The sequence below is a fragment of the Sander lucioperca genome, chromosome 16, assembly GCF_008315115.2.
Source record: "Sander lucioperca isolate FBNREF2018 chromosome 16, SLUC_FBN_1.2, whole genome shotgun sequence".
Classification (NCBI taxonomy): Eukaryota; Metazoa; Chordata; class Actinopteri; order Perciformes; family Percidae; genus Sander; species Sander lucioperca.
In genome coordinates, this window is record NC_050188.1 from 22174417 (window position 1) to 22235364 (window position 60948).

The following is a 60948-nucleotide window of genomic DNA, read 5'->3' on the forward strand; positions in this document are numbered from 1 at the left end:
GGCTTTGTTTCGCCCTGTGATGAAGGATTCTCCCCATGCATGTTTAATCGCCAGACTTATGGTCCCAAACCCAACAGCCGAGCCCATCTACCAAAGCCTGATTATGTTCAATGGAGCTTCTGACACCCTCATTTTGCCAGTTTTATCACGCTGTGCAGCTCCCTCCGCGGGCACCTTAGCTATTGTTGCACAGCGCTCCTGATGAGTACAGCTGAGACCACAGATAGTAAGACCAAACCAGGAAGGCACACATGTGTCTCCTTAGGAGTAACCGAAATACGCCTGAGCAAATAAACACACTTCACATACAAACACCCTGAAACATACAAAAGACCAGGCAACACAATCCTTTTTGTCTTTTCCCGTATCTCGGCACCCACCCACCACTGTTTGGCTTAGCACAGTGGGGGAAAAATGGCCGATCACCATGGCAACGGTGTGTGCCGTTCTGCTACAGCTGTGATGTATGTGGTGACACTTTTGACCCTCTAGTGAACTCTTTAATGTAGGAGCTGTGCAGAGTCGGGATGGTCCCTGGCTGCCCTGCCTAGCCTGCCGCTATGTGTACCATATAGTTAGCTTTATATGACCACGGCACTGGGACAACAGATTATCTGGCAAAAAACACAATCAGTCAAGATCAAGGCTTCATACCTTTGTCATGAGAACCTAATCAAATCTCAACAAAGTCTTCATCAACACCGGTTTGCTGTGACACAGAAATGGTATTACAGGAATTATGTGTTTGGCAATGGGTGCTACGATCTGCAGATGTTGTAATGCTTGTTGACTTTGTAGATTAAAATGTAATCATGGAAATGTAGTTATAAGATGCATCAAATTGCTAATCATTGGACAATCCTATTCACCTTTACCAGTCATTGTAAACATTTCATGTTTTCTTGTGTCAAATATTCAGCTAAACACTGCAGCAACAGAAGGACGTCAGGCTACAGATCTGCCACACTTACTGTGTTCACATTAATCTGAAAGGCAAATGCAGTCTGTTTTGGAGGATATAAGGTTTGCTTGGCCTTCGCACATTTGTTTCTGACTCGGCTCACAGTTGTGTATGTCCTTTATTGTCACACAACACAACACTTCTTCAGAACCTCTGTTGGCATGACATTTCCACTGACATTTACAAATCATGCACGACATACGCAGGAAGCCCACATGTGCAAGTGAATACACAGTGATATGCACTTACACACATAAGTGAACACATGCAAGAGCTTGTTGTGTGTTCGGACAGACGGACACAGAAAAATTAAATTTTTATTTTGCATGCGAGTCCCACCACTATCACACATACAAACACAAGGCCATGCAATGCAAAGCAAAACTCATGCACAAGCTCTCTCAATCAGCACTCCTGCCTGGTTGGTTTTGTAGAAATGTAGCGCCTCTTCTGCATTTCCACCACTAGGATTGCTGCAGCTTTGCACAAAACCAGCCCTCCCCAAATCTGCCACAGCTGCTGCTGCCTCACACTGAGCTGCTATGGAGCAAAGGAAGGGGAGCTGACACCTGCAGACAAGCAGACACCTTCTTCATCATTCACATTGGCTTTTTTTTTTATTAAGAAACAATTGGTTCCATATGGTACCAGGCGCATAGAACATATATAATTTGGGACATACAGACAATAGCTGTGCTAACACCAAAAATATGTTCACAAAGAAAAAGGGCTGCTCTTAAAATAAATCACATCGTCAGTGGCTTATAATATGACAATCACAAAGAGAAAAGAAAGAAAAATGCATCTTCAGTTATAACTGAGCACTGCCTGAGCTTTTATAATTTTTGTTACAGTCACATAATGTTTATTATGTAAACTGTTACAGTCACATAATGTTTATTAGGTAAACTCAGGCCTCATATGTTGCCAAGAAAATGTTTTCTTTTGCTTCGGCAAGTTCACCTTTTCAACCAAAAAGCGAAACAAGACAAAAACAAAAGGGACATTCCATGTCCTGTTGTAGCTCCTCAGTCCTGTTTGTCCAGGTCCCAGCCTGGGAGGGTTGTGACCCTCTAAGATACACTCAGACCTGTCATACAACTGAGAAGTCAACCTGCAGGTCTGGAGAGAGAGAGAGAGAGAGAGAGAGAGAGAGAGAGAGAGAGAGAGAGAGAGAGAGAGAGAGAGAGAGAGAGAGAGAGAGAATGAGAGAGAGGAAAAGTTGTAACAGAATTCAAATTTGTCATTTAAAAACATGTTCATGTCATTACAGTATAATAGTCACATGTCCTTGCATGGTCTGGTCATACCGGTTATGATAACCTTGTACTTACTAGCTCAATTGCTGAGATTGGAGGGAGAGGCAGCATTGTGGAAAAAATAAGTCACAGTGGATAAAACCCTCAATTCCAAAGAGGGAATACCTCGTTTATTGTAGTTCTGTACACACAGTTTTCCTGTGCAAAGGGAGATTATTACTGATATTATGGGTGAGCTCACTTACAGTTTGACCTTCAAGTAAAGTGGTTTTGATAGTCTTTCTAAACCTTGTTTACAACCTATTTAAGTTTCTTGCCCTGTCAGATTTTTACTGTGTTCCCATATATTTTACTTAGCATTTACTTTGGTGATAGTCTAAATTGACGATGGTTCATTTACGGGATCGTTCCGATGCCACCGGTAGTTCCTCCGGTTGTCCCTCTGTTGTCCCTCACTTTCTGCTTTCTTTGCGTTCACTTGAAACTCCAGTCGGATTGAGCTATGGGATCGAGGAACATTAACCGGAACCTCTGAGCAACATTATAGGCTGAAAATGGCAAGTTTTAAAGAAAACTTAGATCGTGCAACAAGGCAGGCCTGCTTGGTTAATTCGGGGAAAGATTGTAAAGATTTACAAAGAATACGTTTAACTTGGACGTTTTGGGACCTATTGGCGGGGATTTGCTATGGACAAAATACACATGGCGATACAATGGTAAGGGCAAATTACGTTTAACCATGTATCCAGCTAATTTAAATAGCTTGCGTTACTGTATTGTGTGAACAGCTAACTTCATGTTAATATTGTATGTGGCGTTTTTTTTTCAGGGTGCAAATGTTCCACCAAAACAAGTTCCTTCCTGAGACTATTTTGAATAGCCACGCTCGCTGCGTCCAGCGCTTAGCGCCACCAAAGACGATTGTGAGTGGTGTAAAGAAAGGCCAATAATCCAGTGAGTACACTGTTATAACCACAAAAAAATGATGGAGAAAAAACGTACGGATGTTGTAGTAAAATTGCATTATCCTTTGTCACTCAATTTCTGCATGTGCTTACATACATTACATGCTACTTACATACATGGCCCTGCCAATCATGGTCATCGCATTTGGGGACAATCCCCTCCACCCGTCCACCCCTCCCTGTCCCTGCCTGTGGTCCTGCCACTGATGTTGAGCGGGTGACCTTTTCTCTCGGCTAATCCACACCAAAAAGCCCTAATTACTGCTGCTGCTCCACCAACCTCCCCTGGCCCAATAATCAATACAGCCGATTGGCCGGCGGATCACCCCGTCAGACACCAGTGCTTTGCATGTGACTCAGTGTATGTATTTGTGTGTGTGTGTGTGTGTGTGTGTGTGTGTGTGTGTGTGTGTCTAGTGATAGTGTTTTCATGGGCAAGATAAAAGCAAACAACGTTAGAAAAAGAGAAAAATAAAAAAATGAAGCACTGCACGAGCAACAGAAAGGTAAGCAAAGGATGACTACAAAGTAACACATCACACTAGCACACATATACACACACTTGTACGCACGCATTCCTCCCTCCAACCTGAATGTTGTGACACTAGTTGACCTTATTGAGCTGCTGCTCTGTAAAGAGTCCCTGATTAGAATATCTTCCCTTTAACCTTTATCAGAGTGACACGCCTCCCGAAAGCAAAGAAATAAGCCATCGGTTTATGCAGAGAGGTGAATGTATTCTGTCGTTATTTCATTAAGCTGTGGCATTTCACTAAACGTCCGGATTGCAATGCTGCAAATTCCGCTTTTCAACAGTAAGCATTTTAAATGTTTTTTTGGAACATGCAGGTGTGAGCTTCTGGAGATATATGATGAGCTGACTGTATGCCACCCAGAGCACAAATGCTTCGATCACTGCATTTTCTCACCTGTATGTGAGTGTGCGTGTGATGCATTTGTGCGTGTGTGCAAAACGCCCCGAAGACATTTCAGAAGAAACAAAGGGCCAGAAACAATGTTATCAGAAAGAAAAAGGAAGTTTCTTTTTAGATGCAGCTGCATGCGCATAGTCATATCTGTGAAAAGGAGGCAATCTCTCTCTCCTGCTCCTTGTCTTCCATTTCTTTCTCCTTCTGTCACTCTTGTTGACAGTCTTTGATTGTATTAGACAAGTTAACGAAAAGCTACACAGAAGAAACGACTGGCAGCCCTTCATGCAGCCTGCACCTGCCAAAGTGTATGTCTGTGCGTGCATACCTGCCAGCGCCTATCTCTGGATGTCTGGTGTCCTTAGGCGTGCCAGCCAGTCAACACGATGATGAGACAGTAAGAGAGTGATGAGAAGCTCGTCCATACCTTCAGGGTGAGGTCCGTTCTGCAGATGTGAGATGGTTAGGAAATACTGTTCCCACACTAGATGTAATAAGAAAGCTGAAGGAGAAAAATAATACTTAAATAAAAATATTGTACCGTATTTTGAGACCTCATTATTATCATGAGCCCTGGTAAAACAAAAGTGACAATATACTGTATTAGAAATATATATATATATAAATATTTATATACGTATATATTTCTACTGAGACTCGCTGAATTACATGATTGACAATGCACAGTGTGTCAAAATTGTGCGTATCAGTCCATCAAAAATGTTAAACTATTTGAGCTTTTGATAGAGCTGCAGGTACATGCCATTAGCTAATGGTCTTATTCTGCTAATTAAATCCCCACAGACTGCCTCAAAGTGATCTGAGACACGTGCTGCCACAATAATGCAAAGTAGATGCTTTCAGCGTATTAGTGTGCATGCATATCCTTAAGAAATAGATCCTAAGATCTGTCTGAGGCCCAACCCAGTATTCATTGGAATTATGCTCATATTGGACAATTCTGCACCACACGATTTACTTCCGACGTTCAGTGCCAAACCAGAAAGTAGTGTGCGCTTTATGCAGCAACATAGAGAGGGTGTGGCGATCAGGTTGATAATGGGTGTGTAAGAAATCTGACTTTCATGCAGTAGACTGGAGTTCATGTCACATATCACAGACCTGAAATTAAAGGTCACCTATGTTTTAGAAACCATAACCACAGTCCTTCTCCAACCTTGACCAGGTGTTAAATTTGCCAAAACCTTGACCATGCCTTGACAGTAGTCTATTTGAAGATAATGTAGAAAGCAAGACCAGGTCAGTCAATAATGTGTAAGTCTCCACTGTTAGGACGTTGCATGTTGTTACCCCCCCCCCCAATGAATACCAGGTATTGTGGTAATATTGATTTAATGGATGCACCACAAGATGAAAATGACTACTATATGTGTTAAAGCTGCAATAAATTAAAGTACAGCACACAATGACCACAATATGTTTGTGGAGGTCATTGGACTCAATAGCAGTGACTCAACAATTGTTCTCTGGATACTCATTGTCCAAACTAACATAACAAATTCTCTATCAGTTGATGTTGCAGGTCCAAACTTCCTAAAGGAGGTATGGTAGGGCATTCCTGGAACTTGAAATAATAAAGAAGCTCAGCAATAAAACAGATCATTATAATAGAAATTGTCTTTCATACTCAGGGTCATATTTTTTTGCCTCAAGTAGAGTCTTTGCCTAGTGTTGTCCATGTAAGCAGCAGTAATTACAATGTTTTCATAACCGACAGGCATGATAGCAACAACTAGAAAAATAGGCCCAGTATGTAAAAACTGGAAACTCAAATACTCAAGATGTTCCTGTAGGTTTGGCAGCACAGTGTAGGCTACATGTGCTCCTGCCAACAACCTGTGTGCATATATGTGCAGTATTTGCATGTTTTTGTGTGAGTGTGAATGTAAGCTGTGTGAGCATATGCTGGTGGACTAAAGACAGGCAGCTCCACAGAGAGCTGCCCCAGTCAGCCTGGCCTGCCGAGTGAAACCCTGTGGTAATGTTTAGCTTAAGGGGTGAAAAAGAAGGTGAGTGGGGGGAAAGGAAGGAGGGAAGGATGAGAAGATGACAGGGTTGGGGGTTCTCTGGGCAGATAGAGAGTGAAGAGAGCGTAGAGGGTAGCGGTTGAAGGAAGGGAGGGATGGGTCACGGAGGAGTGACAGGGAGAGGGAGAGAAGGAAGGATGAAAGGTCCAACCGGGACGGAGCGCAGGAGAGGTCTCGTCAGTCAGTCGTCACTCTCTGACACCTGAACCTCCGCTGACCGGGTCGTGACTGCCTCTCTGGCACAGGAGATATCACTAGGGGGCCTGACCTTTAACCTCTCACCTCCTCATCGCCACCACAGCCCTTGCCCCGCCTTCTCAACCAGCCCTTTACTCCGTATTTGTCTTCTGCCCCCTTTCGCCCAAAGTTTCGTTACCCAGGGCTCTAAGAACGGTGGTTTGTCGATTCATAATGATCTCTACGTAAGTTAATGTAAAGAATGTGTTTCTAGTGACAGTTTGATTCTGATCTTTAAAAACAATGCAAAACAAAGAAACTTTCCAGAAAAATACGTTATAAAAACATCTTTCACATATTTTATCTTTGAAAATCCCTTACTTCCATAACACGATTCCATGTGAGGAAAGCCTAAGGCCATGTTCATACAGGTATTTGCAATGCATGAAAATAGGCAGCCCCACATTAATGTCAATTAGGCCAATGTGTTGATACAGAAGGGATCCTGAATCAGAGGGCTCTTTTACCTTTTAACCTGAATAGGGTAGTTCTACTATTAACCTGGCAATTGTTACAATAGAGGATCAAATGATTGTCACTGTAATAGCTTTTCAGAAAAAAATCCTCCCTATCAGTATCATAAAAAGCTGTGTGGTGTTTAGGTGTATGATAAGCCTTTGGATCTATCATTCAAACTGGACTCCCTGGATGATAGTTTGTCATCTTAACGGTATCTCAAACAACACACCACAACCAACATAAACTCTTGTGTATTTTGAGCATAATGGTGTTTACAGTCTCAATGAACCTTAGAGGTACTCTGGGGAGTTTTTGACCACTTGTGGTGCTCTGAAGCAATGTATTTACGAGTAGGTCCCCTTTTTATCTGTATCGTGCACAGGCATGAGCACTCGGCTGATGCAATAAACATTCCTGTTGCTGGTTTCACCCTATTCCACTGATTGACAGTAAGCAGCAGCAATGGGACAAGAAGCGTAGCAATGCACCCGCAAAAGCAAAAAAGAAGACTGCTAGCACTATTTAAGATTTTCAAAACATCGGATTTGCAATTGGCTTTGTTTTTTGAGGAAGAAAATGCACTCAACCCATTTGCTATGCCTCAAGGATAGACACAACGTATTTTGGTGAGAAATACTTAAAAGGGCTGTACTTGATATTCAAGACATTAATATAGCAGTAAACAACTACTTGCTATGTAAAGATATAGTGGAGTAATGGTGTCCCGAGCAGAGAATGAAGTTACACTCCCTCTGTGTTTGTTGTAATCCGAGCTTCTCTGTTCTTTGTTTTGATAGCCATTTTGGCCTCGTGCATGTGTGCCTTATGCGTCAGTATCTGATGCACAGGGCCGTGAAAGCATAAACTGGAATGTTCTGTGAGAGCCTGTGGAAGCAATCCCAGACCACTTTTTTTTTCTGAATATTGAGTACAGCACCTTTATTGTTACTTTGTTTACTTAACATTTCAGAGGTCATGCTGCTTACAGTGTCCATGGCAAGAAAAGGTTTCCACATCATAGATTTTATTAAAGTTAGTAAAATTACTTAAAAGATATAATGTAAAGATGCACATTTTGACACCTTAAACACACAAACATGAATTACACTGCCTCCAGTGACTTGTTCCTATGTGCAGTGAGCTATTGGGACCTTACATGATATGAAAGGCAGCCTGTTTTAGACAGCGGGCATAGGACAACACACACACAAACATTCACACACTTATATCCCTGGAGAGTCAAGCCTAATCCCAGGTTTACATTGTTAGGACAACAGGGATAATCCTGCTAACAGGGTGTTTATCTAGAAACTGCTGCCGCTGAATCCCCAACACACACACACACACACACACACACAGTATCGACCCAGAGAAAAATAGCAAGGGGGTGAGAAAGCAAAGAACAAGAGAAAGAGAGGGAGAGAGAGAGAGAGAGAGAGAGAGAGAGAGAGAGAGAGAGAGAGAGAGAGAGAGAGAGAGAGAGAGAGCCTAAGGCAGGACAACCAAGAAAGGTAAATAAGGAAAAGAGAAAAGTACATCAAAAGGTTGCACTGGAGGAAGCACACAGACAGAAAGAGATGGAGGAAAGGGGGATGGAAGAAGGTCTGTGCTGTCAGGTATGCAGATGAGAGTGTGATGGCATCAATGCAGGAGTTGACACAGCCAGTCCCTCAGGACCACAACCACCAGGCAGAACACACACACAGAAAGGCACACCAAAGAGCTTATAAGCCTACATTAGAGATAAAACACATGGATGCATAAAGAGAACACGTGTCAATATAATAAGATCATACGGGTTGACATAGAGACTTTCTATGGTCAAACACATGTTCATATGTGTTTGAATAAAGGAAACTCAATGAGCACCGTTACGTTTAAAGGAACTCATCTACTTTAAAGTGAGAGTTTGTATGAAAATTTTTATTTTAACGGCATTGTCCGTAAGACCAGTGGGGGAATGTAACTAAGTAGGTAAGTAAGTAAATAAGTAATTTACTTGATGTTGAGGTACTTCTACTTTACTTGAGTCTTTTCATGCCACTTTGTACTTCTACTCCTTTACATTTCAGAGGGAAATATTATACTTTTTACTCCACAACATTAATCTGACAGCTTTAGTTACTAGTCACTTAACAAATTAGGTTTTTGCACATAAAACACATGTAGTTTATAAAATGTAAATGCAAAACACATTGCTTTCAGTGGCCTAGCTAGAATATATGTCCTGAAGACATTACAAACACTATATAGAATATGTGAAAGGTTTCATGAACTGGGCATGGATTTAATCGGTTTTGTATAGTGTCAGAGGTAGGTAGCATTAACACAATATTTACATAAAAGTTTATTGATTAGTATTCTAGCACAGGCCACTCCATTGTGCCCTATAGCTCTGCTAGACTGCTGTATGACAATGTTCTGCCTTAAACTGCAGCCTGTTGTTTCCCATATTCGTTAGAGACTCATCAGAAGATGCAGGAACTTAAACTGTATTGAAATTTTCATTGCACAAATGAATATACAGTTTTATTTGGCAGAATAGTTGGGTGCTCCCTAATTAATATAATCAACATAGGGGTTTCTGCAGGGAGGACAATGAATTCTGCCAGTGTCACATATAAAAGAACAAAAAAAGTCATGTCACTGTATGAGTAGTATGGGATACACAAAAATTATCAAAAAAAAGAGATGCTATCGCCAACACTGTAAACACCTTAAACACTGCAACCACACAGAATAGTTTCATATTCAGTAATGAAACAAATGAGAATTTTCCACTGTTGCTCCTATCACAAAGTAAATGAAAGAATGTAAACCCAATTACTGTGAAAAGAATAATTTAAGGCATGCCTGATCACGTACAAAACATCCGTCTGTAGTAGTGGTGGTGCTATCAACAACAGAAATCTGAAGCTTAACCATAAATCAAAACCTATGCAGTATGGTATCCTTGGCGGTACTTGTTAACCTCTTGCCTCAACCACCAATCTGGTTTAATAGTTCAATGACAATATTGGCATCTACATGTTAGCTTTCCGCTATTTGCAGAAATGCTATGCTTGCTAATTTTCATTTCTTCTGGTGTAGGCTATCTTTGAGGTAGCTGCCTCATCAGCTTATTGACTGCCTGTGAGACTGCAGTATGTGAATAATACAGTAGGTATTGTAAAAGAGAGTTGAAAAGAGTTTGAGCTTGACTATAAGCAGAGAAAATGGCATATAATGGGAGTAGGCTACTTTAAACCGTTTGCTTCAATACAAGTAACATTCAACAACAATGAAATGGTTCTTTAATAATATGCACAAATTATATAAGTTCTTGGCATCCAACAACTACTGCACACCGACAAAAAAGCACGCTGCACTACACATTCATGCATCCACAAACCATCTAACGTTATAGCCTACTTTTCCCTACAGGGGCTGGAACTTCAGTGGCTAACTGCCACTCCGGTATCTAATGCTGCCTGTCGGAATATTGCGCTAGCTGGCATTAACTTCATGTTAGGGGAGGTAAGTAGGGATATATCGGCAGAACAGCGGAAAGCTTTAGCATGCATGTCATGGCGGGGGACGCTCCCTGAGCCAAATGCCAGTCTATAGATCGCAGAGGGGACTAAAGATCACATCATCGTCCACCCGGACACGGGTGACACCGGACAGCGGACGTGGGAGAGAGGGAGGACCGGATGATCCCTGCCAGGACGAGCCGTTATAGACAGCCGCTGTCATTACAGGGCAAACATGCACCGTACGAGTGCACAAACGCGCACAAACACAGAGTAACACACACACGTACACAAGCCGTGACGACGACATTATAGACAAGCGCTGTCATTAGAACAGTCTCTGTGGAGCTCAAATGATAACGAGCGAGGGGGAGGAAGAGAAGGGGGTTGTTGTCGAGGGTGACTGTCCAGCTGTCTGCAGGTGAGCATGTGGTATTGGAGAGGTCAGCTGGCTTTAACACACACACACACACACACACACACACACACACACACACACACACAAAGTAGCCTACCTTTATGCAATTGGCACAAGGCACACACTCCAAGCACATGTCTGCTTTGCTATTTATTCTCTTACACTGTTTGGTTTGGTTTCTGGGGAGTTTGTACAATTATTTTCTGGTACCAGAGTCATGCAATCTTATGTTAACATCTGTACCGGGACTTTGACGGTATGTTAGGCTTAGCCAGGGTTATTTTAATTAATTGATATCTATAGGGTCAAGTAGCTCCTCCCAAAAACAGGAAAATACACCAATGAAACTCTAAGACTGATGGCTAGTTAGTTTTTTAAATTTAATGCATTCCAATACAAACTTACAACAACATCCACCCAAATTACGATATTATTATGAGCAGTCAGAGCTTCTAGTTTACTGCATTTTCTATAGTACACAATCTGCTTTGATCAGTCTCACTGCTACTTGACACACTGTACTATGGGGTTTTCACTTTTTTCGAAGTACAATACTATGACTTTTTTCACTTTTTTCGACATGCTATACTATGACTATTTTATCACTTTTTTTGACATACTATTATTACTTTTTTATCACTTTTTTCGACATACTATACTATGACATTTTTCACTTTTTTCGACTATAGCTACATATACTATAGCTACTATGGCTTTTTTGACATTTCTTTGTAAAAAAAAAAAGCCATAGTATAGCATATCAAAAAAAGTGACAAAAAAGCCATAGTATAGTATAGTACTTTATGTCGAAAAAAGACATAGTATAGTATGTCGAAAAAAGTAGAAAAAGTCATAGTGTAGTATATCGAAAAAAGTGATAAAAAAAATCATAGTATAGTATGTCGAAAAAAGTGTTTAAAAAAGCCAGAGTATAGTACTGTATGTTGAAAAAATCCATAGCATAGTATGTCGAAAAAAGTAAAAAAAAAAGTCATAGTATAGTGTGTCAAAAAAGCTTTTTTTCATCACTTTTTTCAACATTTTTGTAAGAAAAAGACAGTATTTCTATGTATGTCGAAAAAAGTGATAAAAAAGCCAGAGTATAATATATTGAAATAAGCCAAAGTATAAAAAAGTAATTAAAAAAAGCCATAGTATAGCATGTCCAAAAAAGTGATTAAAAGCAATGTTGAAAGAGACATAGTCAGGGTCATCTTGATATGTGACCAGAGAGGCCTGGGATTGAACTGCTAACCTTCTGTTTATAAGACAACTATTTTACCTCCCAGCCAAAATCAGGCAGTTATCTAGAAAAAAGTGATAAAAACGCCATTGTATAGTATGTCTAAAAAAGTCATAGTATAGTATGTCAACAGAAAAGTCATAGTATAGTATGTCGAAAATTTTGAAAAAAAGTCATAGTATAGGTATGTCGAAATTTTTGAAAAAAGTCATAGTATAGTATGTCGAAAGAAAAGTCATAGTATTGTATGTTGAAAATTTTGAAAAAAAGTCATAGTATAGATATGTCAAAAATTTTGAAAAAAGTCATAGTATAGTATGTCGAAAAAAGTAATAAAAAAGTCATAGTATAGTATGTCGAAAATTTAGAAAAAAAGTCTTGTATAGTATGTCAAAAAAAGTAATAAAAAAGTCATAGTATAGTATGTCAAAAATTTTGAAAAAAAGTCTAGTATAGTATGTCGAAAGTTTTGAAAAAAAGTGATAGTTTAGTGTGTCGAAAAAAGTCATAGTATAGCATGTCAAAAAAGTCATAGTATAGTATGTCGAAAATTTTGAAAAAAAGTCATAGTATTGTATGTCGAAAAAAGTAATAAAAAAGTCATAGTATAGTATGTCGAAAAAAGTAATAAAAAAGTCATAGTATAGTATGTCGAAAAAAGCCATAGTATAGTATGTCGAAAGAAGTCACAAAAAAGTCAGTATATGTTGAAAAAAAGTCATAGCAAAGTGTGTCGAAAAAAAATCATAGTTTAGCATGTTGAAAAAAGTCATAGTATAGTATGTCGAAAAAAGTTACAAAAATGTCATAGTATAGTATGTCAAAAAAAGTAATAAAAAAGTCATAGTATAGTATGTCGAAAATTTTGAAAAAAAGTCATAGTATAGGTATGTCGAAATTTTTGAAAAAAGTCATAGTATAGTATGTCGAAAGAAAAGTCATAGTATTGTATGTTGAAAATTTTGAAAAAAAGTCATAGTATAGATATGTCAAAAATTTTGAAAAAAGTCATAGTATAGTATGTCGAAAAAAGTAATAAAAAAGTCATAGTATAGTATGTCGAAAATTTAGAAAAAAAGTCTTGTATAGTATGTCAAAAAAAGTAATAAAAAAGTCATAGTATAGTATGTCAAAAATTTTGAAAAAAAGTCTAGTATAGTATGTCGAAAGTTTTGAAAAAAAGTGATAGTTTAGTGTGTCGAAAAAAGTCATAGTATAGCATGTCAAAAAAGTCATAGTATAGTATGTCGAAAATTTTGAAAAAAAGTCATAGTATTGTATGTCGAAAAAAGTAATAAAAAAGTCATAGTATAGTATGTCGAAAAAAGTAATAAAAAAGTCATAGTATAGTATGTCGAAAAAAGCCATAGTATAGTATGTCGAAAGAAGTCACAAAAAAGTCAGTATATGTTGAAAAAAAGTCATAGCAAAGTGTGTCGAAAAAAAATCATAGTTTAGCATGTTGAAAAAAGTCATAGTATAGTATGTCGAAAAAAGTTACAAAAATGTCATAGTATAGTATGTCAAAAAAAGTAATAAAAAAGTCATAGTATAGTATGTCGAAAATTTTGAAAAAAGTCATAGTATAGTATGTTAAAAAAAAGTCATAGCATAGTATGTCAAAAAAAATCATAGTTTAGCAAGTTGAAAAAAAGTTATAGTATAGCATGTCGAAAAAAAATTATAGTTTAGCATGTTGAAAAAAAGTCATAGTATAGCATGTCGAAAAAAAGTCGTAGTATAGTATGTCGAAAATTTTGAAAAAAAGTCATAGTACAGTTGGTCGAAAATTTTGATATAATGTCATAGCATAGCATGTCAAAAAAAGTCATAAAAAATCATAGTATAGTATGTAGAAAAGAAGTCATGTTATAATATGTTGAAAAAAGTCACAAAAAAGTCAAGTGTAGGAAAGCAGCATGGTGGTCCAATGGTTAGCACTGTTGCTTCACAGTGAGAAGGTACAGGGATCAAATCAACAAAGTCTAATATGTCAATAAAAAGTCATTGTATTGTTGGTTGAAAATTTTGAAAAAAAAATCATAGTATAGTATGTTGAAAAAAGTCACAAAAAGTTGTAGTACAGGAAAGCAGCATGGTGGTCCAAAAAATATGTATAGTAAAGTATACTATAGTAAGTATAGTAAGCATGTCGAAAAAAGTGATAAAAAGGTCATAGTATAGTATGTCGAAAAAAGTCACAAAAAAGCCATAGTATAGTATGTCAAAAAATGTGATAAAAAGGTCATAGTATAGTATGTCGAAAAAAGTCACAAAAAAGCCATAGTATAGTATGTCAAAAAATGTGATAAAAAGGTCATAGTATAGTATGTCGAAAAAAGTCACAAAAAAGCCATAGTATAGTATGTCGAAAAAGTCACAAAAAAGCCATAGTATAGTATGTCAAAAAATGTGATAAAAAGGTCATAGTATAGTATGTCGAAAAAAGTCACAAAAAAGCCATAGTATAGTATGTCAAAAAATGTGATAAAAAGGTCATAGTATAGTATGTCGAAAAAAGTCACAAAAAAGCCATAGTATAGTATGTCAAAAAATGTGATAAAAAGGTCATAGTATAGTATGTCGAAAAAAGTCACAAAAAAGCCATAGTATAGTATGTCGAAAAAGTCACAAGAAAGTCATAGTATAGCATGTTGAAAAAAGTCACAAAAACGTCATAGTATAGAATGTTGAAAATTTTGAAAAAAAGTCATAGTATATGTTGAAAAAAAGTCATAGCAAAGTGTGTCGAAAAAAAATCATAGTTAGCATGTTGAAAAAAGTCATAGTATAGTATGTTGAAAAAAGTCACAAAAAAAGCCACAGTATAGTATGTCGAGAAAGTCATAGTATAGTATGTTGAAAAAAGTCACAAAAATGTCATAGTATAGTATGTTGAAAAAAGTCACAAAAAAGTCATAGTGTAGGAAAGCAGCATGGTGGCCCAATGGTTAGCACTGTTGTTTCACAGCAAGAAGGTACAGGATTCAAATCCGCAAAGTATAATATGTAAAAAAAAAGTCATAGTATGTTGAAAATTTTGAAAAAAAGTCATAGTATAGTATGTCGAAAAAAAATCATAGTTTAGCATGTTGAAAAAAAGTCATAGTATAGCATGTCAAAAAAGTTATAGTATAGTATGTCGAACTTTTTGAAAAAAAAGTCATAGTATAGTCTGTCGAAAATTTTGAAAAAAAGTCATTGTATAGTTTGTTGAAAATTTTGAAATGAAGTCATATTATAGTTTGTTGAAAATTTTGAAAAAAGTCACAGTATAGTATGTTGAAAAAAAGTCATAGCATAGAATGTCGAAAAAAATCATAGTTTAGCATGTTGAAAAAAAGTCATAGTATAGCATGTCAAAAAAAGTTATAGTATAGTAAGTCGACAATTTTGAAAAAAAAAAAGTCATAGTATAGTCTGTCGAAAATCTTGAAAAAAAGTCATTGTATAGTTTCATTTATATATATTTGTATAGTTTTCATTTTTAAATTAAGTCATAGCATAGTATGTCAAAAAAAAAAAATACATATTATAGTATGTTGAAAAAGTCACAAAAAAGTCAAGTGTTGGAAAGCAGCATGGTGGCCCAATGGTTAGCACTGTTGCTTCACAACAAGACGATACAGGGATCAAATCCACAAAGTATAACATGTCAAAAAGTCTCAAAAAAGTAAGAATATAATATGTCGAAAATCTTGACTAAAAAGTCATAGTATAGTATGTCGAAAAAAGCCATATTATGTCGAAAGAAGTCACAAAAAAGTCATAGTATAGTATGTTGAAAAAAGTAATAAAAAGGTCATAGTATAGTATGTCGAAAAAAGTAATAAAAAGGTCATAGAAGAAAGAGCTATCAATCTGTCAATCCTTTCCGTGTCCGGGCCGGATGAGGTTTCCCGTGTATGTCGACAATTTTGAAAAGAAGTCATAGTATAGTATGTCAAAAAAGTAATAAAAAAGTCATAGTATAGTATGTCGAAAATTTTGAAAAAAAGTCATAGTATAGTATGTCACAAAAAGTAATAAAAAAGTCATAGTATAGTATGTCGAAAAAAGTAATAAAAAAGTCATAGTATAGTATGTCGAAAAAAGCCATAGTATAGTATGTCGAAAGAAGTCACAAAAAAGTCATAGTATAGTGTGTTGAAAAAAGTAATAAAAAGGTCATAGTATAGTATGTCGAAAAAAGTAATAAAAAGGTCATAGTATAGTATGTCGACAATTTTGAAAAAAAGTCATAATATAGTATGTCGAAAAAAGTAATAAAAAAGTCATAGTATAGTATGTCGAACATTTTGAAAAAAAGTCATAGTATAGTATGTTGAAAAAAGTAATAAAAAGGTCATAGTATAGTATGTCGAAAAAAGTAATAAAAAGGTCATAGTATAGTATGTCGACAATTTTGAAAAAAAGTCATAGTATAGTATGTCGAAAAAAGTAATAAAAAAGTCATAGTATAGTATGTCAAAAATTTTGAAAAGAAATCATAGTATAGTATGTCGAAAATTTTGAAAAAAGTTATAGTATAGTATGTTGAAAAAAAGTCATAGCATAGTATGTCGAAAAAAGTAATAAAGTCATAGTACAGTATGTTGAAAATTTTGAAAAAAAGTCATAGTATAGTATGTTGAAAATTTTGAAAAAAAGTCACAGTATAGTATGTCGAAAAAAAATCATAGTTTAGCATGTTGAAAAAAAGTCATAGTATAGCATGTCAAAAAAAGTTGTAGTATAGTATGTCGACAATTTTGAAAAAAAAGTCATAGTATAGTCTGTCGAAAATTTTGAAAAAAAGTCATTGTATAGTTTGTTGAAAATTTTGAAATGAAGTCATAGCATAGTATGTCAAAAAAAAGACATAGTATGTTGAAAAAAGTCACAAAAAAGTCAAGTGTTGGAAAGCAGCATGGTGGCCTAATGGTTAGCACTGTTGCTTCACAACAAGAAGATACAGGTATCAAACCCACAAAGTATAATAATTCACAAAAAAGTCGTAGTATAGTATGTTGAAAAAAGTAATAACTAGGTCATAGTATAGTATGTCGAAAAAATTAATAAAAAGGTCATCGTATAGTATGTCGCCAATTTTGAAAAAAAGTCATAGTATAGTATGTCGAAAAAAGTAATAAAAAAAGTCATAGTATAGTATGTCGAAAATTTTGAAAAAAAGTCATAGTATAGTATGTCGAAAATTTTGAAAAAAAGTCATAGTATAGTATGTCGAAAAAAGTAATAAAAAAGTCATAGTATAGTATGTTGAAAAAAGTAATAAAAAGGTCATAGTATAGTATGTCGAAAAAAGTAATAAAAAGGTCATAGTATAGTATGTCGACAATTTTGAAAAGAAGTCATAGTATAGTATGTCGAAAATTTTGAAAAAAAGTCATAGTATAGTATGTTGAAAAAAAGTCATAGCATAGTATGTCGAAAAAATTAATAAAAAAGTCGTAGTATAGTGTGTTGAAAATTTTGAAAAAAAGTCACAGTATAGTATGTTGAAAAAAAGTCATAGCATAGTATGTCGATAAAAAATCATAGTTTAGCATGTTGAAAAAAAGTCATAGTATAGCATGTCAAAAAAAGTTATAGTATAGTATGTCGGAAATTTTGAAAAAAAGTCATTGTATAGTTTGTTGAAAATTTTGAAATGAAGTCATAGCATAGTATGTCAAAAAAAAGACATAGTATGTTGAAAAAAGTCACAAAAAAGTCAAGTGTTGGAAAGCAGCATGGTGGCCTAATGGTTAGCACTGTTGCTTCACAACAAGAAGATACAGGGATCAAACCCACAAAGTATAATAATTCACAAAAAAGTCGTAGTATAGTATGTTGAAAAAAGTAATAACTAGGTCATAGTATAGTATGTCGAAAGAATTAATAAAAAGGTCATAGTATGTCGACAATTTTGAAAAAAAGTCATAGTATAGTATGTCGAAAAAAGTAATAAAAAAAGTCATAGTATAGTATGTCGAAAATTTTGAAAAAAAGTCATAGTATAGTATGTCGAAAATTTTGAAAAAAAGTCATAGTATAGTATGTTGAAAAAAGTAATAAAAAGGTCATAGTATAGTATGTCGAAAAAAGTAATAAAAAGGTCATAGTATAGTATGTCGACAATTTTGAAAAGAAGTCATAGTATAGTATGTCGAAAATTTTGAAAAAAAGTCATAGTATAGTATGTTGAAAAAAAGTCATAGCATAGTATGTCGAAAAAATTAATAAAAAAGTCGTAGTATAGTGTGTTGAAAATTTTGAAAAAAAGTCACAGTATAGTATGTTGAAAAAAAGTCATAGCATAGTATGTCGAAAAAAAATCATAGTTTAGCATGTTGAAAAAAAGTCATAGTATAGCATGTCAAAAAAAAGTCATAGTATAGTCTGTCGAAAATTTTGAAAAAAAGTAATTGTATAGTTTGTTGAAAATTTTGAAATGAAGTCATAGCATAGTATGTCAAAAAAGAAGACATATTATGGTCATCTTAGCCTACGTTTACACGTGGGCGGCTATTTTTATAAATGGAAATTTCAACCTCTCCGGTTTAAAAAAAAACATTGTGCACACCTGTCAGTTTTTTACAACATACTACACTATGTCTTTTTCGACATTGCTTTTCATCAATTTTTTTAACATTCTATTCTAAGGTTTTTTTATCACTTTTTTCGACATACTACACAATGGCTTTTTTATAACTATAATATTGCTTTCTTCCACCCTACTTGGTGGCTTGTGGCTGGGATGAAAAATGGTCGTCTTATTACCAGAAGGATGTCTGTTCGATCCCAAGCTTCTCTGATCACATATCAAAGTGTTCCTGCATAGTCCTTTCCAATATACTGTGCTATGGCTTTTTTATCACTTTTTTCGACATACTATACAATGTCTTTTTTATCACTTTTTTCTATATTCTCTGCTTGGTGGCTTTTGGCTGGGTGGTAAAATGGTCATCTTATAACCAGAAGGTTGGCTGTCAATCCCAGTCTTCTCCGACCACATATTAAGATGAACCTAACTCGACATTATATATCTATACTATGGCTTTTTTTATTACTTTTTTCGACATACTGTACTATGACTTTTTTTCCTCATACTGAACAATGACTTTTTTCACTTTTTTCGACATGCTTATTTCAACATGCTATACTATGGCTTTTTAATCACTTTTTTCGACATGCTATACTATGACTTTTTTATCACTGTTTTCGTTGATCACTTTTTTCCACGTACCACACTATGAATTTTTTATCACATTTTTCAACATACTATACTCTGGCTTTTTTTTTTATCATTTTTTTCCGTTATACTATACTTTGGCTCTTTTTTTACAAAAAATGTTGAAAAAAGCCATAGTGTAGTATGTCGAAAAAGGTGACAAAAAAGCCATAGTATAATATGTCGAAATAGCCATAGTATAGTATGTCGAAAAAAATGAAAAAGCCATAGTATAGTATGTCTAAATAAACCATAGTATAGTATGTTGAAAAAAAAGTCTTAGTATAGTATATTAAAAAGGTGCTAAAAAAGTCATAGTATAGTATGTTGATGAAAGTGATTAAAAAAAGTAATCGTATAGTATGTTGAAAATAGGTGATAAAAAGCCATAGTATAGTATGCCAAAGAAAACTGGAAGAACATGCAAACTCCACACTAAAAGGTCCAGTCCGGACTGGGGATAGAACCAAAGGTCAGAGTCTGAAGTGCCTATTTGCTGGTGGTAGTTGGAACTGTGCTGACCACTGAGTCACCATGAAATTATAGTATTTGTAAAACAGTCATAGCGTAGTATGTTGAAAAAAGTGATAAAAGCCATAGTTATAGTATGTCAAAAATTGATTTAAAAAAAGTCATAGTATAATATGTTATAGAAAGTCTTTAAGAACATGCAAACTCCACACAAAAATGCCCCAGCCCAGACTGGAGATCGAATCAAGGATGAGAGTCTAAAGTGCCAATTCGCTGGTGCTAGTTGGAGCTGTGCTGACCACTGAGCCACCATTGAACCAATTACTGTATTTTGAAAAAAGTCATAGTAGAGTATGTCGAAAAAAGTGATAAAAAGCCTTAGGATAGTATGTCGAAAAAAATTATCAAAAAAGTCATAGTATAGTATGGTGAAAAAAGTTAAAAATATTCACAGTATAACATGGCTCATTGATATCATAATTTGTTAGATGTTTATACCTTGCAAATGTAAGAAGCTATCATAAGACAAGGAGGTTATCTTTTCAGTTTGGTTTTTCTCTGTTTTATGGTTGGTTTCTTTGTCTGTCAGCAGAATTACGAGAAACCTACTGGCCCGTTTTTCATAAAACTTGAAGGGTGAAGCATGGGCCAAGGAAGAACCCATTCAAATTTGTAACTGATCTTAATCACGGGACAGATACACAAATTATTTTTCACTTTTGTTAACATTGCGAGAAAGGGCATTTGTGCTGCACTCATGTGGTGTCAGAATTAAAAAAAAAAAGAGTTCCCGACTGGGAAAACACACTGCATTAATATTGTGAGATAGGGCATGCCTTGGCAGAAGTTGAAGTTCCCTCCTAGTGATCATCGTAGCTTTAAGATGCTTTCGGGAAATCAGGCCATGGTTACGTCTGGGGAAAACGATGCAGAAAATTGACTGGAATACAAAAAGAAAACAAGAAACTTGGAGGACTTCCACTTTCATAACATTGTGGTTTACGTAGGCTGAGGTTTTCTGATGGCCACTGCTGCTCTGTCAGCATCTCAACTTCAACAGCGTGATAAGAAGCTTTCATCTGGTATGTTTACACAACCATAAGCATACCGTATCTCACAGATTTTTAATCAGAATCAATTTGTCTTGCTAACTTTACAGTTAGAAATGTTGTGAGATTCAAATCTGGACTGCTCTTTGCCTAAAGGGGACAGACAGCCTATCAGTGCATAGTTTCACTCTCAGACTCCCACAGTGTGAGGCGCTTCAGGGCGTTTACAAACGAGAGGCTTAGAGTTACACTAAGCCTTACATCTGTCACTGAAACATCTCTGTCATTCTTTACAATAACAAGCTGCTGTATTAACACTGCCTGTTTTAAGATACATTCTGGCTTTACAGCTGTGTGTAATTTCTGGCATCAAAACAGTCATAAACTGCACTAAAGCAGCCAAGTGATGAGATCACTTAACTTGATTTTGCTTCTGAAGGGGGCAGCTCATGTACGGGCTCAAGAAGGCTGAAATATGTTAATTTCAATTAGTGCTATTAATAACAAATGCTTTAACATGTCAGTCAAACGACTGGAAAAAGGAGAAATTTTGCCAAGCGCAACAACTGTGTCAAACGTTTGCAGAGAATGATCACAACTTCTTGATGTGACCTGCTCTGCTAACTTTGTCAGCAACCATCAAAGAGGTCGAGCGCTCCATTTTCTGTCAGTTAACACACAAATTGCTCTCTAATCCTCCCAGATTGTGTTTCCAGTGGTCTCCTGTCACAACGCACGTGAGCACCATTTCTCTTCCTATCGGGCGGACTGACAGGTGGTTCACAGGTAAAACGGTGTCATGTGTGCTCAAACATCCCGACAATCACTGCACGTCGCCCTGAGCAGAGTCCAACGCACACACACTCCCAAAATATTTCCTGACATGGAGACATTTAAACTGAGGTGCTGAAACCTCTCTTCTGCCCAGGAGCTGTGTCTGTGTGTAAAAGTTGTGACTGTGGTTCTGTGTTTCTTTCAGTGATATGTTAGCAATTATCTCCTTGAGGCAATTTTTAACACATGCTACTTTACCTGTCTAGTTATTCATGAGACCAAAGGCTCAGGTCCTTAATATCAAAGGCTTGGCTCAGGCTGTACTCGCTTATTGAATAGCACTCAGTAAAGGCGGTCAGGTTTTGCAGTTTAGGGTTAGGGATTATGTTTTAGCTTTGAGTTAATCTTACATCTTTGGCTCAATAAGAAATGATAATAAGCAAAACAAAAGGCAAAACAGTAAATGAAAAACCACAGTATATACAGTACAAAGCAACTGGCCTTTTCTCATCTTTGCTTGACCAGGAAAAGATACGATTTTAGGGTTATTTTTTATATAGTCCCGACTATTGATGGCATACTGCGTACTGAAGACAAAAATGTATGTACCATTGGACTCCCTGTGACAAAAAATGAGAATATGAAAGATAAATGCACATTCTTTTATTTTATTTGCTGAAAGAAGGCTAAAAAAGTAGTAATTCCTTTTGTGACTGCTGCTGTTGTCAGACTCTACAATGAGCACTGCTCCCAGTGGACCACATGGACAAAACACACACACCAGGACTGATAAAATGTGCAATAAAAAATGTGACAGTGCAATACTATAAATACATTTTACTAGTTTAATAGTTATTCTCTTTAATTATATTTATTATTGTGTGTTAATCTGTGTCTTCTACTTTTCCTCTTATCCCTTGCTGCGGCAACAGTGTGAATTCCCCCATTGTGGGATTAATAAAGGATTTTGAATCTTAAATCTTGAATTCTACATGCACTGGGACAAACAGGCCACCCGGGTGACACACATCACATACTGTAGATCCCTGTTTGACAGCATTACATTAATGGGATGACTTTTTTTCACTAATGAGTAGTGTAAGAGATTACAATTTTAAAAATGACATTACAGTTACCAATTGCAGTAATGCTCAGTTACTTTGAAAATTTGGTGGTGACTTTTTTGCTATACATTTCTTCTCTGTGCATTCAGAACTGCGGGTTGCATTAGCTTGAATGTGGCGAAATGTGCCTCCCGGTAACTTAAGAGTTGTCTTTGTTTTGATATAATTGAGTTGTGTCTACTTATCTGCTAGCCAGCCACTGAGCTTAGCTTACATTCAGTTGGTTAGCAGTTGAGAACAAGACATCTCTGGATTGCTGCATGCGGTCAGTCACCGGGGCTAAGGTAGCATTAGCTCTTAGTAAATATCTCATAATCTTTTCCTGTCTGCTTGTTAAACTACAATGTCTTGTTTTCTATTTCAACACTTGTAAAATACAGAAAATGTGATGTGTGGATGTCAAGGATTTTTAGTTGTTTAACTGAACCACAAGAATAATTGATATGGGTGTTTTAAACCATATGTCAGCCATTATTGTGCAGAAGACCTTTCTTTTTATAGAATAGAATATAGAACTCTATTCAGCATCAAAGAGAAGATGGTATTTATTACTGTAAGTGCATATAGTGTGTATATATGCAATGTTTGTAAGACAAGTATAAATTGCCCTCACATTGTTGTGGTGGTGACATCTGCTCCCCAGCATATCGAGAGGCCAGTGCCCTGTATTTGTAATTAATTTGTAGAAATGTGTTCGCAGATGGTGTTTTAAGGGTATGATTTTTAGAAAATATTTTCTATTTTAAAGTTTGAATACGCCCAAATTTACAGATTGAAAACTGACCTGGATTGGTTTTGTAACAGTAATATGGTAACATTTTTGTGATGAAAATAGGTAGCCTTAAGAAAAGCCTCAATAGAGCCAACATGAAGCTACAACACAGAATATTTCTCTTTTGAACAATTTCAATATAGAGTTGCAACTGTTTTATGGTGTTTTGCAGAAGTCACAAGTATTTTTTGTCTTATTCGTGTATATTATTCATGTAGGCTAGAGCTATTCTGTCTGAGTGGTCTGTGTGTGTGTGTGTGTGTGTGTGAGTGTGTGTGTGTGTGTGTGTGTGTGTGTGTGTGTGTGTGTGTGTGTGTATATGTGTGCGTGTGCGTGTGTATATGTGTGTGTGTGTGTGTGCGTGTGTGCGTGTGTGTGTGTGTGTGTGTATATGTGTGCGTGTGTGTGTGTGTATATGTGTGTGTGTGTGTGTGTGTGTGTGTGTGTGTGTGTGTGTGTGCGAGAGAGAGAGAGAGAGAGAGAGAAAGAGACATGGGATGAACAGCCTGTCTGTCAGGTGTTGATACTCACATTAGTCACGTAAAAAACAAAGGATTCTGGGAAGCGACGACCACCAACACAAAGAGCCTCCAGACTCCACTCAGAGTCACCCGATCTTTTTTGTGTGTGTGTGTGAGTAGGTAAGTGTGTGCGTGGGTGTCTATGTGTGTGTGGGTATGTGTGAATGTGGTGGGGGGTTTTCTTTAGAGTGCGAGGGCGCCTCATTGGCTGCCATGCTGGGGTCAAGCTGAGGTCAGGACATGTGTGATGGATGGACCTCTGTCTCTAGACCACTGCTCTTCTCCCAGTCCTCTCTCCTCCTCTGGGCCTCAGACCTTCTAAAGCGTCCTAGCTGTGCTCTCCTCTGTTCACTTTGAGTCACTCCATTTGGCCAAGCAGGACTGCTTCAACAGACAAAAGGAGCTTGAAAGAAAACTGCAGACAACTCTTTGAGGTGAGTTCTGCTGTGGATGTACAGCGCTACAGTCAGCCTCTAACCTACCACCTCATCTCTGCCTTTCCTCACTTTAAGCACCACAACACACGTTACTGTTTCCGTCACTGTTTCATCATATACATACAATCACATGATGTCATCTATTCTCTCTTTCCCCATCTTCTCTTCCTCCATCATACTGTCAATCCCTCTATCGGCTCCGTCCCTTTATCGGCACATGGAGACGCACATCTGTCGATGGAGGAATTCATTTTGGCTGCCAATCACAACAGGGGAGTGGTCAATGAGCGCAGATGTGCCAATACCTCGACTACTCTGATGAGTGACTTCTGTCTCTCTGCCTCTCTGTGCTTACAGCACTTTCTGTCTGCTAATGTGTAATCACAACTAGACCAAGAAACTGTCTGTCTCACTCTCTTGTTTTGATTTTTACTGTGCCCAATTGTGTGTTGAGAGCAGAGTACCATAGCTGACCATAAACAAACCACAACTAAGATCTATGTGTAAAAGCACAGTCTGATCAGAGGCCTCAAGGACACACCGACTACATTGTTGCTCAAATCCCTGCACCTTTCATTTGCATAATGCTCTAGGACACCTAGGATTTCTCCATTACAAAGGAGAAATGAGGCTGAACCTGAAAAGCTTTAGTCAATACGGTTTGATGGCAATATCAAATGGATATTTACCATAGGTGTTACAATGACATGTCTTCTGACGTCTTTTCCTCTCCCTGTAAAAGTGTTCTGGTTTGCATCGAAATCCTCCCATCTATTTTCCTCTATTTCTATCTTGGTAATTGTCTCTGAACTTTGCAGTGTGTCTACACACACACACACACACACACACACACACACACACACACACACACACACACACACAAATGCAGTCAGTAAAAAGAATGTAAAAGACATTCTTTGTTTTTTATGTGACTAATGTGAGTATCAACACCTGATAGACAGGCTGTTCATCCCATGTCTCTCTTTCTGTCTCTCACACACACACACACACACACACACACACACACACACACACACACACACAAGCCTCTAGAAAAATGAGGAAAATGAAATCAACACAAGGTGAGATTTCAGAAGAATCTGTTTGACACTTGGGGTAAAATCTTTTTAAATGTATTTCCTCTCTATTTCTCTCTGTGTCTTTTTGTGTGTGTGTGTGTGTGTGTGTGTGTGTGTGTGTGTGTGTGTGTGTGTGTGTGTGTGTGTGTTAAACTCGTCCCTGACCTCAATATCCTTAAGCACCTGTATTTGCACACTTGTTTAAAAACAACCTCAGTACAAATGTCTTTTACTTCTGACTGCATTTGTGTGTGTGTGTGTGTGTGTGTGTGTGTGTGTGTGTGTGTGTTAAACTCGTCCCTGACCTCAATATCCTTAAGCACCTGTATTTGCACTTGTTTAAAAACAACCTCAGTACAAATGTCTTTTACTTCTGACTGCATTTGTGTGTGTGTGTGTGTGTGTGTGTGTGTGTGTGTGTGTGTGTGTGTTATGAGATGAATACCTGTATACTCTCAGGTGGTGGCTTATGTGAGTGTTGCTGTCAACTCTGCTTCCTTTTTCGTGTGTCACAAATCATCTTACTGAGTCCACTGATACTGTTGGAGAAAATGAGTCACTGCTTTGATTCAGTCTTTAGGAACACATCCACAGTGAAATAATCATAGTAATTATTGTCATTTAGCTAGGTACAGGAAACTTTTTAAAACCTTTTGAAATGTGTCTTTTTCACAGCATAGATTCAGGTTCTGAGCAAAAAGATGCGAGGTGAAATGATTCCTGTCATCCTAAAAAAAAAAACACAGGCAAAGTCACAATTAATATATTACTATTATAGTGTATTATTGAATAGCCTTATATAATATAAGCCCAAAACGTAAGAAAATTTATAGCCTAGAAACCTGATTTGTTCATTTAAATATTGGGGAATTGTGTTTCTTTGTAATTGCTGTATTGCAAAGTGAAAAACCTCTTCTAAATATCTAATTCGGGTCACATTTGCTAAAATATATGTAAGAATATGTAAAGAAATTATAAAACAAATTTTTTCATCAAATCGCAATTTTCCTTTTTACAAGGCTTTGTGGCGACCTTTCTTGTTCTGCAATCCGAAATATTTTTTTGTTGTATACAATATATAAGTATATTCATGTTTGAGTTCAAATCTAATATAAACATTTTAATGCAAGCCATTTTATTTAAAATATCGTAACAGTTTGCTTGTTTTTAAAATTTTCGGAATTTTTGTTGTATTTCCCCATCTCTTTAGTGGAATATTACAATTACAATGTAGATGAATGTAATTTAAATTAAATGTCATTGTTTTCCTTCATGTCAAAGGAACATACTAATCGGTATGTTCCTATAGTTATAATAAGTGCTTACTTAGTTGACCAAAGTCAAAAAGTCATTTTTTATATGTTGCATCCCAATCATTTCCGTGGCACAAATGGTGGTTGGCACAAGGCGCGCGTCTATTTTAGGCCACATCAAGGACGTGCAAATAAATTCTCCATCTAATATCTGCGTCACCTCCTTAAGTCAAAAGCGTTAAACATCTATTCCTCTCTCACAAAGCCTTAATGGTTTTCGTCAAACATCTGTCTTCGTCCATGTGTTTATCCGAGGGCTTTAATGGGAACCATCAGCCGCGCGGGGCCAGATTCTGGCGGTCGGACCAGTAAAAACGTCCTGACAGACCTTCTTTTACCGCGCTGAGGTCATTTCGAGCTTTAAGCACCGAATATGAGGGTGTTGTGGTCAAACAGGCCGTCGGAGCTGGACTGTGACTGCGTTGTTGAGGTGCTTGCTTGCCCCGTGTGGTCTGTAAACTGTTGTTTAGGTGTGGGTGGTGCTGTGACAACAAACTCAAACTGTGACCGAGGATTGACCCCGGGGTTTCTTTTCAGGATCAGCTGCGTTTCTAATCTCCTCTATGTGGCTCCTGCTTAGCGCACGGGAGCCTGGAGGGAGAACCGTGGAGTTTAAACTTCCCAAAGTAGGGTCCGGGCACACCCAAGGGTCCTCGAGATGGTTTGTTGGGGTCTCCAGAAACACATACTGTCATTTGTACTATTTAGGCTATATTATCCAATAACAGGCTACACACCGTTTTGCTGTTTAAAATGTGTAAGAAGAAAATAACTTTCTTCATTGTGTTCCTCTCTACAACGACTTCTGTTTTGTTTAGATTTAAATTGATTTAACATCTTTAATGTTATCAGGTTTGGACGCACACACGAAGATATAAATTAAATTAGAATCTACGGCCAAATAAATAGCCTAACTATGTGCCAAAATGTTGTCACAGTGGGAGATTTGTAATCGCAAGCAAAATAGAAGGACACCAGATGTTTAGATTTGAAGAATCACTGTGAAATAAGTTTGGCTGCTGATTAAAAAAAATAAAATAAAAAACATAAAAAATAAGATTGTCGAGGGTTGCACACTTTTTAAAACTCGTTGTCATACTTAATTATGCAGATTAAATAAACATGTCCAAAGTAATGTGTATAAAATCGGTATGTGTAAGATATTATAATAAGTTTTGATGAGAACTAATTTATCAAAAACATTTTAGGAGATCTGGGCGCGATATAATAAGTTGTTAAAATGTTAACAAGTGACTGACTTTTAAATCAGTCTAATTGCAGCATTTTAAAATGTGTATTCCTTTGTTCAAAATAATGCGGGACAGTAACATTTCAAAGTAATTAAATTATTTTAATACAGCCTCGTAAATCGAATCTCTGTGGTTTCCACAGTCTATCAGTCTAAACTTCTCAATAGCTCTATAATATAATTATTTTACAAATAAGCAGAAATGCTGATATAATAGAGTACAGCAGCTTAAATTGGGCGAAATGTATTTCATTAAAATGAGTGTACATTAAACAAATATATTGTAGTAATTTCTTTGCTAAAGCAAAACAGTTTGTCATAAAGATAGAGCACATAAATATCCTTTTGACTTTATGTATTTATTTATTTTGGTAATAAATTAGATAGCCTAATGTTTCACCTTATTCTTATCCAGGTTGACCTGACAAACACAAACAGGGCCACTGAGCAACATGTCTGTGTACGTACTTCACTATTTATACTAAAACAACTCCTCTAACAACCATATGAGGGTGTTTGAAATTACCAAACAAACCTTGTCACAGATTTCAGGGCAACCATTGCCCCATGGAGAAAAACCCCATAATATCACACATTAACAATATCACACGAGAATAATAAAGCAGGGGTTGGCTACATAACTTACTGCTGTTTGCTGTTGCTGAATTAGACTGAGCAGGTCCCCACCGCTCCAATAGAGCAGCTCCTGCAGGTGGATTGAAAAGGTGAACGTCGCTCATTAATAATGGCTCTTTCTGCGTTTTTTGCCCTTATGATGGACTCGCAGCCTGTACACTAGGAATTTAAACAGTAAAATAATATAGGATAGGCTACCAGGAAAAAGGCAGGTCAAATAAAACTAAACACACATTTACAGGGTAGAGTCCAGTTTAGACTTCTTTGTTAATACATGTTATTCATAATGTAAGTTGATTTTAAAGACAGCATGGTCTTCATTAACTCACAATTCATGATCATTAAAGACCAGATGGATATATCAGGCGTAAATACAACATAACCTGACGTAATAGCTCTTGTTAAAGCAAAATTGTGTAGCTGACTGTGTGACTGTGTTTTCACAGTACATCTTGTCGTCAGGTGGGGATGGTGACACGTCGTTGTGACTTAGGGAACTAAGGAGTTAATGCTGACAGGGCCAGTGGGGCCCCAGCCTTGTCAATAGCCAAACCTCGATGTTTTAATAGATGACTTTATTTTTTGTCCCCTCAATAAGCCGAGAGCTCGATAAGGTTGTCATCACAAATGACGCTGACGTCCGCGCTCTCATCTCCTCCGTGGATAAACATGCCTTTATAATGCCAATAACTCTTCACCCCAGGGACGGGAGCGCGCACATCCGCATACATTGAGGGAATCTGCTGTGCGTAAAAGAGACACGTGCAGCTTCTCAAACGATGGGAAACTGGACAGAGCTGTCCTTGTCTGCAGAGCTTACAATAAAGGTCTGATGGGCGGATTTAGATGAAAAATTTGCTATAAAATCCTCAGAAAAGTGTCAATTCCTGTCTCTCCCAAGACCCCCTCAGCAATGACACAAATGAATATTTTTTAAGAGGTATACCCACTTTAATACACATGAATGACCCGTAAACGTCTCTCTGAACAAAACATTTTGTATGCGCTCAACTGGATTAAATAGATAACAGATAAAAGCCTGGGACATACATAGCCTTACATGACCGGTTCCCCAACTGATAAAACTCAGCGCCCCAGCATTACGCATCATGCAAATCTCAAACAATAGACATTCAGACAGTCGTGAGTGACACACAAACACACAGGCCTCAAACACAGAGGTGACAGTGAGTAAGAAGGTACTATAACAATGCACTCTATAACGATTAATAAACGAGGTCATCTCGTTGATTGTGGAATGCCTAATTTACGACATCCAGTGCAATCACCCTGGCCGTGGAACAATACGCACAATTTTGGCATATTTGAGGTATATGTTTGTGTGCGTAGCTTTGTGACTTTACATTGGCACACTCAGCAGCACTGGTCAGGAGCATGTGCAAGGAAGGAACTGGATATCTTTTGCACCATCATAGTGCGTGGCGCAACGCATAATTAACGTCAATTTCTAAAGAAAGTAGACACATTTTAAACCATCGACCTACAGTTGTCTTGACAGCAATGTTATCTTTCCTCCGAACACAATACACAATATAAAACAACTCGTTAACTCAGAAATGGTCCACATGATTGTCCAAAGTCCCAAACAGTGCATTAATTTATCCTAAATGTCCACATACGTCATCCACCAACCAGGACTTTGGCTTTGATACACTGGGTACGAGCTTTGATATATACAGGCCGCCTGTGGCCCACAGAGGTGAGGAGGCAGTTGTTTTTTAGTTGGAGGAGTAAGGATCAGACACCGTGGATGATGTGGGAGACGGAGTAGAGGGAGCTGAGATAGACTTCTCTGATGCTGCATCGTCCATTTTCTCTTGACTGCTCTCTCCCGGGTCTGAGGATGAAGCTTTGGACGGCAGCAGACCTTCTTTCTCCCTCTTCTTCTGCTTCATCCTCCGGTTCTGGAACCAGATTTTCACCTGAGTCTCATTCAGCTGCAGCGCGGCCGCGATCTCAACGCGCCGCGCACGGGTCAGGTACTTGTTAAAGTGGAATTCCTTTTCCAACTCCGTCAGCTGCTTGGTGGTGAAGTTGGTCCGGACCGTGTTCGGCTGACCCCCATACCCGTACTCCCCAGACCTGCCTGCAGACAGAAAAACAAATCACCCTGAATTTTGAAGAAAAGTAACCCTATGTTCTCTGCTCACAACACACACTGCGTGTGCATGGAAGCAACTTTTACGCATCAAGAAGCAACTTTTACGCAGCAGCCACTTAATGCCAGCTACTTTGAAGTATGCTGTGATACATGTGTGCATACATGGTCTAACATAACACTGCAAAACACACTTTATACGTCTTTATACAATACGAGGTATTTCCAGTATTCTGTCTTTTCCTTTAAGACTGCATAACACATTACAAATATAGCACAGTCAGGCAGGAAGTGTCAAATACAAAGTATACAAATTGAACTCCACATCTTGGTTTTAAGTTTGTTTATATTCCTGTGTCCCACACACACACGAAATGTATCACTTTAATGTAAAGGGTTTGAATCACTTCTAAGCCAGTGTTGTTTACAGACACTTTGTGCCATTGGCACTTGGCACCCACCTGTTTTTGGTGGGTTCCTCTTGACTTTCATCCAGTCGAAGGTCTGTGCAGAAGATGCACCCTCAGACAGAGGTGAACAACAAGCCTCCAGGTGAGCTGCGTGCAGTGGTGACAGCGGGTTTGAGCACCCAGGAAAAGGGACTGCTTGCTCGTGCCCGCCGCCATAGGCAGCATGGGCATACTGCACTTGACCCAGGGGGGCGGCACTGTAACCTTGGCGATGCTGAGAGACCATGGAGGAGGAAATGTTACCCGAGTACATCAGTGGGCCGCACTGGGGGAATCCCGCGGTGGATTCTACTTCCTGGTTGAGCGCGTAATGGTTATACGTAGCACAGAAACTTTGTGGTCCATAGTTTGAGCTGCAGGCCGGATGGGCTCCATAGAGACCCAGGGAGCTCGCGGTAGATTGGAATGAACCCGGCTGGTGAGGGATGCCGTCAGGGGAAGCCCTGCTCCCCATAAAGCGGTCATCCGCACCGCAGTTGTTGACAGTAACCGCGCAGGACTGGAAAGTTGTAATCCCGTGGTCCGAGTGGAAACCCCTGACAGAGCATGAGCCACCTTCACCGCTCATCGCTGAGTAGTCAAAGAAGCTGCTCATTGTAGCATTGTTCTACCGGGGCTGAGGGACCGTCCACTCTACAGACACCCTCTGATCTATTCCTATCTCCCCTCTTACCCTGAGTGACCGTGCCAACCTTTACCTATACTCTGTCCTGATCAGAGGAGGGAGGGGGGCGCACGGGCCGATATCAATGAACGGGTGCTGTCACGTGGGCCCGGGTCAGCCAGTGAGGTACTTGTCCTTATCCCCTTAGCCGGTGACAGATTGGTGTTTGAGTGGCTATTTAAATTCCAGGCGCTCGTCGATCAAGGTGACGCGCGTCGCCACTAATGTATTGGCCAAGCAAACAATGAGCTGGGAGGCAGACGACGGTGGACCGCTCCGGGGTCGCATGAAGAGCGGCGAACGGCAAACACAGCGTCTTCTAACCCCTGCTGTGCGCTCTCCCGCCCGGGGAAAGATTAACGTTTCACCTTCTGCAACCCCTCCACGAGGACGACCTAGCACTCTCACCTCAGGTACGGTATTTTTGGAATAGAGAGGAGAATAGGTTTGTGTGTGTGTGTGTGTGTGTGTGTGTGTGTGTGTGTGTGTGTGTGTGTGCGCGCGCGCGCGCGCGTGTTGGTGTGTGTGCGTGTATGTGCGCGCGAGGATGTGCGTGTGCCCTTTGTGCGTGTCTGTATCCGCCCGCACGTATCAGGCGCGATGTCATATATGTATAATGGTCTCATTCTCTCCTGGATGGATGGATGTGTGTGTGTGTGTGTGTGTGTGTGTGTGTGTGTGTGTGTGCCACTGCCACAGGCTATGTGGGCTACCAGTGTCCCATTCCAATGCGAAGTGTTTCACGCTTTAACACTGTGAAGGATTTGCTCAGCAAATATTTTCACAGTGTGACAGTGAGGGAGAGACAGGAAGGTTTCACTCCTGACACAAGCAAAAAGTACTTGACTTCAGTCAAAGAGAGCTTTTCAATATCTGTGTTCCCCATCAAGGTCGCATTAGAAATGTTTGGCTGCTTTTCAGTACTTGCTGGGAGGTCACAGGTGATGTAACGACAAGGAAATCTATTAAACATTAAGATGATGTAGTATTAATTTTTTCTCTCCCAGGGTCATAGGGTCTGCTATCTACTCTGATTTCACTCCCACACGTATTCATTATGCATGTATAGTGATCAAATGATCTGATAATACGATTCCCGTCGTGGAGCTAATGCGCCCATATAGCCCGAGGTGCGTCTGTGGGCTGATTATCCTGGTAAGTTCATCAAATAAAGCTGTTGCTTTATTGCTTGAAATTAATGGCCACGAAAAGCTGGGCCGAAAAAAAGACAGAACAGGGGAAGAGTATGCGTGGGAGTGCTGTGGTGTAGCGATAGCAGCGTGCAGAGCCAACCTCTCACTGAGGAAGGAAAAGAAAAGGGAGGAAAGAAGGAGGCACGGAGGATCACATGGATGGATCAGCGCCCCCATTGGCCGTATGTGGTCAAACAACCAATATGCCTTTCAGTGTGTCGATAGTTTGCTGTCTTTACTTTTTTCCATTTTACTGTACTTTGTATTTCTGATAGTTACTATTACTTTTCAGATTAAGATTTTACACAACCACTTGATAAAATTATAGGTCTACATTGTAGCTTATAAATTGAGCTATACCAACAGTATATAAAAATGTTAAATGTGGCACCACCTCGACCAGCTGCATTATTAAAATGCTGCTTACATGTAATTAGTAATTATACACTGATTTAATATATAGAATATATAATATAATATGTGATATGCCAATTAAGCTGACAGGGCCATCTGCTGCCACATGATTAGAATCATTAGTATTAGCTACTATCAAAGGTATTCCTTTACTTTTAATACTTTTATTTAGTTGCTAATACTTCTACTTAAGTACAAATTGTAATATGACCTTTCCTTGTGATGAGAAAAAAGTGTTTCTACTGTGTGTTGCTGCTACTTTTACTTCCGTGAAGGATCTGAATACTTCTTCCACCACTGCCTTTAGATGTAGCTGTAAATGAGTTTTAAAAATATGTAGTCTACTAAAAATAGTCCTTCTTTAAAGTTTGATACTTGAAGTTTTCAGGTATTTCAAGCTCATGGAGTATTAAAGAAAGTAGAGAGGCAATGCAAACTTCCCACCACTGAAAAAAGCGCAGTGGGGTCAACACTACCCTCCACACCCTCCTTTCTGTCTCCCCAGCTGCCTCTGCAACAGTAGTGAGTGGGCGCAGTGGATCCTGCCTTGTCTGCCTGTGGAAACTTCGCCAGGCCTTGGAGCTTTCTTGGCTCTTTGTGTGAACACATGTGAACAGAAAAGGCGCGCTGTCTCGGAATGATTTGGTTACTGACCCTGTGGTTAGTCACTGGGCGCTGGATTGCAGGAGTGTAGAGGACCCCCCACCCCCTCCTTTTTCTTCTTCTCTTTTTTTACCCACATACCCCCTTTCTTAAACACACACTCACATTGACACACACACACACACACACACACACACACACACACACACACACACACACACACACACACTCTAGTTTCCCAGTAGGCTAATGTTAAACCAGTCGATTGGCTTCTTATGGCTTCCAGATTATTCGATAAACCCACGCTGAACACTCGAGTTTATGAATTTCGCACGTGTAGATGAGTTGGTGAATCGATCCGTGCAGGCCGGTTGTTCTTGCTGTTCTCATACACAAAGCTGCTAAAGCGGATATTGAGTCAAGTTGTGCATGAGCTAATAACCGATTCACATATATCATCTCAAGTGCAATACAATAGAGCAAGACCATTCATAATCCCTATATTGAACTTCAAGACTTCATTTGAACTGCTCCAATAATGTTGTAAAATCTCCCCAAAACGCACAAACTCTCCAGATAAAGTAAGCCAGATATTGCATAATGCTCCTCTCTCTGCAGCTATAAATAGTAAATGTGTGTCTGATAAATTACATCTAGTCCAGAAGTAGTCTGTTTTGAGTTTGGGCTACTTTTAACGCACGGGGAAAGAGTGCAGCCTCATAACCTGAGCAGCCTGCTACTGCATGCTGCCGCTGTCCCCGAGCCAGAGCCGTGTTTAAACAAGCTATAAAAATGAATTATTACCAAACGCATGCAGAGACTCAGCCCTCTTTTAGCACAGGAATTGGGGAGTCCTGTATGAAAATGTGAGTGGGGTTTTATTTGTGCACATTACACCACAATTGGTCTCCTTAATGTCCGTCTCATTCATGCCACGGAGTGATTTATGAGCTCCTGAAGGCAAACATGGCTCGGGTATTTGCCTGTGCAACATGCACACAATGTTAAGAGCCCTGCCATGCTAAGATCCGTGCTGGAGTGTTTGCTTTTACTCTCCAAAGTATGATGTTTGAAGGTGAAGATAAAAATAATCTGCATTAGGGTTTATGTAGGCATGCTTGAAATAGTGTGTAAATCTATTAAAAAAATTCTAAAGTATTTTCAGCAAAACAAATGCTACTATTTTGCATGAAGAATTAGTTAATGAACTGCTAATTAGCAGATATTTAAAAGTAATTTTACTACATTAAAAAGTTAGATCAAAGTTTGAAATAACATAATTAACTGCCATTGCATTAATTTGATAAAAAGGCAAAAATATGTTTCAGTTAAACTATTTAAAACAAACCGCAATATGTTGAAAATAAATTCTACAATAAAAGTACATTTGAATGATGCGTGTGTCTTCACAACTCAACGCGGGCTAGGCTATTTATATTCATTGCCAACCTGTTGTGAAATTTGCATAACGTCTCTATCTTTTTTTTTTTGTTGTTGCTCTACTTCGTTTATTTTGCATATTCTCACTATGAATAATTCAAGCAAAAATATGCAGTGTCAAGCAACATGCAAGAAACGACTCAAAACACCAGAAAAAAGGATTGTAGCAAGTTAATTGTATTCTAACAAAAATATCCAAGACATTGGAAGCTATACAAAAATAAAATGACCAGGTTCCATAGGCCTAATATTGTATAATTATTCACATACACGCATAATTTCCATTCCAAGAGATCAATTCCTTATGGTAATTCCAAGCCACGTTTGAGTAGAGCTATTTCAGTGATTTCATTTCATCCTTACCTTGTATTAATCGCCAAGTCAAATATCAACAGAATAAATGTGCCGAATATACAAATAACATCAGAGTTAATACCATTGTAGCCTGATCTTTATTGTCCCGATAAAAGCTATTGTGATTGATTTCAGTTAATAGTTCAGATGCTGCAGGTCGATTGTGGTTAGGGACTCCGAGAAAAAATAGAAACTGTCCGTAGAAATGTCCACGGGGCTGTCCAGAGACTCTGACAAGCTCGGCGAGGCTGCATCGGAGAGCTGTAGGCAGGAATCCGAAGAGAAAGCTTGAAAATCGTGTATAGAAACATCCAGGGCCGGGGGACTGTCGCTATTGTCCGGGCCAGATGCCGAGCCTGGGCCCATTGTTGACATGCAGCCCGGAACAGTGGGTGACGGGTTGGGAAAATGTTTCAGATTTTTGTCATTGCTGTTCAGCGGCGCAGCAGCAAAGCTCATGGACTCGCCATTGTGGAGCTGCTGTGTGGAGCTAAGAGAGTTGTTCTGAAAGGAGCACGTATCTCTCTCCAGCAGGGCCCCGCTCCGCTCGTACAGGGGGCCCTCGTCCTCCTCGTCGCTGTGGATGCAGTCCTCGGCGCCCGGCCCTTTCCCCTCCCCGTTGTGGTTCTCCTTGCTTTGGGTCTGTCGCTTGTGCTTCATGCGCCGGTTTTGGAACCAGACTTTGACCTGCCTCTCGGTCAGGTCCAGCAAGGCCGCTATTTCCACTCTCCTTGGCCGGCACAGATACTTGTTGAAGTGGAACTCCTTCTCCAGCTCCAGCAGCTGTGTGTTGGTGTACGCTGTCCTTAGCCGACGGGAGCCCCCTCCTCCCCCAGCACTCTCAACAATCTCAGGCGAGCCTGGAAAATAAGCATCACGGTAGCATGGGATTAAAAACGCAAGAATCAACAGTTACATAACCCCGCTGGCCGTGAATCTCACATTATGGCTATCACAAAACACTAGAGAGTGGCTCACAATATGCTGCAGCAAAATGGCCGCTGGAGCTACTGACCCAAGCTTGTAGCCTGTACACCTTTTATCCAAAAATCATTACAGCATAAAGATACTCATCAGATTGTTTTACACATAAAATAACGTCCTTCATGAGTGTGAAGCAAATACAGTGCACTAAAGGCAGTGAGGTCCAGGCTGGTGTGGGATACTAATGAATGCTCCAGCTGCCCTCCTCGGCAACGGCACTCCATCACTCTTCATTACTGTCACACATCAAAACTCTGCTACGGCTAGGGGAATAAATCATCTTACATCACCAAACTTTACCCAAACTTTTTTTATTGCTTCATACACTATCACAGAATATCCATAAATCTATCAGAATAAAACGTGTCTAAGCCTATTTGTTTTCTTTTTTTAGGAAAGGCCTGCGCACTGAACTACAATTTAGCAACAGATAGTAAACACGTTTGCAGTAAAGTTCCCGTGTTTTGAAATCACCCACCTTTTGGAGAAAAGCACACAGGTCCATTGGAGATGGTGGTAGCGGAGGAGGTCGGCAGGTGGTTCCTTTTGGAGGCTTTCTTCTCCCGCATCCAGGGGTACTCCGGGGGTAAGGAGGCGGTGGGCAGCGAGCTGCATCCGTCGGGGCTGTGTCTGGGCCGGCCGTGCCGCGGATGGCTGCCCGGATTCAGGCTGGGAATGGTCTGCTCAAAGGGAGGAGGAATCAGTGTCGGGCGTGAAAGCGTCGAGCTCTTGATTGATGAACTTTGAAATGAATCAGCGACAGGGGGGAAAGATGTCAGGCACTCAGCAAGCGACGGCTGACTATTGATAAAACCGCTCTCTCGCTCGAATTCGTAATTCATCTCCGCTCCCTGAGAGCCGAGGAAAGTTTGCACGCGTATTTTTATAAATGTTGCGGCTCAGTGAGGACGAGAAAGAAAAAATCATTAAAAAATCTCCTGGTGGTTTTTTCTATATCACTGATTACGGCCGTATGGGGACCGAGCTACTATTAAACTATTGAATTCATGGAGACAAGGTTGAAATTGGACCGAATTGCCTGTCACATGATTACCTCTGCCCAATGACAATTTGGGGTTTAATCAAAAGGAGCCACTGTCTGCCTGATTGATCCAAAAACTCTGATGAAGAACGCCTCGCTCAGCTGGGGGACGACTGTTTTTATTTACATATTTGTCCGCTCAGTTTATCCTCCTCTCGCCCTTCCAGTCCAGTCCACTAAGCTACAAAATGTGTTTTTTAAGAATGGCTGACGCTCACTATTACAGGGAAGGAGCCCAGCCTAGGGTGCGCGGATTCGTGCACTCCTTTCTCGTATTGTTTGAGGATGTCAGTCGAGAACGCCCCCACCACACTTACACACACACACACACACACACACACACACACACACACACACACACACACACACACACACACACACACACTTCATTCCAGTAGCTTTTTATATAGGCAAGAGCCAGGCTTCAGAGGTGAAAAAAAAACATACCCCAAAAACTGATATTGAGACTTCTAGACAGAAACAAACCATAACAACACAGTCTGCTTAGTGAGTGTGGACTCCTCAGTACATGTGATTCTTTAAAGATGCATAATAATGAAATATGCAGTGCATCCATTAACATGTGTTACAATAAAATGCCTATCCATTAAGTTAATACTGACAAATATGGCACGTCCACACCATTTCATCCCGTAACAGCTGTTTAACATTTACAGATCCGGTCTAGAAACGTGTAAAAAGATACACACGCATGTATGCATGTGCACTCACAAACAATGTTTTTTTTTTTAATCTATTTATGTGGCCTCTATAGATATGCTATATACGCACATGGGATTTTCGTTTATTCCACAAAAGGTCGATTTAATAACGAGGTCATCTGCGCCCATGTGCGTGCACAAACCTACAAACACTAGGTTAAACACAAAAACCCTTTCTTTTGGGATTAGTAATAGTCACATTTTTCGATAACCAAAAGCTGATATAATTGGTACCTGATTTTAAATATGATCTTACTAATTAGAATGGTTTCATGTTTATGTTAAGAGTGGACAACCTCAAGGCTAAACCAAGGTTTACTTGGAGGGCAGTAGCTACAATGCTGAGAAAGGCATCTCACTGTATTGCCAGCATCATTTCTACCTGAAACTGCAATGAAGCAAAAACCATCACGTTTCCAATCGACCATTTAGAATGAATCCATTTGCAGAGTTATTATGTAAATAGAATTGTTATTGAATGGCGCTTCCCTGCAGTGTTTGGGTTTATGGACCTTCCAGCATGTTCTGTGAAAGCCACATTTGGAATGTTTTTCGTCAAGCAGTACATGTTATATTTTCATTCCAAAAAATAGTATGGCTTGGTGAGTAAGAGAGAGGAAGAAGAGAAGTGGTAGGCCTCTCTCAGTTTGTTGCTTATATACCAAACAAAGAGTCCTGGAAGCCTGTGCGCGATCAATCTTACTCGCCAAAAGGTCTGACAGCTCGGTGCCCTCACAACACATTTAAGGCTTCTTACTCTCCCCCGGATCAAATGCAGCCAGGAAGCGGCGAGAAACACTGGCCACTCAGATTAGAACCAGTTTCTCCTCGCAGTTGTAGCCGGGCTGTCGCTGGAGGGATATTATAAAAGATAAATAAGAATACAGCTACACAAGATGCGATTTCCTTTTTGAGGAAACTGTAATGCGCCAATGGTGAGTAAGGTGAGGCAGCTTCTCCACCTGCCTTTTATCTTTGAATTGTGAATGCATTTACAAAAATACATGTATTTTTGTCGTTTTGGTAGACATGCAGGTTTATGAGCAGACCAGACCGTGTGGTGAAGGACAGAGTTGCTAGGAGAAGAGATGGATGGCTTTTTTTTTGGAATTACGCACAGGCTTTGTGTGCAAGGAAAAGAGTGGGTGGCGGCATTTAGTGGACCCCAGCCTGTTCTACACTCTTGTCTTTACAGCAGGATTGATTTAGGACCACTTTCCCACGGATGGAAATGCAATGAAAGATACAAATCTTCTGGTTCAGTTAAAACGTTTTGTATGTGCTACCTGTGTATGGCGCATATGGGTCAAATCAGTGTCTTGCTGTGTATGCGTGTGCATGTGTGCGAGTGTATCTGTGTGTGTGTGTGTGTGTGTGTGTGTGTGTGTGTGTGTGTGTGTGTGTGTGTGTGTGTGTCTGTGTTGGATGCAGAAATACTCAGTGCATCAGCTTTTTTTTTTTTTTTTTTTTTTACTGTGACACACCATGGTTCAATTGTTCTAGGTTTCCCTGCTAACCATATGTCAGGGGTAGTAATGTTCATGCCCTCTCATATCAATCACATTGGGCTGAAAATTATTTCTTGTGAGAACAAATAATACTGCAGTTGCACAAAGGAATAACATAATCACAAAGTGTAAACATGGTACAAAAAGGTTTTGGTAATTTGATGAAAAAAGTAAAAAAAAAAAGTCTTTGAGCACCGTAAAGAAAATATTAGCATTTTTCCTGAAAAAAAAAAAGACAAAACAATATAGGCATTTTAGCTCCATGTGTGCATGTACTCTACTTTTCCAGCAATGCTAGTACTTACTGCAAACAAACAATTAATAATTCAAATATAAATATCACTTCTAATGCAGGCCCTTCATTTTTAACAAAATACACAAATGAATTCACTGCCGTTTTTCAGCTTTCCACTGATAATTTGCTTTGCTGTAACCATCCACACAACCGAGGCTTTTCGTGTTGAACTGGCTTTACGCTGGCATCTGCAAATATGTAATATAATGAGACAAATAAGCCCCGTTACGATTCTACTTCAGCCTGTATCCTCTCTGGCCGCATTTGACTGACTGAACATATCAGGAAATTATTTTTCAAACGATTTCTCATTTAGCTTGTTGTCTTCTTGCAGAATCTTCAGAAGCGCCCGGTGACATTTTTATTATTATGGATGTGCCCACGCAGGTGAGAGGAGGGAAGAAGGCCACCCGAGTGTTTCCTTCACGTCGAATCAAGAAGAGGGGAGAAAAAAAACAAGTAGCTTTGATTTAATATTTGAATGTATGTGCGGCCATTTCCCTTTCTGTTATTGAATATGAAATATAGCCACTGGTTTTAAATTATTATTTTTTTAATATTATACCAATATATAGATTTAGCAATGATCATCCATGGTTCATTATTTATCCTAACTATTAACATTGTATTGTTTCTTATATTGCCAATTGTTTTTTTTTCTTTTTGCTATTACCTCTACTACAATTCTTTACCGTCATGAAATATATAAGAATACTGATATGTAAGAATTGCAAAACTAGAAATATATATTTTTTAAACTGTATTGTGTTTAATTTTGTGATCATGTAAAATGCGTCTGATGTGTCTAAATTAAAACTGCAATATTTGCTTGAATTATATTTCAATTATTTTATTTATTTCTTCAAACTGGAGCAGCGTGGAATGTATGACATCGAAAAAGAAAATTAATGTCGGGTTTCTTTTTTCTTCAACAAAGAAACTGCTAATGTGTGTCCTTCTTTCCAGCCTTATTGCATGACTGATTGATTTTACATTCGCTGAGAAAATAAAAACACCACCTCGGAGAAGAAAAAATGGAAACATAATAGCAACATGATGTGCTGCTGCTGCTGCTGCTACTGCTGAGGAGCTTCTGCAGACGGCATGTATGGGCTGGAAAGGAGCCGAGACGCTAATTTTCTACCAATCTGTCCCCACACAAAGATTGCAGAGGTGTCAAATAATACTAAAGGACTCTTTTATCTTAACACCGAACAAAATAAATAACATTAGAAAGTCCAATAGAACAACACAAGCAAGGGAGGTTGCGTGTAAGCTAGTGACCTTTGTTTCTGAAAATGTATTTTCCTCATAATCCCAACTCGTGGCTCTAGAAGGATCCTTTCACAAGTGCAACAAAATGCAAAACTTGAAGAAAAAATAATTCTTCAACTGCGGATAAATAAAAAGACGGACAATTTCACATTAAAAATGAATAACATATGTTCATAATACCCTGTCTGAGTTTCGATTTTTAAACAATATTTAAAAAAAAAAAAAAAAAAAAAAAAGATTAAATAGGCCTATACTGTGCCCCCCTCCCTCCCACTCTAGACGTCCTACAGCCCATAAAGGTCTTTGTGAGACAATGACACGAGCAAATAGAGAACAATTCAAGCAAGTCGTGGTTATTTATCCTACGCTACTTCACACATTAAACTATAGAAAACATAAACAACAGAAGAGAGAGAAGTGGGAGCCGTGAGGAGGCAAAGAAACAAAGCAGTAATGTGTCTGGAGTCTGGAGGTGGATAAGACAATGGGCGGAGTGATCCGGGCAGCGCCACCGCTACAGATGCGTCAGTTTGGGCGCTTCCTGGATTCTTCCCTGAGAGTAGTGCGACGTTAGGTCTGTGTACGTCGGTGTCGGATCACACACTCCGTGTTGCTGACTGTGGCCCATTGTGATTGCTCCATTATAGTCCATATTTGCGGACGGAGGGTGCGGGAGATGGGTCAGACCGAAAACGGAGGTCCCAGAATTGGGCATTGAGTCGATATAACCTCCGCCGACATAAACAGGGCTGCCCTGCATGTGAGTCCCGTAGTTGCCATTGCCTTGGAGAGGATGCGCGTCATATTCGGGCGTGGCCGAGTCGGTCCCGGCATATCTCTTCTGGGAGGGCGGGCAGTTGTTGAGGGAGCTGTTCAAAGGAGGGGGATATGACGTAGCCATACCGTATGCATTTTGATGAGGTTTATTGTAAGACGTCGGCGACTGGGATTCGTAAGGTACACTGTTTACAAGAGAATGCATAGAGTTGAGGTATCCTCCACCACCACCACCGCCAGAGGCCGGGCCCACGGGACTCCGAGGGGACTGTCCGCCAGGGGAAGGCATCATTCCGACACCTTTCTGATCCTTCTTGTATTTCATCCTGCGGTTCTGGAACCAGATTTTGATCTGTCTCTCGGTGAGGTTGAGCAGGTTGGCCATCTCTACCCTCCTGGGTCTGCAGAGGTACCGGTTAAAGTGGAACTCCTTCTCCAGCTCCACTAACTGGGCGCTGGTGTAAGCTGTCCGGGCCCTCTTCGATGCTGCTGACCCCGGAGGACTCTTGTCTCCGGGGCAACTCTCCACTGTCAGGGAGGAAGGGAGGAGGATGTCAATCAGTAATCCATTACACACACAGAGAGAGAGAGAGAGAGAGAGAGAGAGAGAGAGAGAGAGAGAGAGAGAGAGAGAGGCACATACAGGAGAGGGAAAGCAAAACCGTCTGACAACACGCACACAGCTGATAACAGAACTTTCAACCATCAGGGTTCACTAGATAAATATGCCCTGCTCCACTACTTTAATGGGGGTTTCATTATCGACTGTTTATTTCTCCTCCTCTCTCTTTACTTGCGTGTGTTTATGTGTTGCAAACACAAACATAAATCCGCTGCCTGCAAAGCATAAGGGTTATCATGAGGGCTCCATAAGTCAGTCTATGCACTGTGTCTGGGCACAGCGTCTGTGTGCACGCTACACTAATGTAGGCCTAACTGAAGAATAATAGGTCAATATTAGTAGGTCACTATCTGATATGGAACCAGGTAATCTCAGATTTCCTAGTAAAACATTTTGACCCTCATCTTCCCCCGTAGTCACAGAGTAACACACGCGTTATACAAACACAAGCATTATGTATTCCACAGGGTGTATAAAGCAGCTGGCCCTGCCCTCACTGATAAGCCTCCTCTTCTAAGAATCTGGAGCTTGGCTGTAGAATAGCAAGGTGTTGGTCTACTCGCCGCTATGGCAGGCGGCCAACACTTAATACATTTTACTACCTGTCGCCCAAACTTGGAGCAAAACGAATGCAGCATGACATAACCTGACTAATTAGGTTATAACAGAGATGAAAGATAATTTAACACGAGGAATACCGATGTATGTAGGGCAGTCACTAATTAGTGTGCTTACTTATGATTTCATTTTTAAAAGGCTTGTTAACTTGATTTATAGGCTAAAAGACTGATCTGGGAAACGTGTGTTAAGTGAGGGTTATTGTTATCTGCCTGGCGTACGTGCGTAAAACTTGCGTAAAAGGGCTTTTCATAAATGTTAGCACCCTAAACGTGTTGTTAGAACTAATGAAAACCCCTTCCCAAACATAAATCACAATGAAGGGCGACACACATGCTTTGCATTTTAAACTCTTAATGCAGAAAGGTACATATAATTTAATTAGACATTTACCTATATATATATATATATATATATATATATATATATATATATATATATATATATATATATATATATATATATATTAAAACATTGAGAGGGCCATTACTAGGTAAGCGCTCTGATTTCTTGATTGGGGGTGTTTATTTGCATAAGACCAAACCCAAACTCCCACCCTGACCCACCGAGTTTTCCTCTCATCATAACAACAGGATCTGGCTTGCACTTGCGCATACGTGCGTAAAGCCTGCGTAAAATGATTTTAAATGCTAGCACTTTTATCAGTAGTTAAAAACTAATGGAAACACCTTCCCAACATAAATATCAATGCAGGGCGCCACACTGCTTTGCATTTTAGCTCTTACTGTAGACACTACTTATAAGGTAACTAGAAACTTGCCCACTTAATTTACAAAATAGAAAGGTCATAGGAAGATGAGCCTCTAATGCAAACACTCCAAATATAAATTTCCCACTCTGACCCACCAAGTTTTCCTGCAATTAAAGCAGGATATGGCCTGCATACATAAGCTCCATGTATACATAAGTTCTGTTAAATGCTGTTAAAAACTAATGGAAAACATTCCCTTAACAGAAATTATAATTAAATTAAAGGCGCCATCTTGCTTTGCATTTTGAACTTTATAGGACACTTACCTATTTAATTTACTACAAAAAAGATAATTGGAAGATGAGCCTCTCTCAATTTTTAAGTTGAGTTTATGTAAAGAAAGACCCCGAACTCCCCAACCCGATCCATCAAGTTTTCCTGTCATCCAAACAGCAGGAACTGGCTTGCATATGTGCCTAAAACGTGCCTTAAGAGATAAATAACATGATTTAAAATTAAGCCGCACAACTCAATTTCTTACTGTGGAATACTATATGTAGGACCTACGTTAACCGAAATATTACCCACAGAATTCACAAAATAAGAAGGTCATGGGAAGATGAGCATTGCTGAATTTCTAGGTTGGCTCTTTGTAAATAAACAGCCCCAAACACAAACCCCCCACTCTGACTCACCAAGTTTCCCTCTAATCAAAACAGCAGGACAAACTGAAACAACTGTTGTGCGTGTTTGTTTGTTGTCCCTCCAGGAACATTATGTGATCAGTGGTGATGCGTGTTTACAGTAGGGACAGGTCAGCTGCAGGGCACAAGGACAACAAATGGTGGAATCAACTTCCAATGTTGAGGCACGTATTTCGTCTGCAGTCTCTAATCTTGTATTGTATTTATAGTATATGTAGCCTACTGTGTGGGGTATCATTTAGTTAGAGAATTTCCAATATGTAAAGTTGGAAACCTTCCAAGAAGACAAAGTTATAAAGTGGATAAAAGTAACACTTGTACATATACTCTGACCGTATATCAGAGGTGTTGATTAAACTCTGTGGCCATTTTTTTTTACAGTTCCTGAATAATGTAAGGATCCCCAGAGGGAACTAAATATACATATAATGCAATACCACAAACCACTGACTTGAACATTATAGAGTAAAATTAACACCTCTCTGACACTGGCACAAAAACTGCACATTTTAACCCTCACAGGGGGATTGTCCTGTTGCGGTTTGCACCCCTCCCTCCTATCCCCTTACCTGCCCACCCACCCTCAACAAAACTTATGTAACTCTCTGGTCAGAGGCTATCATGTTATGTGCGTGTCAGTAGTGTTTGGGTTCAAAGTACCTGAACTGGAGCTACTGGTGGGTTTCTGCTTAGTGTTCTGACGGGATTCCTTCATCCAGGGGAAGATCTGTTTGCGTGTAGTAGAGGTCGGCGAGCCGTTCTTGGCACTGGGCTGGTTGGACCCGTTGCTTGTGTTTTGGCTGATAGCACCGGGGGATTGTGAGGGAGGGGGTGGGGCTGACACTGGCACCTGCGGTTGATTGCTTTCGGGATGAACCTTGGACTGCGCCGCCTGAATGGCTGTGGTCCTGTCGCAGCTCTCCGCCATCTCCCCCGGCTTTTGCAGAGCCACGGAGCCGTCAGGAGACTGCAGGGAGCAGGCAGGTCGATGGTACTCACTTTCCACATGAGAGGCCCGGGGATATTGGACCTGATTGGCATCATAACTGAAGCCATTTGCGCTTTGATATGGGTAGCCACTGTAAATTGCGGAGCTGTCGTAGTAGGTTGCCTTTTGCATCTCGCCGTTTCCCAATATTTATTTCAGAAACTGACAGGGTCTTGACACCCTTGTAGAATAACATTGGCACCCCGTGGTCACGTGACGCCTCTCCGCCAATGGCCTCCTCGGGTGAACCTAGGGTTACAAGAAGCACTGTGAGGAGAAGAAATGGTAGCGATCCATCTTACTTTTCAATACAGGCCTGACAGTGGAGACTATGGAAGCAAGATAGGGCCAACAGTTCTGTAGACTATTACCGTTTACCTTATGGCTTACACAGGGCACAAAGGCACGCACTAACCTTGTATTACCATCTGTGCCAAACCACATCAAAACAAAAACCGTTTCAAAAGCATTTCAGATTGCCAAATCAATTTTAGGACCTAACAAGAAACTGCATGCCATTTTAAACCCCTGATCTTATTAACAATGCGACTGAATATAGAGTTATGGAACACCTTTTAGAGAAAATGCTGGAGGTAAAAGGGTGCTGTAAGGAAATCTTATTAGAGGGTTACCACACAGGAAAATAATATTTATGTTGTTATTCTACTAACAGGGCTGTCAACAGTATATCTAATATGCAATGTAGCAGGTTTCATTCCATGTGGCCCATAAACTTTTAACCCATCTTTGTTTTTCACTTTGAGTAAAAAAATCTTCCTTTAGTAACAGGATATACCTCAATGTGCTGTGCCTCCCCGGACACCTGACGCAAAGCATTAACAATCGCATTCTCTTCTCTTTCTTTTTTTTTTCTCTTTGCATGCTGCAAGATAAATGGAAGGGCCACGAGGAAACCTGAAAAACCGGGCGGGCATCCGTGCATCTCCATGACCACGGTGTGAACCTTTCCTTGCAGGCCCATAAAAATGGTTGCTGTCGGTGCTGTCTGCGCGGCGGCCCGTCGCGGTGATATATGGGGGTCAGTGGGCCGGGACGGCCTGCTCGGAATGAGCCCCGGTGAGCAGCCAAGCCCGGTACTCAGGCGGACAGAAACCCGGCATGGCACAGCTAGAGCCTGCTTCTAAACCACCATAATTCGCGCAGGTAACCATGGGGATCAGCCTCTAAAAGATTATTGGGGAAACTATAAACCATAATAGATACAGATCCACGGGTCATCTTGGGGATATCTTTTATGATGCGACATTACTAATTAAATAATGGAATGTTTAATGTGGACTCCCGGTGTTTTAACCATTGCCATTAAAAACAGCAAAGTGCAATGCATAATAATAATAATAATAATAATAATAATAATAATAATAATGATAATAATGATAATAGGCGAATAATAATAATAATAATACGCTACAATACCTTTAAATAAAAGTAAATCATTTTAAATACAAATACAATTCAAACCCGCCCTATTCATTTAGATTTGGTTGTAAAATAATGCAGTTCTTTTGTCTGCACTCTAGATTTGACCCGATCAAGGAAGCAGATCATTTGGAGACTAAACAAAATAAATAAAAACTCAATCAAAAATATTGTATTGAAACCCTAACTTCTTTTTTAACCTTTTAACTGCTGAAACTATAAGGCCCTGGTGTTATATGTCTTGATAGTACATGTGATCCCAACATTAACGATGTTAATAGCCTACTGTAGGCTCCAATAAAAAATATTTCTTGCTGACTGATTTAACATCACTTAGGTGTAGGCCATAGTTTCGGAGCAGACATATAATTGGAATTCATTTTCATAAACTGAGCGCAAACAAATTAATAGCAACTGTCGACCAACTCTGGGGTTGTGCAGCCGTGCAAAGCAAATCAGTATAAAATGAGCATTGAGCTTGTCCTCAACGCAGCTAAACCGCAGAGTGAAAGAAAGTGTCTTCGCTGTATCTGCACTCACGATGACCTGGAAAAGATATCAGAAAGCTTTGAGGTGTAGCTATATCTCCAGGCGAGCCATTGCGATAGTCATAAAAGACAGAGAAAGAGAGACAAATGACAGACTTTCTGCGCAGCCTTCTGCTCCACGTTAGAGAAATCTTGCTGCCTGACTGTATGTGTGTGAACTCTTCCTGAACCGCGATCTAAGTCATACGGTGATAAATCACCGCGCGACACATAAACTCGGCCATTTACAACCGACGGAGCCTATTTCTGGCCTGCTTACCTTATCCTCTGACGACGAATGCAGAGCACCAAGCGATATTCTCTCATTCAGCGACGAAATCGATCAAAGCAGTAATCCAGAGAAAAGTTTAAAAGGCAGGGCTGGCTGGGTGAAGCAGCAGCAGCAGAGTGCGCCCTGCCATGCACCAGGCATTAGCAGCCACAACAAAAAAGGGAAGAGCCTAGAGAACCCCCTTTCCTTTTTTCCTTGTCTTTTTTTCCTACTCGACGTGGATGGGTAAACCGAGATTACGAAAGCAGACGTGAGCAGTCGGGTCAGCGAGATAAGAGTTATCTGGCCTTAAGATTGAATGTATCGTCATGCTATAGAGCAATGGCCAGAGCTTCATAGCAATATTAAACTCAGCCAAGGCTATGACAGACTATGTGATCCTTCACCAGTACCATGCAGACACCAGTGAACTGCCCCGAACCGAGCGTCACCATAGACAAAAAAAATTATGCAAATAAGTAGCGCCTTGGAAAGCCAGTTCAAATCAAGTGGCTGCCTCTCCTCCTCCCCCAACCCAAATGAGGTAGTGTGTCTAGAAAAAACAATGCATCGTTACAAATAGCATGGAAGACTATCCCTAAAAAAATGTTGTTGTTATTATTTATTCCACTTCACGCAGTGGAATTATGAGCCCTGTGGATGAGATGGGGAGAATACAAAGGAATAATCAGCCGCTGACCATGCTACATTTCAATTTCCATGGCACATAAAGGGCCTCTATCCGCGGTTTAACCATTAACCCACATTTTTGCATATAGTCCTTAATCTTTTGGAACAAGGGACGCGCCATTTATTTTCATTCCAGCACCAGGTATACTACTGCCTGCATGGCTTCTTGTACGGAGAATACAACACCATATTATTTTAAGATCAGAAAGCACAACAACTTAACATCAAAGCTGCGTTCGATGTGTATCAAGGGAAAAACCCCACCAGGAGCAGGGTGTGAAACATGGGAAGAAGGTTCATCACCAAAAGGCAGAGCGGAGGACATGCAGCGAGGAGCAGGGGAGAAGAGAGCCGGCAGCAGGGGGAATCCCTCTGCATGGTAATGTTGCTCTTTTGCAGCCAAAAGAAAGAATGGGGAGAAAAAAATAGATTTATGACATCTCAGCTTCCCCGGGCTGTAAACACGTCCAAAGCTGCAGCATTCTGCTGCTTTCAGGCTCTGGGACAACATTCAATGACACTATTAAAAAGATAGAACACACGGACGGCGTGGGAGGGTGAGTGGGACAAAAATTCACGCGTGAGGATATTTTTTTAGCTAACTCGGCTTTTTCTTTTCGAAACCAGAGTAGTCACATCGATAATTATTTACTTCTTTTTGTTTTGCTAAAATGCTGATTCGTCTTTCTCTTTAATTTGGCCCTGAGCTAAGGGTGAAATGTCAGTGAGGTGGTGGACGTATAATGCCGTGCATAATAAGGCTTAAAAAAAATCTAAAATGTTGATGAAAGAAAATCCATTTTTAAAACTTCAGTGCAGTAAACTATAGCATCTACAAGCAGATGGCTTTCACTGAAAGTAGTTTTTGAAAGGAATAAGGCACCGCTCCAAGAGCTGCGATTCCACTCGTCACTTTTATAGTGACAAATTACACCACAAAGACAAGTGGAAGAGAAGGAATTATTGCTCTCGGGCTGGTCATATTGCTGCTACAAGGAAATATACAAGCCATAGGCTGCTTCTCTATCCCTGCGAGTGCTTTGGTGGGCGTGTGTGGTACTTATTAGAAATTGAATAAGGATATCACCATCAAGCATTCATAACACAAATCAATAAAGATATATGGACTTACCGAAGGCAGTTCAAGGTGTGGAGACCGTGCGATGGCCTGGATTTACTTGGCTGGATTTCTACAATGAGGAATAAACGTTTTCAATTTTTCAGAAGATAATACAACCTTTTAATCTGTTTAGGTAAATATATTAGTGTGGGTTTTATTGTAGAATAGGCGCTACCTATATAGTTAGAAAATGTGATTATAAATAATAAGTCTTGTTATTATTGCCTAATTGTTTAGGCCTTATTTAAAAATTAAAGAAACAAAGAAAAGAAAAGAACTGGCAAACAGGCTAACCCCAAACTAGTAAAATTCGATGCAAACATTTTCAAGATAATTATTTGGGTCAAATTTTAGATTTAGCAGCAGGCTCCAAGTCTTTGTGTTAAATGAACATTTTTTATAGCTATTAAATCATTAAAATCTAGATTCCTTTTAGTTTTTTGCAACAAAATATTATCCAAAGTATATTAATCTGTAGGGAAAACAAGACCACAACAAAACTGCATAAATAAAAAGGCAGAATGCAAAAATTCTCCTCAGAAAAAAAATAACATCACAACCAAATATTGCTGCCTATCAGCGGAATATCACTAATAACATGAAAATGGGCCTATGCAAATAACGTGTTTGTTGTTTCCCTGCTGGCCGGTAAGCACTTTCTCCACACACGGATCGAATAGTCATTAGCTCTCGCGCACCATCTTCCCCAAGTCCCTGCGCCCATAAATCAAGCAGGAGCGCCGTGACCTCAGCGCAGCCGCGCGGTCCTGGATGGCACTCAGTCTTCCATTATATCCTCGTTTCCCTGGCGGAGCGACACAACCCACCGCTTTCCCCGACTTTTTATGGACCTCATATTGATGTATAATTTACGCAAAAACACACCATGTTAAGACAGGAGATGTTTTGCTTTATAGGACCGGTTGCATCTTGGAGCGGCCGTGCGCTCTGTTTGGGTTTTTTCTTGGAAGCCAATATTTAAATGGCCGCTTTATTTACAAACGATTGTGCAGGCCTATTTTTTCAAATGGCTGCTTATGCTATTAAACATATGAATAAAACGGAAATATTTTATTCTTTGCTGCTCTATTCTAAGTTTACACGGAAACTAATAATGGCTTTATTAGCCTGGGAAGTACACAACGGAACAATGCCCATTTCGTAACGGTTCAGACAAATCCTTCAATCGTTACCTATAAATGCTGTGTGTGTGTATATTCTCAAGGCATATTTATGTTTCGTTTGATAAGCTATGATGACTATATTAGACATTAACAGATATAACTATCGATAGCGTCTTGGTACATGCCATTTTCTCGCCCTGCAGAAACCCTGGACCCCTATTTTACTGACCTCTGATTCGCTCAGCAATAACTCACGACAGTAATGAACAATCGGCGGAAATACCTCAAAATAAAATCCATCCTCCCAAAGCTCGGGCTCAGACTCTGTCCGCGTGGAAAAACATATCCGTCCGTGACAGCAGTATAATACATCCACAAAACCGGGATCCTCTCTCTTTCAGTCTGCCTCTCTTTTCTTTTTCTTCCCTCGATAAACAAACTACAAAGCCCGGACTCCCCTCACGGAAAGTGGGGGTAACCCGCATATAATCAGCATCATATGGCCAGACCGGGGCTCCGGTTTTCTTCACCGTGCCATAACATCGCGCAGTATTATGCGCCCCGCTCACGTGACGCAACGTCAACTTAAATCCCTTTTATTTGAGCCCGTGAATCATTAATGGAGGCAGTCATTGCCCCTGAGGAGAAACGGATCAGTTTGGAGGGAGAAAAAAGAGGGGTATGTGACACTGCAATGTATCTGGCAGAGGAGCAAGTCTCTCGCAGAGAAGCAGCTTTTCCACGTGTCGCCCATTCAGAGGGAAAGACAGTTTTAAAGTGCCATATATTTGGTGCCTGTTAGCGGCTGAAAGAGCTAATCCTGCCTGTATTATGCTGAGTTTCAAGTATAGCCACAGCTCAGAGCTAGCCTAAAAACCAGAATGGTTTGCACTGCAGCGTGATAATTCGCACTATGTGAGATGAAGAGGGCTTTCCCTACAAATACCATTTAAGAGTGGCATAATGGTTACTCATCACTCCACCAAACGTCTTCTCCCTTTTTCTGACAACACAACCAGGGTTATAGAGAGCTTTACTCAATATCGCCCCCGCCGTCCACAATCCCACAGTTTGGTTGTAGTAGCCTACCACTTAATCAGCATTTGGCTCTACGTCAGCATAAGCCTGCATGCCGATGGCCAAATGGGTATAAAATGTCACACATTTACCTGTCCTAAACAAGGAGTGTGCGCGTCCTGGTGGTCGTGAGGGGTGCGTGTCAGTCAGCAGTGAGCGGAAAGTGGAGGTGAGGAAACCAAAGAGTGGCTGCTTGACCCCGCTGATCACTACATGGACCCCCATTCGACCTAAATGCGCTTACGCGTTTCCTATGACCAGTTGAATGATGTTGGAAATTATAGGTTTGTGCAAAGGAAGAGTTTTGGAGCTTTGGAAGGGGGGGGGGGGGGGGATAATGGCAAAAGTGCCGACTAAGACTTAATCCTGCTGTGGTTTGCCAAAACCACCTTAATATAAACCTATTTCTATCTGAAGAGCGTGGTGTGTGTCATGGTAGATATCTAGCTGCCACTCCAGGTATTGCCAAAAGTCCTAGCCCGGGAGAGCTTCTCTCTTCTCGGCACCGTTTGGCGCTTGTTTTCCGTCAACACCGAGCAGCGGGCGTGGAAAAATCCCACCACAACTATTAATCATTCGGGGCGGACATAGACAGCATCCCACACCCACACCAGCCTTTGTCTTCTGAAACTACAACTTGAGCGGTAAACTTTTAAAGACAGGAACGGAAGCAGACCAGCTCTTATTAATTCACCTTCAACACTTCTAAAACTGAACAAAGAGGAGGAATATTAATGACCAGGGCTAAAATAATAAGTTTTACGCACAGGATTTAGAGGCATGATTACGAAAAGAAGACTATCTTTTGTTAAACAATGTCTGTGTCTGTAAGGTGTTATTTTGTTCTCCCTTTGTTTTTACAATTACAGATGTGGAGCAGTCACTGGGGTTTTATGGCTGGACATGGCCGTGCACTGGAAGATAACCCCAGGTTGCCTTTCGCCACGGCACCCGAACTTTTCCCTGACCCGGGCAGGGGCATAGAGAGTCGAGTTGGAAGTTATTTTGGGTTCAAAAACAAGGAGAAGATGGAAACCAAAGGCCCTCAGCTAGTAGCCTACTTGTTTCTTTTTTACTTTTTGTTTCACTTTTTCCAGACTTGCCCTTTGCTTAAAAGTAGTAGTTGACTGATTATGTTTTAAATATCAACTGTTTTCGCATAAAACAAATGTTTCAGAGTTATTTACACAAATCAAGGCTCCTTATCACTGTCAGCGAAGAAGAGTTAGAGGCGCAGACGTCTGGATGTTGGCCATATGGGTCCATATCTCCCCACACTGTTGACTCTTGAGCTCTTAACAGCCAGGCTTGGGTTACCGATACACTTAGACGAAGATAACTCTTTCTGCGAGGTTTACATCGGCCAACATCAAGGCTAATGCGAAATGCAACGCCTTAAGCCGATTTGGAGACATCTCTAATGGATGCAGACGGACTAGGACAACGTAACGTGTTTGCGTAAAGGTGGTTATAATAAAGCATTTTACAAGTTGAACTTCCTGGCTCTTTTTTATGACAAATTGTTCTCTGATCATACCTGATAGGCTTTTGTTCAATAGCTGTCAGATACATTTTGGAGGTAAGTGGAAAATAGCCCATTCACATTAATACGTATTATTATTATTATACACATTGGCACATACCCTAAGGACTTCTGTTAATGTTTAACCTGTGGCTAAATTGACTATTGTGTTTACTCTCATTGAAAGGCTCTTTCAAGCAACAGATCAGCCCTTTGCAATGTTACTGTTGTTTAAATAGGACGTACTCTCATTTGATTATTCAACAGTGAAATGAATACATGAATTACATTTAGTACAATTGCTAACACATAGTAAACGTCTCACTGTCAAAATCCATAAAACAGCAAGTAAGTTTGTTCCATGTTCTTGACGTAAAGGTTGCAAACATGAATGCAGACGGTTACTTCTTTTCGTTATTATTAAAATGAAGTGGTACTAAACATGTCCCTGCAGAGGTAAAAAAAAATAGGTGCAGCTGACACTTTTCTGAGTTTGGTGTAATAGAATCACTTAAAGTTGACATTTATATTAAACAAATTTGCAAAATTATTTAGTCTTGTAAAACATTTAAATTAAGTTTACATTTTATCATCCTAATTTGTCTTGGTTTAAAGATTTAAAAAGTTATGGAAGAATTGACCTGCTGTCCTGTATCATATTCACTGAGAGGTCCAATATGATACATAGTTTGAGTATGGTTTATCGTTTGAGCACAAAATACATACATATATGTAATACATGCACATAGTTTAAGCCGATTCAAGTGTTTTGCAATAAATTAAAAAATAAGATTATTTGAGTTTAATAAGCAGATTGTGATATAGCAAGCTCAACACTGCAGAAATAGCTGGGGGGGAAATGCACCAGAAGAAACATGAAACCAACTTGCACTTCCGGGATATTTTATAGCAGTTTTTGTAGTTAAATTTAAGAGGTAAAAAAACAGCCAAATCTACTCACAAGTCATGACGGTCTGTGTCCAGCGGACAGAGTTCTGTCAGGGGAAAAAAGATCTGACTCGCACCCTGCAGAGGATCACTTCAAATGAAAATAAGGCAGATTTTCAGATCTATTTCTGACCCCGGGGTATTCATTATTCAACAAGTCACGTGAACAGGCGAATTAAAATTTCAGTACATTGGAAGTGACCTCTATTCGCGAATCAAATGACTTGAAATCTTGTAATTTAACTAGTTGGCCTTCTTGGAGTCTGCGCAAAATCGGTGCCAATCAGCTTCAACGCCATCTTCTGCACAGCTTCCATGTCTGCAGCAAGTGCTGCCCAGAGGGCTGAAGAGTATACGCAAAGAGAGGTTTAACATTTCTGCAGGATTCTTCTTTTATGCAAACAAAGTAGTGTCGTGAAAGATGCAACAAAAACTGTACCAACAAGGATAGAATACTGTTTGTGTAAATTCTGACTGTGTCTGTCACTCTCTGGCTTTTTCTGTGGGAATTTTGGTTAATGTCAGTTTTATCTAATTTACTATTAAATGCATTGCAAACATATGAATTATGCTATTATTGATATATATATATATATATATATATATATATATATATATAACCGAAACCATCAGTGCCTAAATATATTGAAAATCATACTAAATTACATGCACAATGCCAGCTTGTTTCAGCTCATATCTGCCCTGTTTACACGGCCTGGCAGGGGTGTTTCTGTGATATATTGCAGAGTAGCTGTCTCTTAAAATAAGTTTGGGGAAATTCATGGCTCAGATTCACACCTAAACACCGTTTTTGTTTCCGCGCGGTCTCTGGGTAAATCTTAAATGAGAAGAAAAAGCTCGCGGAGGTCTCAGCACTGATGTATGATCTGAACATTGTGTGTCGAAAGGTCAGGGGTCAGAAGAAGTACTCTGAGCCGGTGATTGGCCAGAGTCGGCAGTGTCCCCTGGTTGAACTCTCTATTGTTTTGGAAATAGCAGGTAGTGACCAACACTCACACTCTGGTGCACTAAGGTTGGCTGAAATCTCCTTATAATGGCGAGAAAGAACAATATGCAAGGCCGGATACATTTAACAATTTGGGTATTTGATTCCCGGCTCAGAAGCAAAGCCTGCAACACTGATATCTGCCTCTTAAATTCCAACGAAAATGCGCGTGACATTACTGCACATTTCAGTTAGTTGAGCATTAAAGGACATAATGCAGTCAGAAAAATCTTCACATTTTACGCATTTTGTTGCAGATGGGGGAACGTTTTGTAAGACATACTTCATTCTGAATAGGTTGCACATATTAAACACCTGAAAATGTTGGAACGGTTTCCCTCTGTGTAAATCTTACTTTAAGAGATACTGCGCAACTTTGCGCACTGATTAACAAGGTAATAATCTCTGCAAATGACCTCAAATATAGCAAATATATTTTCATTATATTCAGATGAAGTAAAAAAAACAAAAAAAACAAGTATTATGAGTGTGGCGTAGTAAATTATCCAATGCTCGGAGTCACAATCACAATTTTACGCACGCATCTCCAAACATTGGGTAGCTCATTTAAATGCTTTAAATAGAAGTTTTTAAAAACGTCCACGTAGTGTAATGAAAACAAACAACATGAGAATAACATGTCCGAGTTTGAAAATGCAAGCCCCCAAATTATGAATCTATTTTTTTAAGAAAGCATGGTTAATACGCGCTTGCTTCAAAAATCAAATCAGTATTTGCGATGACAAATTATCCAAAGCCAAGTCAACCTTATTAAGTGAAGGACATATTTATTTCACAAAGACAGATTGAGCCTACACTAGCCTACATCACAACGGTCATTACTGAGACAAAACACACACAAATATTCACAGTTTAGAACACAGCACAACATGGGACGGACTAGCACAAATAAACCTAGACCTTACAACACTAACAAACAGAATTCTACTTGACGTAATGCTTTCCTTATTGTGCCTTCATTATGATTTGCCTATGTACATTAAATGTATAAGTCACCTGGACTACATTCAACAGTAAACCAACCCACTCAAACACACAAACTACAGTTACTCTGACTGATGCCATACCTCTAAAACAGCCGTCTGGTTTTCTAACAGGCATCTAGAGTCTCACTAAATATCCTTTTCAAGTATATTAGAGCCTTTCATGAGCAATAAAAAAAAATAAAAAAAATAATACTCAAAAAACATAGAAGAATGAGTTCAAAATTACTTTTACCTCACTCAATTTAAACTGTAATGATACATTTTGATCCAAGTCCTGCGTTTGCATGTGCGTTATCCTTCTTTCATAATAATAAACAAATATATAAACACTTCAGTTGCCACCCTGGCAAATAAAGGTGAATTTCAAGCTTATATGAAGAGGGCGAGAACGACCGGAGAGGGAAAGGGTACAAAGGACGTGACAGGGGCCCAATGGCAGAGGCAAGGTGAAAGAGAGAACACCATGTGTGTAAAATACTGAGTATCGGTCCATCAAATTCCACTTGTGATATTTGCCATCTCAGTCTGGATTGGGTTTTTGTGGGATGGAGTTCATTCAGGCACTATTATAGACCTGCGGTGCACGGCGTGGGGACAAGCTGCTGGCCTGTTTTGATCTGCTGCTGCTGGGCCCCCGAGGCTGAGGACGACGCCGAGCTGGAGGAGCGGATCTTGGTGTTGGGAAGCTTGTGCTCCTTCTTCCACTTCATCCTCCGGTTCTGAAACCAGATCTTGACCTGGCGCTCGGACAGACACATGGTGTGCGCAATCTCCACCCGCCTGCGCCGGGTCAGGTACCGGTTGAAGTGGAACTCCTTCTCCAGCTCCAGAGCCTGCTGGCGGGTGTAGGCAGTGCGGGACCTCTTGGGCATTCCTCCAGTGTAATTGGGATTGACTGGAGGAAAAAAAAAAAAAAAGCCATACACAGGCAAGCAAGCAGGTGTTATATGCAGGCTGATAGCGTTAATCCCAAACCCATAGTTCCTCCAATGGACACATTACAAGGTTGAAAAACGATATAACATTACTGGGTTTAGTGGGAAATCACAGCCGCTCTGTTTGTTTTACTCTCTGCCTTGTTACAGTTTACGGACATGACCTTAATGTGGAGATGCCGAATGTACAAGCACTCGCATCCAGGGACATATCAAGCATAGATATGATTAACAAAACAGCGGGGTTGGGTATTACAGTTTGGCTCGGCTCCAGTGGTGGAGGTAGTTTGGGTTAAAAAGCAACAAAGGCGCATGGCCCCGACAGACAAACACAGGCAATAAAATTTACGAGGGTCCTTAATTACCGACCCTGCTGCTCGATAGTCGTAAATTGCTGTTGTAAGGGGTGCTACTAGTGCTGCCTCAATAGGCTTGCGTATGTTCCAGTGGTTGTTTCTCAGTGGTTCTGCTATTTAACCGGGAAGATAACTCACCGTTGTTAACGTGGACCTTTTTCATCCAAGGATAGACCACCGGCTCCTTGCCCTTCGCTACGCCGGGATATACCTCACTGGCGAGGCTGCAGTCTTTGCTGGCATTTGCCCCTGCGCCACCGTCTGGGGCCGCGGTGAGGCGAGGACCGTGGTTCTGTGGAACCGGTTGCGGCTGGGCGTGATGCCCCTCGCCGAAATCATCGAGTCCGGTGGCGGGAACGTTTCCGTAATCGTAGCCCGATTCCGTATAGTTTGACCTCGGATAGGATGGCTCGTCGTGATGGGGGAAGCCCGTATCTTTTGGCCGCTCGTAGTAATCACCGGGGTTGGGAATGTATCCGCTCTGCTGATATTCGTCGCATGGAGGAAAGGAAGGCTCGATATAGTTGGAGTTTATCAAGTAGGAACTCATGGTCATTAATTTGTGAAGTGCAACAATACTAATTTTTATCGCGCTGTCGTTTTTCTGATCTCCACAAAACCCTCCTACTCCCTGTCAAATGTACAAAGTTGCCTGGTCACGTGTGAAGCGCCACCAATCACAGTCTGTCCTGTGGGCATCATGTAAACAGGAACCAATGGAAAGCATGGCATTGGTACCACCAACACTGCTCGGACTGGCTTACGTTGATGTTTTCCTTATTAAATCACAGTATATAAAGCAAAAGCAATCAACTAACTTGTTTACTGCATGGGGCCAAACTTATTTGGGTGAGGCTTTACCTCATGTGAAAACATCCTCTATAACAGAAACTCGATATGAAATTCAAGCCCTGACAAAATAAAGGTTATCACAAACAAAGGAATATTTGTATTAGTGACGTCAATATCGATTCTTGGAGTTTTAAACGGGATGAATCCTAATAAAGAGATGAACATGGAAACAAAAACTGCCAACACAACAGTAGACACTGTAATGTTGTACATCAGCCTATTCAAATGATCGAAAAAGAAAACTGTGCCCTGACGAGACGCTGCTCTGCGGACAGACAAGCCTGCATAAAAAGTATATGACTTGTGCATCAATGAAACCTGGTGAATACTCGCTTATGACACAAACAACAGAAAACACTCATCTCTCACATTGCACGCCTGCGTATGCACAATTCCACTTGTTCTTCATTTCATGAGTGGAATTGTGAAAACGGTTGTTTTCTGCAATTTGCCAGAACATAGAAATAATTTCAAGCTATTTTTGCTCTGTGTTTGAACCACATCAAAGTGATCTGGCTCTGATCGCACGGCCATCACGTATTATCAGTTCTCCTATGTGAACTGCCATTGAAAAGAACATCCAAACACTGGCCAGACACTTTCAGGACACGTACCTTACATTAAAGCCACATGCCAAACCAAAGCGTAGGATTTTAATCAGCATAGACAAGCATTTACAGTAAGACATGCCAGAATTGCCCTGTAAAGCATACACTATCACATCCAATACAATTTTCCAAATCTGATTAAATGTGGAAATATGTATTAAATAAATCCACAAACAATTTTCCAACATTTCAATACAAATATGCAATATCTTAATATGTCTCTTCTGCGCTTCCTTTATTGAAAACAACCAAGATAATAACATTGTTATCTAAAATATGTTTTGAAGAGAGGGGGTACTAAAAATTTAAAGGAGAAAATATTCCAAGGCACAATAAAGCATAACAATATCAACATTATTTAATGTAATTATTTTAGGTAATTACTCCTATATATATATATATATCAATATTTAATAAAAAAAATAAAAAAAACCTGCATCTTTCCAAGGGAGAAAATATAAAGTATCTGACCGTGCTCCTCGTTATCAGCCATCACGTCCAGGTCCTGTTTCCTCCCCATGTCCGAGGTGCCACACTGTATATGTGTCCCAGCAGCTCTTCACAAAGCTGATCCACACTGTCCACGTCAACAAGGCCTCTGCATGAAGAAACAAGAGGCCAAACTTCGGAAATATTGAAAGGTTTCTTTTCTCTCCTTTTTTCTTTTTTTCTGGTCCCCCCCTATTCTATTCGCTCCTCTAAACAGAGATAACTTCTGCCTGACCCCAAAGTGACACCGTTTCCATTTTGTTTCTGATTAATCTTGCCCATTGACAGTCTTTGTTAAACAACAAGGCGTGCCCTTTTTTTCCAAAGAGGCGACATTTTCATATCTGTTAGACGCAGTGACCTCGGGTTCACCCCGGACTTGGACTTCAGTTTTGCAGGGTCTGTTCAGCTCTGGGGAGTTGGGGGAGCACTTAGCGTGGGTCAGCACCTAGGAAGGTTCCCAAAGGATTTTAAAAATGTGCAAAAAAACTTCAACCTATCTAGAAAATCTCACGTCGAACTATGTGTTAGGATATGTGGAATATGGGATCTTGCATCTATAGAAACCTGCTGCAGATTGGCTCATATATTTAATATTTAATGCATTAGATTTTTTATTTTTTTAAGTGCTCTCCACCACTGAACCTCTAGTTTTTGGATGCAGATGACTTAAAGCAGGTGGTTTCTTTTTTCCCACAGCAACCAGAGGCAGGCCTCAGTTGTTTCCTCTAAAAAAAGATTTGCCTTTTTTCATGTTGGCACACTGTTGCTGTGAGGCAGACCTGCTACTATCTTGTGTATCT

The 60948-nt window shown here is 39.8% G+C and overlaps 4 protein-coding genes and 1 long non-coding RNA gene across 11 annotated transcripts; 1 reads left to right on the forward strand and 4 right to left on the reverse strand.

Annotated features, from left to right (window-relative positions):
• Positions 1-29916: 29916 nt before the first annotated feature.
• hoxa1a (homeobox A1a) lies at positions 29917-32329 on the reverse strand. Its single transcript, XM_031323370.1, has 2 exons — positions 31250-32329; positions 29917-30776 (listed from the first exon to the last, which is right to left on the reverse strand). The coding sequence occupies exons 1-2, from the start codon at positions 31851-31853 to the stop codon at positions 30409-30411; spliced, it is 972 nt and encodes a 323-aa protein (XP_031179230.1). The 5' UTR covers positions 31854-32329; the 3' UTR covers positions 29917-30408.
• Positions 32330-35727: 3398 nt separating this feature from the next.
• Positions 35728-39343, reverse strand: LOC116066993 (homeobox protein Hox-A2a). Of its 3 annotated transcripts, none has more exons than XM_031323252.2 (3): positions 38080-39343; positions 37389-37590; positions 35728-36786 (listed from the first exon to the last, which is right to left on the reverse strand). In XM_031323252.2, the coding sequence occupies exons 2-3, from the start codon at positions 37477-37479 to the stop codon at positions 36062-36064; spliced, it is 816 nt and encodes a 271-aa protein (XP_031179112.1). In that variant the 5' UTR covers positions 37480-37590; positions 38080-39343; the 3' UTR covers positions 35728-36061. The 3 variants fall into 3 exon arrangements, with proteins under 3 accessions (XP_031179112.1, XP_031179111.1, XP_031179110.1); XM_031323251.2 differs by having other exon boundaries at positions 37965-39343; XM_031323250.2 differs by having other exon boundaries at positions 37389-39343.
• On the forward strand, positions 39337-41367 carry LOC118493286. Its single transcript, XR_004895279.1, has 2 exons — positions 39337-39609; positions 40812-41367. It is a non-coding gene; the product is annotated as an uncharacterized LOC118493286 (long non-coding RNA).
• hoxa3a (homeobox A3a) lies at positions 40133-60216 on the reverse strand. Of its 5 annotated transcripts, none has more exons than XM_035992776.1 (4): positions 60128-60216; positions 50234-50291; positions 45846-46422; positions 40133-43057 (listed from the first exon to the last, which is right to left on the reverse strand). In XM_035992776.1, exons 3-4 carry the CDS (start codon positions 46303-46305, stop codon positions 42267-42269), a joined length of 1251 nt encoding a protein of 416 aa, XP_035848669.1. In that variant the 5' UTR covers positions 46306-46422; positions 50234-50291; positions 60128-60216; the 3' UTR covers positions 40133-42266. The 5 variants fall into 5 exon arrangements, with proteins under 5 accessions (XP_035848669.1, XP_031179108.1, XP_031179107.1 ...); XM_031323248.2 differs by lacking the exon at positions 60128-60216 and adding an exon at positions 54906-54924; XM_031323247.2 differs by lacking the exon at positions 60128-60216 and adding an exon at positions 52515-53297.
• hoxa4a (homeobox A4a) lies at positions 56670-60065 on the reverse strand. The gene is made up of 2 exons (XM_031323257.2): positions 58335-60065; positions 56670-57800 (listed from the first exon to the last, which is right to left on the reverse strand). Exons 1-2 carry the CDS (start codon positions 58750-58752, stop codon positions 57472-57474), a joined length of 747 nt encoding a protein of 248 aa, XP_031179117.1. The 5' UTR covers positions 58753-60065; the 3' UTR covers positions 56670-57471.
• Positions 60217-60948: the final 732 nt, after the last annotated feature.

Coding starts and splice junctions, on each gene's coding strand:
- hoxa1a (XM_031323370.1), bottom strand. CDS start 31,853: ATGAGCAGCTTCTTTGACTACTCAGCGATGAGCGGTGAAGGTGGCTCA. Junction 30,777..31,249: donor GAGGAACCCACCAAAAACAG/GTGGGTGCCAAG, acceptor TTCTGTCTGCAG/GCAGGTCTGGGGAGTACGGG.
- LOC116066993 (XM_031323250.2), bottom strand. CDS start 37,752: ATGAATTACGAATTCGAGCGAGAGAGCGGTTTTATCAATAGTCAGCCG. Junction 36,787..37,388: donor TGTGTGCTTTTCTCCAAAAG/GTGGGTGATTTC, acceptor CTTATTTTCCAG/GCTCGCCTGAGATTGTTGAG.
- hoxa3a (XM_035992776.1), bottom strand. CDS start 46,305: ATGCAAAAGGCAACCTACTACGACAGCTCCGCAATTTACAGTGGCTAC. Junction 43,058..45,845: donor CACCAGTAGCTCCAGTTCAG/GTACTTTGAACC, acceptor CCTCCCTGACAG/TGGAGAGTTGCCCCGGAGAC.
- hoxa4a (XM_031323257.2), bottom strand. CDS start 58,752: ATGACCATGAGTTCCTACTTGATAAACTCCAACTATATCGAGCCTTCC. Junction 57,801..58,334: donor AAAGGTCCACGTTAACAACG/GTGAGTTATCTT, acceptor TTTTTCCTCCAG/TCAATCCCAATTACACTGGA.